The sequence below is a fragment of the Dreissena polymorpha genome, unplaced genomic scaffold (genome assembly GCF_020536995.1).
Source record: "Dreissena polymorpha isolate Duluth1 unplaced genomic scaffold, UMN_Dpol_1.0 chrUn049, whole genome shotgun sequence".
NCBI classification, from domain to species: domain Eukaryota; kingdom Metazoa; phylum Mollusca; class Bivalvia; order Myida; family Dreissenidae; genus Dreissena; species Dreissena polymorpha.
Window position 1 is genome coordinate 106,437 of NW_026273363.1, and position 72,089 is coordinate 178,525.

The following is a 72,089-nucleotide window of genomic DNA, read 5'->3' on the forward strand; positions in this document are numbered from 1 at the left end:
CCAGCAGATTAGAGGGTTTTTCCAAAAAGTAGCTTTTTCCGGGATACATGTATAGTCATGCGATACAAGTGCACATAACAGCCAAAAAGTTATTTGTCGCTCGGGATAAGAGGAGTTCCGTTTAAAGTATATGAGACGCGCTCTGAGAAAAGTCGATTTAATGCATGTGCGTAGAGTGTCGTCCCAGATTAGCCTGTGCACTGCACACATGCTAATCAGGAAAAAAGACACTTTCCGCTTGTATGGTATTTTTCGTTCAGAGAAAGTCTTTCGTTAGCGAAAATCCTGTTTAGGCGGAAAGTGTCGTCCCTGATGAGCCTTTGCGGGATACACATGCTAATCTGGGACGACACATTACGCACATGCATTAAACCCCGTTTTCACAGAGCGAGGCTCATATTGGTGGAATCACGAATACGCGAACGTCACAAAATAACGGTCCGCTTGATGGTTGCCGATATCTGCCGAGGCCAGTCCCGGATTACCCATTAGGCAGAGTAGGCAGCTACCTACGGGCCCCGCGACTTTTAGGGGCCCCATGAGACCGTGACAGCTACCTACGGGCCCCGCGACTTTTAGGGGCCTCATGAGACCGTGACAGCTACCTACGGGCCCCGCGACTTTTAGGGGCCTCATGAGACCGTGACAGCTACCTACGGGCCCCGCGACTTTTAGGGGCCTCATGAGACCGTGACAGCTACCTACGGGCCCCGCGACTTTTAGGGGCCTCATGAGACCGTGACAGCTACCTACGGGCCCCGCGACTTTTAGGGGCTCCATGAGACCGTGACAGCTACCTACGGGCCCCGCGACTTTTAGGGGCCCCATGAGACCGTGACAGCTACCTACGGGCCCCGCGACTTTTAGGGGCCTCATGAGACCGTGACAGCTACCTATGGGCCCCGCGACTTTTAGGGGCCCCATTAGACCGTGACAGCTACCTACGGGCCCCGCGACTTTTAGGGGCCTCATGAGACCGTGACAGCTACCTACGGGCCCCGCGACTTTTAGGGGCCTCATGAGACCGTGACAGCTACCTACGGGCCCCGCGACTTTTAGGGGCCTCATGAGACCGTGACAGCTACCTACGGGCCCCGCGACTTTTAGGGGCCTCATGAGACCGTAACAAACGAATTTTATTTTACTTACCCACCTTTAACTTTACCTTTAAAAGGACATAGTCACGTTTTATGTATTGCTAGCCTTGGCACTGGTTAGCTAATTTAAACGATTGAAATCGACTGGGCACTGGCCTTCTAGTAGGCGCACTAGGCCGACTAGGAGCCTGGGCTCCAAAAGTGTCAATGCCTTTGGGTCACACGGTGCTTAATCCGGCACTGGCCGAAGCAATTTGCAACGGAGGCGTTGACATAAAATGCAGATATTTTAAAAACAGGGTACTCTCAGTACTAATCATATGGATATATTTCTGATAACTCACCCCAATCTGTGAGTGTATTGTAAGATTGAGTGAATACTACATGAACTGTTTTTTGCTAATAATACCCCTTTGTTTATGGTGAGATGTTGTTTTTTAATTCAATACTATTGTATTGGTATATATCTAAACTGTTTCAATGTTCTGTCTGGCTTTGTAGAAGCAAGAAAGATTACCATTGTCCCATAACTTAGTGTATCACATCGTATTACGCGTCACGTCGATGGCAGATTGTTCTGTCGATGACAGACAGTTGGACTCAACCGCGAACAACAGGTAGGTTATATATTCGTACGGTATATTTATATTACGCAAGTATGGCCAAAATCATTGCTACGAACATATTGTCCATTGACTAAGGACGCCACCAGGTAATTCTGGACTCGTTGTTCAAGTTTTTAAAGAAATGTAAGCGAGTTAAAAGTGACAGTTTCCGAAACATCACTGACAGATTTTTGTTCAAAATATTTCAAGTTTCAAATAAATGACTGCATTTCGTGTTATATACTTACGCATTTATCCCTAAGGGATACGTAAGCCAAATATCCGTCCCTTGAGTTGTTTCAGGATCATGTCACAGGCGTCCAAACTGACCCTGTCGAAAAAAAATGACGCCGTAGCAGGCAAATATGTATTTTAAATGATGCCGATGATGGTAGAAACGCTGTATAAGATGCTAACGAAGATGACAGACTGTCAAAATAACTATTGTATTTATTTCTCTCTTCTTTTTGTACTTTTATATACAATTAAGAGGCGAAACTGTCCTTTGTAATATATTCTCAAAACGGGAAAGTTATGTGTGCTGTAGGTTTGTCGAAAATACATTCTCTGCCCGCAGTTATAGAAGTGAAAAATAATGTGTACGATCAAATTGCTCTGCACATACAGCGATTCACACGAAGAAATTATTTTTAATGAAATATATCATCAGAGGATCGAGCTGATACAAGCCGTGTTTTGCCAGAAAGAGCTTGTGATTTTTCTGAGAGTCCTGACTCATCTGAGTGTGACATTATTTGCTTATCCAGGAGTTTTAGTAGCTTAATCAGTTTTGACTATGTTCTGTTATTCACAGATATGTAATCTGCATGTTATTGCTTGAACATTTATTTGTTTTGTAAATACATCCATATGGTAAAAATATATGTGACCATACATCACAGTGGCATACACTGTCTTTGGTATGTATTATGAAGATGCGGTATGAACTATTTATATTTACAAGTACCTTATTCATCATAACAAGTGTCTGTGTTGAATCATGCTTTCGTATATACGCAATTAATCCAAATGACCATGTCCGTCGACATAAAAATGTCCACCTCTTTAAGATTTTTAGAACTATCTTTATACGAGTTTTTTAGTTTTAAGAAATCATTTTGTTTGCTATCCAATGTTTAATTGTATTTCATTGTTAATGTTCTTTATAAGCTAGCCACACTGTTACAAACTCCGACAAGTCATATAAGTTAACCAGTCAGTCCTGTAAGTCCATGCATTATAACCATTTGCAATGTTTAAGTTAAAACAAAACAAAACACATATTATTTTGATTGCTCATTAAGCCAGTAATACCATCGTCGCAAAGATACAAGCGTCAGTGAAAAACAATCAGGCAGAGATTGGAAATGTATCAACTGATTTCTTTTACTTTAAATTGTGACCTTGCCATTCTGAAAGGGACTTGGCGATGTACGCCAATCAATATGATTGTATAAACTGCAAAATCAAATCCTCCAGTTTCTAAATACTGTGTTTTTCATCTACCCATTTATGCCTAGCGTCCTGAAAAAGGACATTGCAAACAGCGTAGACCCAGATGAGACGCCGCATAATGCGGCGTCTCATCAGGGTCTACACTGTTTGCTTAAACGAAATTCTGTAAGAAATATTCTAAAAATAGAAATAAATATACCAGACATCCCTAATTTTGGAAATAAATTGATCCAATTTAGAAGGATGGGAGAGTTCACTAGGCATAAATGGTTTAACCTGTATTTGTGATCTTGACCTTGCAAACTCTGCTCATGCTAGATAAAGTTATTCACTATACAAAGTACCATTACGCTAATCACTTATGGAAATCTATATGAAAATCCATCCATGAAGGACAAATGTATCCTTTGGACAAAGTGTCGATAGGGAACTCATTCTTGGTTGTGACATTAAATCTTTTCACGCTGAGCACGAATGACAAGTTATTTAAATATCATTCCTTGTTGGACAAAGTTATTTTCCAAACGAACATATGTGTCGTGTTCTGCGAAAACTGGGCAAAATGAATGTGCGTAAAGTGTCGTCCCAGATTAACCTGTGCAGTCCGCACAGGCTAATCAGGGACGACACTTTCCGCATTTATGACATTTTTCGTTTAAATGAAGTCTCTTGTTAGCGAAAATCCAGTTGAGGCGGAAAGTGTCTCCCTGATTAGCCTGTGAAGACAGCACAGGCTAATCTAGGACGGCACTTTACGCACATGCATTATGCCCAGTTTTCTCAGAACGAGACACAAATATCAATCCTTGTTGGACAAAGTTATTTTCCAAACGAATATATACCACAGTCTGCAATGCCACCCGTGGGACGCCGCCTGCTCCTGTGTTCCCATTATTCGACTTTTTAAACGGGCGTATACAAAAAACAGTTTTATATCAATATATAACTATCCAAATAAAAAAGGAGTAAGCAAACATTGCAGTAAGCCATTATTGCCAGTTGTGACAAGAAATACATATAAGGGAGGTATGTTTAACATTTTGTTGAATTACAGTTTATAAGCAAAAACAATACACTTAACAGAAATAAAAACGCAATAAAAATATTTTCTATAAAAACAAATATGCTATTTCATACAAATCAATTACATTGAAATAAGTATAATATACAAATTAAACATAAATATAAATAAAATGAAAAGAAGCAAAATATAACATACTTTATAGTACACAAAAATTTATCTAAACATGCGTGATAGTGTTCCAAAAAACATCAATTGTTTGTTAATGGTGGACAAAGTGAACACACAATAAAGGCTTTGTATTGTAGTTAAAGATTTCTTGATTACTATGTTTTTACAAGATTAGCCGTGCGGAAATAACAACGCTTATGACAATAGTGTCTCGTTCTGAGAAAAATGTGCGTACATTGTCATCCAAGATTATCCTGTGCAGTTCGCACAGGCTAATCAGGGACAATTTCCGCTCTTTTATGGAATTTTTCGTTTAAATGATATCTCTCCTTAGCGAAAATCCAGTTTAGGCGGAAAGTGTCTTCCCTGATTAGCCTGTGCGGACTGCACAGGCTTATCTGGGACGACACTTTACGGACATGCATTATGTCCAGTTTTCTCAGAACGAGACACATTAAAACAATTAGGCTACTAGTTAATAATCAAAATGAACCTTCTAAAGAAAAAGTGAAACTAAGTTACACTCTTTAATCAATAACAACTCTCGTACAAGAAGAAAAATGAAATCGTATGTCATAACACCATCCGTGTGTGTTTATTTATAAAGTCATTTAATTCCTAAAAAAAAAGTGAACTGTAAATAAAAATTAGCATCGATGTTCCATTAAATTAGTTTACAGGGGACAATCTATACATTGTATACCCAGTTACGGTTATAATTACAAACTACAATAACCGGTTCATATTCCCTGGAAATAATGTATTTATCACATCTAACCAAATTATGTTGGTTAATCAGCATCTGAATTGCGTAGTCAGGGTATTTTAACAGTAATCTACCAACACTCACACAGATATTTTACACAATAAAACGAAATAAATATTTACACTAGAGCTAGTAAAGCAACATATACACCTGTTGCATATACACCTGTTTTATTTTAACAGTGTCTTAATGTTGCGTTCATCACAGTTACCAGCACGTTCATTTTCTCTTACAATATTCTATTTATAATCCCCATGCCATTGTAATTTTTCTGTAACTATTCAGGCGACATCTATCTTAGTATGATGAAACAAGAGCCAAGATTTGTTTACTTTCCAAGTTCATTTCAACACTCTGTTTTCAGTCACTAAAATATCATTTATATAAAGGAAACAAGCTTACCCAAATGATGAAAATACAGTCCACCAAGATAATTCAACTACGTCAACAATACTCATAATAAAAGAGTGTTTGCTTTGCAAACACAATGTAAATTTGATTGCTATGCTATTCATTGACAAACTTGTTGTGTTGAGTTCTGTTCAGTTTTAGTTTGAGCTCGAATACAATTAAATTTAAAAGCTATTTTAATGCAACCAAACATTAATATTTGCTAAAACGTAACACTCTAAAATTAGAAACAAATATATATACCTTTATTGCAATATGATCTTAACCCATTCATGCCTAGCGTCTTGAAAAAAGGACATTGCAAACAGCGTAGACCCAGATGAGACGCCGCATGATGCGGCGTCTCATCTGGGTCTGCGCTGTTTGCTTACAGAAATTTCAGTAAGTAATATTCTAGGCATAAATGGGTTAATATCGAAGGTGATTTTCTTCGCACCATGTTCAAATATGAAGCATTCAAACAATGCTTTCCATACGCAGTTAACCCATTTATGCCTAGTGGACTCTCCCATCCTTCAAAATTGGATCAATTTATTTCCAAAATTAGGGATGTCTGGTATATTTATTTCTATTTTTAGAATATTTCTTACAGAATTTCGTTTAAGCAAACAGTGTAGACCCTGATGAGACGCCGCATTATGCGGCGTCTCATCTGGGTCTACGCTGTTTGCAATGTCCTTTTTTTCAGGACGCTAGGCATAAATGGGTTAATTAAATAAATGCAACATTTTAACTCTCATAATCATAATACAGCATTCTTTCACCAGAAGGCAAGATAGACCACCGAATTAATATCTCATATTTGTCTTTATATATGTTATGACTCCCAAATTCATCTATTTGGTTTATGAAACATGCTTGCAGAGTTATGTCCCATGTCTCACATTAGTCTTGTTGAAATGCCGTGTTTTCGTAGATATTGTCACCGCAAAACTTTGTGTTCTGGTACACATCTGAAAATTAAAACAAAAACAGGTTTAATTGATAAGCAGTATGCATTCTTGTGTTACCTATTATACTGTATGTTAACTTATAATTTAATTATTTCATTTGATATGCTTGAAAACGGTGAAGGTTGTGTATGCATCGTTGAGAAGACGTCATATACTAAATAAACTAGGCCTGTATATAGAAGATAAAGTATCTAAGCGTACGTCGTATTTAAATGGCAATAACATATTATGTTTTATATATGATATAAGAAAGACTACGTGTGCAATATGGGAAAGTACAAAAAATCTACGTTATATGTACACGTTAAAAACTTTGTTAAAAAAATAAATAGTAAGAATCCTTATGAATATTTTGGATTTAAAGCATTTAACCCATTTATGCATAGCGTCAAGAAAAAAGGCATTGGCAAACAGCGTAGACCAAGATGAGACGCCGCATGATGCGGCGTCTCATCAGGGTCTGCGCTGTTTGCCTGAAGGAATTTATGTTATAAATATTCTAAATATAGAAATAAATATACTCGACCTCCCTAATTTTGGGGAAAAAATGATCCAATTTAGAAGGACGGGAGAGTCCACTAGGCATAAATGGGTTAGTGTGGATGTCTCTGTGGAGCTTTACGTTAGTGCAACAACACTTTAACTGTATACGCATAAACTGGTTAGGGTGTGTATTGTGCTTTTATTCTGAGTCTTATATCTATTTTTCCTGATAATCTCTAATCAACTGCCTAACGACAAACATACGGTTTTACTGAATTGCTAGCTCACAATAAATGTATATGTGTGCATAATATTTCTTACATAAACACGTTGTTTCTTTGTGTATATTTATTATAGAAACCTTACATCTGCATAGCTATTATGCATTTTTGTTTATTTCCTACTTAAGTTCCGGTCACTTATTTAGCATGAGGCGTCGGTCCGCTATATGTTTAAGGGCTGTCTGGTTGGTCACTTAAGTGTCGTGTTCTGAGAAAACTGGGCATAATGCTTGTGCGTAAATTGTCATCCCAGATTAGCCTGTGCAGTCCGCATAGGCTAATCAGGGACGACAATTTCCGCTTTAATGGAATTTTTCGTTTAAATGATGTCTCTTCTGAGCGAAAATCAGTCACGGCGTAAAGCGTCGTCCTTGAAAATCCAGTCACGGCGTAAAGCGTCGTCCTTGAAAATCCAGTCACGGCGTAAAGCGTCGTCCTTGAAAATCCAGTCACGGCGTAAAGCGTCGTCCTTGATAAGCCTGTGCGGACTTCATTTTGCCAAGTTTTCTCAGAACGCGACTCGTATGTTTTAGGGCTGTCTGGTCGGTCACGTAAAGGCCAGAAGGCCCTCATTGGTGTTTACTATTTTTAACCCATTTATGCCTAGTGGACTCTCCCATCCTTCTAAATTGGATCAATTTATTTCCAAAATTAGGGATGTCTAGTATATTTATTTCTATGTTTAGAATATTTCTTACCGAAATTCCTTTAATCAAACAGCGCAGACCCTGATGAGACGCCGCATTATGCGGCGTCTCATCTGGGTATACGCTGTTTGCCAAGGCCTTTTTTCTAGAGGCTAGGCATAAATGGGTTAATTATTATCTTTCTAAACTAAAGTATATTCAAACAATTGACCTTAAAATAATAGAATAACTGATATTTCCTAATAATAGAGTTTTGTATTTAGCAATAATACTTCATCACAAATTATATGAAGGCCTAAATTCATCTCATAATGGTTATAAGACGGGCTCCCGGGGTTTAATTGTTCCTATATTCCGACTTACGTTCCTCCTCTTCCTCGTCCTCAGTCTCATCGTCCGTTGTTATGAACGCTTTCAGACATTCGTGGATGTATACATACTGGTCCTGTAATGGAGAACATGTGTACCTGCGTTTTAGTTATTCCATTTCGGCGGGTGATACATCATTAAGATACACCACGTGTTATAAATTTTGCTTTCTAGCTTTAATGAAATTAATATGTCACTAGCAGTATAATGATGTCATTAGATCTATGACATAAGGTAATGTCTATCGTGCTTTCGACAGTTTTTTAATGAATCTTGCGATAATGATGAAATATTTGAAATATCAGGTAAGTTTCTAATACGGATAAGTTTATTTGCTGGGCAAGAACGCCTATAGCATTCCACAACGCTTAAGGTTCCGGCTTTCTAAGCATTTTTAAATAAACGTGTCTGTTTTCAACACTTAACAATCACATTCTTTGTTACAAATATTCATAGTTTGTTACCATTTCTTCAAACGACTGGTATGTTTTTCAACCGAACTTATGATATAAAAATAAGATGTAATTAATGAACCATACACTAATTCACCAAGAACAAATATGAATTTATATGCATAATAAGTGATCTAACTGATAATAAATTGCACGTCGACCAAAATCACTATACTAGTCAAACTAAATATGAAATAACGATGTCCTTAGTTACATCCTTTGTTCTGATAATAAATTGAACGTCGACCAAAATCACTATACTAGTCAAACTAAATATGAACTAACGATGTTCTAAGTTACATCCTTTGTTCTCAGTGTTTGAATTACATCAACAAACCTCAGTCTGCACCATGTTGCACCGGTGATCACGCATGTCTAGAACTAGTTGATAGATATCTACGTCGTCATGGTCACGAATGTGTTGCAGAAGATGGTCAACAGCAATGTAGGTTCCGGTCCGCCCAACGCCAGCACTAGCACATAAATGATGGTAATTCATATACATATGCTTAAGTAATGTTATTTTATTCAACATCACTTACTTATTGTACACAACAACAACTTATTTTGATATCAAATAGTAAAATACATGGATCAAAAAAATATTAATCTTAGTAGTAAATAACCAATACTATTATACTTATCTTATCCTAAGATGAATGTGTGAATATTAACACATTTATTCATAGTAGACTATCCCATCCTTCTAAATTGGATCAATTTATTTCCAAAATAAGGGATGTCTAGTGTATATTTTTTCCATATTTATAACATTTCTTACAGAAACTCCTTTAAGCAAACAGCGCAGACCCTGATGAGACATCATGCGGCGTCTCATCTGGGTCTACGCTGTTTGCCAATGCCTTTTTTCTATACGCTAGGCATAAATGGGCTAACAACAATGTTTTTTTTTGTATATACGATAATACGCATTTATAGTGTTAAATAGAAGTTTTCATTGAATGAACTCAGACATATTACACACAAAAATGTTTCAATAGGAACGAATATCACACGTTTGATTTTGCCCTTCCAGTCAGCCCTCGGCTTCAATCCGATATATGTGAACCAAAACCCATTTTGTAAACCTTATATTTAATTGAAACACTAGGGCAGAACGATGAAAATTACCCTATTATTATTCCATTTATTACAAACTACGTACATGCATATAACGCTAACAAATGCATGCACGTGAAGGCATTGTTTTGTATTTGCAGAACATTAAATGCACAGGCGTATATATGGTCGACACATCAAGGAATATATATGTAAACCTTGCGAGAAAGGTGTGGTGTCATGCATACCTGCAATGAACAACAGAAGCAATATCATTTCCAGGCATTACTTTGTGTTCTCGGACAGTCTTCACAAAGTCTAGAAGCATCTTTGGGTCATCTGGGCAGCCCATATCGGGCCATTTCAAGTACCAAAAGTGTTTTACAGTCCGGCATTCTTTTTGCTATGAAATGGAACGGACACAGGCGTTTATGTTTTACATGCACATTTGGACGGACAGATGGCATGTATTGAATTTGTTACCTATCATGAATGTAAGGACATATGAAACATAAAAGGCGTTATAACTAAGACTTGTGCACGTTTTACTGTTACAATTATCGATTCAAGAGAAACTGTCAATACCTATTTTTGGTAAGTTCAAATATTTCAGTAGCTGTAACACTTGTATTGAGAACAGGTACACAAGCAATAAATTTTAATATGTTCAACAATTAAAAGCTGTGTTCAGACATGGGTCATGAAAAGAAAGTCGTGCAACTAGAGTGGTTCAACTACAAAGGCTAAGACTTCGAACGCACAACATCTACAAGTATTATATCGAACATATACTGATTCAATGACCACTCAATACACTTGGAAAATACCTTCAATGGACCAGAAGGGGTCCATTTGGAAATCGAGGCCGATATTGGCGGACTAACGTAATGAAATTTATCAAAGGCCAATGCCGTTGCGGACACCCAAAATCAGGCCATTGCAGGTAATGGAAGTGTTTAACCTTTCGGGATTTGTTCCCCTATACATCGGTGAAGAATTAAAGGCTTCATAATGATAAAACATAGTGAAGTCAAGGTCGCCTTGAACAACATATTAATATTCCAATAATTTAGTTATATGTGTATATGTGTATCCAATAACGTTACTATAGAATGATGAAACATTTGCTTGAAGATAAAATAATGCATAACGTGTACGTGAAAACATATTATTAACATATATCAAACATACAATATTAGGCTCGGCAAAACAACTTACAAATCTTACTTCAAAAATGCGTAGCGTGTAGTCTGAAAGGTTGGATTCGGACTGGATTGAGACAATCAGATCACCGTAGAAGACTGGGTCGTTCAGGTTCGGCCAATACTGGTCGAATACATTTCCTCTATGCAAAACAAATACACATATAGTAAAATTTCAGCTGTATCAGCAAAAGAGAAACCTTATACAGTGCGAACCTAAATTTATAGCAAGGTACTAAATGCCAGACAATGGGACACAACACAAAAAGCACTAGATAAGACTCACAAGTTTTAGAGTCTTACAATTAGACATTCAAATCATTTTCTAGCAAATTCGGGAAGATGCGCAATTAAGGTTGTAAAAAGACATATTAAAAAGCTTGGTTATGTATGTCTATCTTTTACAAGAAATTAAAAGTAAAATATTTTCAAATACAGTTATAACAACCAGTTAGAATTAAACTATTATGATTACACAATCACATTCTAAACGCTCTTTTAAATTTGTTGTCGGAAAACAAGCTGACCAACATTGTCTTTGCAATTTATGTATAACAGCAATACACAAAGATTAATTGTTGTTTTATATTCAGCAATGTGCGATTATGACACAAAATCGGATGTAACAATAATTTGAAACAATTATACATCTACATACCCGTCCTTTCTCTACCAGTCTTGTCAGCATGACGATCGTGTCCACAGTTTGCTCCCAGATCATGCGCCAGAAGTCATCAAACGTCATCTGCATAGGACCCTGTGTCGCTATGTATTCTCTGCGAGAGGTGTATCCCTGCATAGGACCCTGTGTCGCTATGTATTCTCTGCGAGAGGTGTATCCCTGCATAGGACCCTGTGTCGCTATGTATTCTCTGCGAGAGGTTTATCCAGTCATCAAACGTCATCTGCATAGGACCCTGTGTCGCTATGTATTCTCTGCGAGAGGTGTATCCAGTCATCAAACGTCATCTGCATAGGACCCTGTGTCGCTATGTATTCTCTGCGAGAGGTGTATCAAGTCATCAAACGTCATCTGCATAGGACCCTGTGTCGCTATGTATTCTCTGCGAGAGGTGTATCCAGTCATCAAACGTCATCTGCATAGGACCCTGTGTCGCTATGTATTCTCTGCGAGAGGTGTATCCAGTCATCAAACGTCATCTGCATAGGACCCTGTGTCGCTATGTATTCTCTGCGAGAGGTTTATCCATGCAATTTGTTTTCTATGAGTCCAAAGCGATATTTTGTTATTTTATGTATAAACCAGTGCCAATCGTTATTTTTGGAATATGTAACGTTGTCAATAAACAAAAAGTGGGAACGATCCTTTAGACAAGAAGATAGACGTAGAATTTATAACGCCAGTAAGATTTAACACAGCAAAATCTAATTAACGAAACTAATTACAGGAATTCATGAATAAGTTCAATGTTTTACGGATATAACTGTGCTAGTTTAGAGCATTTAATGACACATACTGGAATATAGTTGGCATTGATAAAATCTGAACCTTCCACGTCATCAAGTGGACGAAGTTTAACTCTTGACCGATCATCTGATGAAATAACAGTAAATGTTAGGACATGGACATATCAAATATATCAAAAATTGATGTATATCAAAAAACTAATTTAAATTAGTAATATGAATATAGTATTTAGTATGTAGGTTTTATGGAGTTAAAATATAATAGAAGTATGTGTATCGATGACGCCCATATAGCAAAAGTATTCCATATTCTTGGACTTGAACATTTGTTATACTACTGTATATATTCTGCACTCACGACATCATAGGGGTATTAGAAGTCGAATATTGAAAAGGTAAGGATCAATTAAAAACTGCTTGAATTTAAAAACACTATATTATTTTGACACGTTAAACACATGACAAATTCTATGTCTTGAGACACAGAACAGTAATCAATGTTAGCGAACCCTCACAAGGCATGATGTTGGTGTAACGGTTCTTTGGCCTATCATTCTCGGAATTTGCGGCCGTCACAGGATGAGATGGACTTTGTTCTTTCAGCAGCTAGATACAATGTATATAATTACATTGAATACTACTACTGAATATTTCATTGATTGTATTATGTGTGGGTCTACTAAGTATATTGCTTTTTATAGAAAAGCAACTACAAATCGTATACATGTTGAAGCTGTAATTCATTGGTTATATGCTGTAGTATATTAATATCCGAACATGCTGTAGTATATGAATATATACAAACATATTATTCATTTACAATTTGCTTCCAAATTCTTTTTTAATAATACGGTATACAGCAAAACATGTAGGTTAACAGTTATTACCACGACTAAATATTTACATTGTAAGCCTCCGCGAATAAAAGATTACTGTCCTTGTGCATGTTTTCCACGTAAGCGGGGAACTCCGATAATTTCACTGGACACGGTCTGTAATTTAGCCTCAATCGTATCATTGTTGCATATAAATATAAAAATAATAGTCATATTTTATGATGCGGCTTATATATTAATGTCACAACTGATAGAAAGTAACTGATTATGTCATGAGTTAATTACAGCTTACCATCGCTATTAAATGAATCAAAAATTTAAATATAATTGTATGTTAAAGCCATAGGTTACACATTTCAGAAAGAATTATGCAATAAAGCCTTCTATTACAATCGAATACGTTCATTTGTAAAACGCTACACATGTTTGCATACATATAATAATTATTAAAAAAAATACTTGCTTGAAAATATGATCTGTATCAGTGTCTATATTTTGCATATCAACAACTCCTTTTCTGGTGCCATTTTCAACTTCCTTTCCGGCGAAACATCTGCGAACAAATTGAATTGGTGTATACTGACATATGATAATTAATGACCGAAACACACAAAACAATCCATATAAAACCTAATTCAATTTAAAAGAAACAACACAATCGGACAAAGAACATAAACAATTCGGCAAGTTTACTAAAATATTCGCTTAAAGGGGGCAAATTATAAAGCTAACAAGCACTGGCGTTTTTCATTGAGTTTGTTTAAACACGACGTCCGTAGAATTTTAAATGTAATTGGTTTAAATAAAATAGTGTCACGTATTTGAATCGTTACACTTAAACGACTCTTACAGTCGCTTTTTCCGTTTCATGAAGATGATAACAACTCCTGCAATGACAATGGCTACAACAGCTGCCACAGCTCCGCCTATTATTCCTGCCGTTGGGTCTGGAGCTTAAACACAAAAAAGTATGTACACATATCCCTTGAAATAATTTTTTTTCTGTTTTTCGTTAAATTATTTTTCGTCCAGACCGTGTGTTGTGATAAGGTATTCATTAACTTTTTTTTAACAGTTTTTGCATTATAAAATTGTTGTCGAAGGTGAATCATCAGTTATATGTATTCATTATTATAGTAAGTATTGAGACAATAAGTAATGTCACGTACCTGTCCTAATCGGTTGTGAATATAGTGTTTCTGTACATCCGGATGTCGTGCATGCAAATGATTTCACTCTGATAATAAACACATTGTAACGTAATCCATGAGGTTAGGTGCATTATGCACATCTTTTCGATATTCTAATACAAAATGTCTACGAAAGCAAAGACAAAGACGACTCTGCAGACAATAAGTTGTACAGTTTTACGAAACTGCTGGTGAAAAGAATGGAAATGTTGGAACAACGATTGAATGTGTCATAACGAAATCCTTAATTGCCAATGTTTAATTAGAGGGGTTTGTTCACAGGTTGGCTCAATGGCAAAATGACAAAGAATGTTTACATCATATTCAGACAAACGAAATAACACTACCGACTAAGATATCATTAAAATATCGTCAATATAAAGAAGTGAAACTCCACAAGCTGCAGCAGTATTGCATTTCTATCATTTATTTATGACAAGGAACCAATCGCCAAAACGGTTAAGTACGGCACAAAACGAAACAAATATACACATAGTAGAATAAAGCTTGGGTCACCGCCTTGGAACGGTCATATAGCGCTCAACCTCACACTTGGCCCAGCAATATGCATGATACATATAAGTGTAAATACAATTTAACCTCATAGCATTGCAACTTAAATTAAACAGCATTAAAAGGGAATTAAGACGCATTCAATTTAATTACTATTGAGTTACTCAGTGGTTGGAATGAGACCAGAGCAACAGAGTAACAACTTTTTGAGGCACGATGAAATGAAATTACGAACACGTATCAACAACATCCCTTTTTTACAAAAAGATTGAAGCATATAGCATCATATAGTTAATAATTGGAAAACCAACTTGTATGCTCTTCCTGCTTTCAGTGGCTCGTTGCAGTACTCTTGATTATTGGAACAGTCTTCTGTGCCTATGATGAAGTTCAACGGTTCTATTTCTGCAACAGCAGCACGTCGTCGGCGTTTGTTACCACCTAGAAAGTATTCGATCTCCATGTTAACCGCACTGATCAAGATGTATTGCTAAAGAACTACTTTTTCCTTGGTTGCAAAATAGTTTGAAATCGTACAGTGTTTATCTTTAGGACATGAAGGGCTTCAATTAGGACCAGTTGCTAAATATGTCGGAATGTCATCCATGTCCTTAACTTCGGACCACTTCTTGTAAAGGGTATTTTTTCTGGCTTCGTACTCGCCGCGACTCCCAACGAAAGAAAGGTCTTGAAAAACAATGTTCATTGACATTTTCTTATGAAAGAAAACAGCTTTTGATAAGGCAAACGTCGACAATTTATATGTATAACGAAATTGCAGAAACATTACAGGAGGAACAATCTTGTAAACACCCGATAGATCATTTTACAATTAAATTGATAAATTGCCTATACAATACAGGACAATAACATACAACACGACATTAAGGATTTAATTATAAAAGCTGTGGTCAGCGCCTTTGAATGGTTTATATAAAGCATTGGAGGTTTAAATCGGTTGAGATACATACTAAAACTGATATGATGTGATCACTCACCTGTTGCGTTACTTTCCTGTGCAATAATTATCCCCCAGTGAACAAGTGTGCCAGTTTTATTATTACACAGGAAAGTCTTTGACAGTTCTACAGCAATCATCTGTTTGTCATCAGCGACCGTAACATGAGCCTTTTTCGTCAGAGGATTTGACAGGGTTTCTGGAGGCTCTTCCGGTGCTGAAATAAGTAAAACTTGAAATGAACTATGAACTGTCAAATTGGTATAGCTTTAACTCAATAACGATTCTTTAATTGTGTATTGTTGTATAGCTTTATTTAAATTTAACAAGCGGAATAAATATAAGTCATGTGTTTAACGTGTGTATACCCCCTGGTTTAACTTCGACCGTCACGCTGAACGACTCTCCATGTCCAACACTCGTTGCGGAGCGAACCTTTGAATAATACATTAACATACAATGAAATTGAAGACTCCTGCGAAACAAATAAAACGTTCAGTAAATGCAGACAGGCCAGAAGCTTGGGTATGTGAGTCATTAGAAATATTGAGATAATGAAACTCCTGATTCTGATGAACTGAAATGAATTATTAACCATTATTGTCAAAAACTTCAAAAATAGTACCTCAACGGTCACGTTTGATTTGTTGTCGATGTATATCGGAATAGTATGATTCAGTGTTGAAGCGTTAACGTTAATCTGAAAAGAACACGACCGAATGTTGCTTAAAGTATCACTGTGTGTGTGTAATTCATTGTTTATGCATGTTTGTTAATAAAATGGTATGACTAAAATTGAAATGAATATATATTCTGAGTATCTAAGATATAAAGCAAACTAAATTATTACGGCGTACAAGACAATTTAAAGAAAATGCACTCAATTTAATCTGTTTGTACCTGTTGGTTTCCATTTGAACAATATATTATGTATCTAACAAGTATGCCATTAAGATCTCTATCTTTGGGAGCCTGCCACTTCACGTACAACATTGGCGGTTTCGTCAAGTCTTGCTCAGATACGGCGATCAGACTCTGGAGTCTTCCCGGAACTGACATTTCAAAGAAAAAAACACACAATATTATACGATATTTTGCATTGTTTGGTGTTTTTATTTGATTTGAATATAAATTTTAATCAGTAAATGTACTTTTCGTTTCTTCTTTCCCTGCATCAGGGGATAAATAGCAGAAGCAGCAGACGCAGCAGCAGTAAAAGTAGCAGTAGCAGTAGTAGCAGTGGTAGCAGTAGTAGTAGTAGTAGTAGTAGTAGTAGAAGTAGTAGTAGTAGTAGTAGCAGCAGTAGTAGTAGTAGTAGTAGTAGTAGTAGTAGTGGTAGTAGTAGTAGTAGAAGTAGTAGTAGTAGTAGTAGTAGTAGTAGTAGTAGTAGTAGTAGTAGTAGAAGTAGTAGTTGTAGTAGTAGTAGTAGTAGTAGTAGTAGTAGTAGTAGTAGTAGTAGTAGTAGTAGTAGTAGTAGTAGTAGAAGTAGTAGTAGTAGTAGTAGTAGTAGTAGTAGTAGTAGCAGTGGTAGTAGTAGTAGAAGAAGTAGACGTAGTAGCAGCTGAGTACTACATTTGTGGTAGTATATGTTTTGTTGTTGTACACGTTATAGTTGTTATTGTTTTAATAATAGGATTAGCAGTAATATGAGTAGTTGTAGTAGTTATTGTTGCCTGTTATGTGTGGATGTTGTTGTTTTGTGGTATCGAGTCTTACCGCTTTCAGCAGTCTGAACGATGATTGTAGAGGATTCACTTCGTAGAGGTCCCTGAGTCCATACGATGTCTCCGCAGTGACTGCTATGGAGTAATTCCAGTAAGCATCGAGGTCAAAGAGATCGGCGTATGTAGCCAGTTGATCTGTTTATATTATCATAAACACACATAAGAAATATATAAAGCTGTCTTAATGACCTTAATTGGAAAAATATACAACCTGAACATTAAAAGTGCAAAAATCTTATCCTTGACATTACACACGCATATACAACGTATTTGTTTCGAAACTATACATTGAGACAGCCTGTCATAAGTTTTATAGTGGCTGACCTATTTAGTTGTTTTTGTTATATTTAAAATATGTATAGAAGCGTTGTATGTTTTATGATAAAACGCATATAATGTTCTAAATAGCCGTTTTTCTTCCATAATTTTACAGCAAACAAGTGATCAGCGCCAATAAATGCCAAACAACACGAACGCTCACCGATCCACCATCCTTCGTTTGTGACATAACTCTTCAATTGTGAGTTATCACTAACGTCAGTGACACTAATGATATATTTGGTCGGTCCAGTAAACTGGATTGTACTGTTCCAATGAATCCTTACGGCGGACGATTCGATTTTGCCTTGGCGTAACTCACTTGGGGCAATCGGAACTGAAAAGTAGTATATATAATCTTTACAATCTAACGAGCAAAGTGTTTTCCTGTAAAGTAAAGTGGTAACTTGCCTTCAATAAACGAGCTTTTATCCTGAAAATTACTTTGTTTATATTTTAATTTTTCTAGTTATATTGAGCTTTGATTTGATTATTAAAAATGGCAAAACATTAAATTTAATGCATCTTGTGTTAGCGCTTTAACAACGTGACATATCGGTAGTTATAAACACATTACCATCGATTTTTGACGTGAAATTGAGTGAGATGTCATACGTTCCGTTACCAGCGTGTGTTGCCGCCTTTACACGTAAAGAATTATTTCTAAACGGAAGCAAATCATTACAAAAATGTTCGTGTATGGAAGCGTTCGTTGCGAATGTAGAAACCCAAGTTTCATTTATGAAATTCACACTTGATGAATTCAACAGTTCCACGTAAAATCGTGTCAGTATTCCGTTTGCATAACATGGATCCATCCACTGTATCGTGGCATTGCGTGCATGAACTGAACTGCTGTTGGTGGTATTTATACCACTGGGAGCTGTTAAAGACAAACACATTTTAATATAATTACACAATCCACTACAATAAAATTAACGTTTTGTTAAATTAGCTTCAAGTAAATTAAAACAACTATTTAAAGGGACTGTCAACCACGAATGACGAAAAATAAAAAAGTTCTAAAATGCCGTATTTTTTTTTTTACAAGTATTAGTTTATATTTATTAAAATATCACGACTGGTATATTACATTGCTTGAAAAACGTTCATTTTTTCAGTATATTCGGTAATAAAATTTCGCGATGTGAAATCGAAAGTACATCGCGAAAATAGGTGACATAACGATATACACACTATAAATAACGCAAGTAGATTGAACATTTTATATATAAAATATATGCAATTCACTACGCATGTACAATTTGCATTCCTGGGTTTACCACGTGACGATGATTATCAATCGACTTGCGTTATTAAAAGTTCACTGGTAGTTACCTGGTATGCATACCCAGTAAAAATAAATAAATACAAAAATAAAGTAAAAATAAAAAAAAACTTTTTTCATGTTATGATATATACCAATATAAACTAATAATTGTAAAAAATACGGTCTTTTAAAACTTTTCTTTCTTTGTCATTCGTGGTTTACAGTCTGATTAAGACATTTGTTATTATTAAAACACATGTTATAATTCTATTCAAATATAAATTACCTACGCAATTAAATTATTTGAAAGACGTTCAGTGTTCTTTTAAAAGACGACGTTCTTACTTCATTCGTGTGTTTGAACAACCAGCACATCGGAAAAATTCCCTGCCCGATATTATTTGTTGCTCGGACTGATATATCGTACCTCCAAAATGGAAATATATGTTCCGTCATGTTACTCTCGTGTGTGCGAGTATGTGGTATAGCTTCTTTTATGTCAACAATGTCACGACACTTTCGTTCTTTGTAAGCATACTTTACTGTGTAGTTCCTCACGATTCCATTGCGCTCATACGCTGGCAACCAATCCAGATCAATGAAGTGAGCATACAGTTTAGTGTATTTTAAATCTACGGGTTAACCTGGAACTATATAAGAATTGATTATTATTTCCAAATATTTTTTTGCATCGCACATCCTTAAATCTGCGTTTATTAATTTGTAGAATTAAATAGTTGTATACTAGTAGTATTATTAAATTAATGTAGAATAAACATCATCTATTTGCAAAAACAATTCCTTTACACACAGATTTACTGTATCAATTTATAACACTAAAAGAGGAAATAGTCTATATGTTATGAAGACGTTGTTTTGGCTTTGAAGTATATAGATACTCTGTTTAAATAAGGATAAATGTATATATGTCCTGTATATACACATAGTTATAGATATATATCCGTAAGCAAATGTTGTACATGTATGAGTTGTACTTACTATCTTCAAGAGTGGACATGTTTACATCGGAGTACGACCCTATCATAATTGTATAGGCAGCTATATACACCGTGTAATTTCTGAACGGATGCAAGTTTGTTATGGACCAAGACAGCGGTTCCTCTGCTGAAAAGTTATAGGTGATGACGACCTCACACGCCTGTATCCAGAAAAACATACTTTGAAGTTACTCAATTATCCTGAAAAGCACATAATATCTACTGCACAACTCGCCAGCATATATACATGATGCATTCTAAACAACTTACCGAGTTTGTGATGAACACATAAATTAAACATCGAAATTAATTTCTTACATATTTGTTAAACTAAGACACTTTGGCTTTCTACTTACAAAGTTTGAATTAGGCGACTGATCACTACAATTAGAACACTTCCACACTGCACTTTGTACGCACGTGTTGTTTGTGTCATTAACCCACGCAGTATAAAAGCGAAGAATACCGTTTCTAATGCTCGGTAGTGACCATTGAAGAGTCTTTGAGTTAGATGTTACATTGGTACTCCTCAGATTGTGTACATTCTCAGGAGCTAAATGGAAATATATACTTAAAATAAGATTTTCGGTAATATACAATAATGAGAATTCTCAAACACTTAGTAAGGCTTGAACACTTTTTGTTTGTTATTTTGAAAATAATTTTACTTTAATTACAATCATTACCTACAAAGTCCGCTTAAGTTGTGAATTAAATCAATTAGTCTTCGAAAAGACACGGGTATGATGCCGTATATGTACGTGCAACTTATAACTCGTGCATTTATATAGTTTTAATTAAGTTTCATCCGGCCCTACTCATAACAATATATAACGGATTCACGTTATAGCAATATAATTTAAACTTTGATTGTATGGTAATGTATCAATCCGTCACGTTCCTATAACTTAGGACAAATATGTTTATACTATAAAGTATGCAACATGTCATTAACAGACATCGACATGTACAGACCCCTTGGCATGCACTATGTACAGCGCACTTGCCATTGCCATTTTACAATCGTCTTCTTAGCTTAATGGGCTCGAGAGCTGAACTATCCCTGTACAGACCTCGTGTGAAATCAAAGGGAAGTTAATGCAAACAAAAATATTGCGAAGCATCTATCTGAACCAAACGACGAACACTTATACTGTTTAATAAAACCTGTTAAACGTGTCGTTGAAACTTGAATAAATGAGCATAACCAGATACTTACCGGTATATGATAAAATAGTCTGTGGTTCTTTGCTTTCCATCCCACCAAATGCGGTAAATATGCGTATGCTATATAATGTCCCAGGTGTCAGATTTGACAAGTGTAGCTCTGATTTATTAGTTGGATTTATTAGTGGACATGTTTACATCGGAGTACGACCCTATCATAATTGTATAGGCAGCTATATACACCGTGTAATTTCTGAACGGATGCAAGTTTGTTATGGACCAAGACAGCGGTTCCTCTGCTGAAAAGTTATAGGTGTTGACGACCTCACACGCCTGTATCCAGAAAAACATACTTTGAAGTTACTCAATTATCCTGAAAAGCACATAATATCTACTGCACAACTCGCCAGCATGTATACATGATGCATTCTAAACAACTTACCGAGTTTGTGATGAACACATAAATTAAACATCGAAATTAATTTCTTACATATTTGTTAAACTAAGACACTTTGGCTTTCTACTTACAAAGTTTGAATTAGGCGACTGATCACTACAATTAGAACACTTCCACACTGCACTTTGTACGCACGTGTTGTTTGTGTCATTAACCCACGCAGTATAAAAGCGAAGAATACCGTTTCTAATGCTCGGTAGTGACCATTGAAGAGTCTTTGAGTTAGATGTTACATTGGTACTCCTCAGATTGTGTACATTCTCAGGAGCTAAATGGAAATATATACTTAAAATAAGATTTTCGGTAATATACAATAATGAGAATTCTCAAACACTTAGTAAGGCTTGAACACTTTTTGTTTGTTATTTTGAAAATAATTTTACTTTAATTACAATCATTACCTACAAAGTCCGCTTAAGTTGTGAATTAAATCAATTAGTCTTCGAAAAAGACACGGGTATGATGCCGTATATGTACGTGCAACTTATAACTCGTGCATTTATATAGTTTTAATTAAGTTTCATCCGGCCCTACTCATAACAATATATAACGGATTCACGTTATAGCAATATAATTTAAACTTTGATTGTATGGTAATGTATCAATCCGTCACGTTCCTATAACTTAGGACAAATATGTTTATACTATAAAGTATGCAACATGTCATTAACAGACATCGACATGTACAGACCCCTTGGCATGCACTATGTACAGCGCACTTGCCATTGTCATTTTACAATCGTCTTCTTAGCTTAATGGGCTCGAGAGCTGAACTATCCCTGTACAGACCTCGTGTGAAATCAAAGGGAAGTTAATGCAAACAAAAATATTGCGAAGCATCTATCTGAACCAAACGACGAACACTTATACTGTTTAATAAAACCTGTTAAACGTGTCGTTGAAACTTGTCGATTGCCTGCTTCAATTGAGCTTTCCGGGAGTTCATTCGTCACCACTTCACCATAGAGTGTTCCAACATTCCCATTCATCAGATACGTTTGAACAGCTAGAAAACAGAATGTCCCCGGGTCAAGGCCGTCAACGGTGGCTTCGTTTTCCGTCACCGTTGAGTTGAAACTCTGTGTATATGTGTTGAAGTTCGGGCTTTGGCACGTAAACATTACAATGTATCCGCTGATCGAGCCATTTACAGAAAGCCATGTCGTCTTTAACAAACGCGTTGTCTTTTCCATGATCGCAACATTTTCCTTACTTATACTGTTGGGTGCTGATGAAAAACCAATGTGTAATATTCAATGACATTGAAAGTACACAACATAAATTTCATCTTAATTCAATGCTGAAAAAAGCTACACCGTGTTGAATAAATGAGCATAACCAGATACTTACCGGTATATGATAAAATAGTCTGTGGTTCTTTGCTTTCCATCCCACCAAATTCGGTAAATATGCGTATGCTATATAATGTCCCAGGTGTCAGATTTGACAAGTGTAGCTCTGATTTATTAGTTGGTTTAGCAAACGTGCAAGACATTACTGTTGTGTTGCATTGACCATTAAATTCAGCATTAGAATAATTGACAAGAACAGTAATATGTGTAAACGAAACATTAAATCGCCAGGTTTCAAAGGTCAGTGTTATTGTGTTTGTGGACACATTCCCAAGTAGAGCTGGCGATAAGTCCAGAGGCCCTGTAAACGTTAACATTTTGTTTATTTATACACTGCAAAATAATATTTTTATCAATACTTAATTTGTAATGAGTGTAACAGAATAAATATGGTACAAGATTCAAATATAAAACACTTCAAATATAAATATAAAACTTGAAAATTCCTGTGAATGAAGAGTAAATACACATTTTGTTTTGATTCAATGTTGTTGTGAAGTCAGAGCAGTGAGATTGTCACTACTCACTAGTATAAATGGTCCAATTTCTTGGTGTGCTTCTCTGTCCCGGCACGAGAGTAACCAGGGAAACACGATACGTGGTAGCTGGGTTAATATGGTCGGAAATGTTCATTTTGTTAGTGGTATTTGACTTAATCATATTGGTTACAAAACCAGCTTCATTGTACACGTCTACACGCCATTCAAAGAACTTTTTTGTTGAATTTGTTGCAAACTGGACCATAAAACTTGACGCAGTTATAGTGTCATTCGGTATGTCAATGTCCGGAAGTTCGGGCACTGAAAAGCGTCATGATGTAAAATAATGAAAATGCAATTTACATTACGTTAGTAAATTATTTTTATAAGAAAGAAAGTTTTGTATGAGATATTGTGATGATACTTATAATTATACTTTCACTTCTAGTGTTAATTAATTCTAAACTTGGTATAACTATTTTAAGTTATACGGATAATTATTGAGTGAATAAGTACCTGTATATCCGGTGAACGTCTGACAAGCAGTACTGCTAACTGCATAACGTGTATTTGACATTTTTCCCATTGCCGTTTTAAATGAAAATCCACATTGTGATCCCGAGACAAGATCACTAACTTCTAACTCTGAAACATTCTTAGGGAACGCACAAGTCTGTGCCTGGTAACAAATATGTCCATTGACTGTGAATGTGGCTAAAGTAGGCACCTCTATGGCGGTAAACTCAAAACTATCAAATGTCGAGTTTTGATAAAATCTGAACGTTGTTTCTGTCACACTTTTTATATTCCATGCATGCTCGCAATTGGGCGCTGCAAATAAAAAAAATGATGAAACGTTATATTAACATTACATTTATTGTCTTTATAAATTTGTAAATTACATGTGTCCGAACGCTTTTTATCAAATGTATTGGTTTCCTTATTGTTAAATTGTTCATAATTGTGCATGTTTTGCCCATTTGATACTTGTTGTTCTGTGATTATTGACATTATTTTGAGACAAATTATACATTGAAGACGAATTTCATAAAATGCAGCAAAGACAAATAAGATGCCTTCACATAGCGAGTGTGAAGATATTTCGTACATATTTTCCTACAATAACCGAAGCATTTGTCTTTTTATAAGGATATGAGTTAGTTTTCGTGTGTCGTATAACAGATATCGTTGCAGGAAATTAAAATCTGCACTTAAATAAACTTAGATTCACATCGTATATGCATGGTTAACATGCTGGCGAATTCGACTGTACAGACATTTTCAGAATTTAATATCTGGCTTATTTTGCATTTTTCATTACATGTTCGTCTTACTTTTTATTTTAATTTATATTGAAATATATGTATACTAAGTTGTTTTCGCATTTTATATAAATTCATAAATATTTGACAAAATCGTGCAGTCTCACTTTAACACATACACTTAAATCAAATTTTCAATTGATTCATTTTATCTTCTAATAAGAAAATGCAAAAATAATTTATATTTACTTTTACTCACGAATAAAATGTAAAGTGCTGTATAAATGTATAGAGAATAGATAAATATTACCTGTGACAACAGCGACTGTTTCGCTTTCATTACTAGGAACTCCATTTTTTGAAAGAGACACGACGATGTTGTAGCGCTGAGCCGGCATCAGATCACGAAAGCGAATGGTTGAAGAACCGTTTGTAATTTTGAAATAATCAGTCCGGTTGTTTGGGTCATCAATGAGTTTCGCATAGAATTGGACGCCATCGGACGAGTTTTGGACGGATAGAGAAGCATTTATTTCAACTGAATCATTTCTTTCATTAATAACGTTCAAGTCTAAGTTGATCCCAAGCGCAGGTTCTGGAATAAAAATAAGAGTACCTCACGTTTGATAATAGTGATATTTCCCAAAGCTGTAGTTATCCATGTGTAATAACGATTTTTATCCATGCCAGATAATAGTTACCATCATATTTCGAACACAAAATCGCATTACAAGTTCACTGAAATTCATTTATACGTATACCTTTCAGGGTCCAGTACATTACAGATATGTATCATTATGACACCAGAACATGCAACCTATATACATTTATTCGATAAATGTACACTTTTCAATTGTTGAATATAAACGCCGTGAAACTTACCAATGCATGAGCAAACAAACAACAATAATGCACGCGTTGTTTTTAAATATAAAATGATTGTTAATTGTAAGCAATTAAATAACACAAATTAACAAAGAAAATAGGTGAAAATGAACACTCACTAGTCTGACAAGAGTCATTTCCATTCAAATAAAAGTCATGTAATTGTGGGCACTCACAATGGTTGTTGAGGCAATCCGCATTTAACGTCAGACATTGAATAGTCACATTGCACTGGCCCTTATACGGCACACCTGAAATAAAAGGTAGGGCGCAAGATACGAGTAGTAATTTACTGTGCGCAATATGCGATTGGTTATTTGCTTTTAATTACAGCCTCAAGTAAAACGTATGTTATTATAATACAACAATCAATCTACGAATATGAGAATAGAACTGAATGTTGAGAAGTACCAAAAATATGGTGTTGCATCCCATGTGTTAAACTATTGTATAGCGAAAACATATTTCCGAAATTCCGAATTAATTACGAGATGTGCAGCCTGCATACATTAATACAAATTGACGTTATTTGTCGACATATAATAAACCTTTATGATTGTGAATTAATATGAAAACATTGATAGCATGATACTTCAAATATATAAACCATTAAAACAAGTAAATATGTGTTGCAATAACGCATCTTTGAAATAAACGAGATCAGTTTATGTCGCTGGTCTATGGGAGGAAATTGCTATTACATCTCATAAACAACCAGCACATATGTAACAACAAATGAACATATAATAGGACATGTAGTGTCACATTATGTTAGGAAACAAAGTGCAGATATGTACAAATAAGCTTATCGATGAGGGAGAGATTAAAGAATAGTATAGTTGACACAAGGCCGGGTATCTTTGTATTGGTCAAGCAAAAGTGTTTATACAGTAAAATCTCTCATCAAAAGGTTTGATAAAGCTTGTAAATATTTGGGTGGTTTGTTTATCCCGTTTCCAGGGCTTCATTGATTCAGTATCTTTAGTAATCTAGCCAACCAACAATAAGCACGGATAGAACACTGACCAATGGAATTCATAACTGAGTTTCATGGGGCAAATGTTAGAGGAAAATAGTCAGTTAGCATTTAGATCTAGAGTCGGACAGATGGGAAAAGACACAATCATGTAGCAATCACAACGTATTTGCACAACTGAAAATATTAATTATGTCAGACATTAAACTGGATTAGAAACTGATATATGTGTTGTTAAATATGTTATCCTACGTTATGCAGAGAAACCAACATTAAAAGAGAGAGACGGACTTGTCCCATGCGCAACACGAGAAAATGGTGGTTAATGCAAATTTCGTCATCATGGCAATACGCACATGACGAGATATCGAATGATAGGCTAAACACCATTAAGAGTAATGAACATTGTTATAACTATGTGTCGTCTATGAACTATGAGCGATTACGTGACAGTAGGTCTCGTCGAGCGACTAACGATTTTAAACGAGATGTGCAACCTCAGGGTACAAACATATCAAGTCAGTATTGTACCTAATCCAGAATATCGCTTCCCGTGTTATATAAAAAAATACTTGGTAAAAAATTGATCGTTTAAACTTGATTGATCCATCTGAGAGTTGCAATTATAATTCATATGCATATGTACACGAAAGGTCAAAACCAAAAGTTAAAGTAAACCGAGACTTACAAACCATATAAGTGTACGTTATTTGTCACAAATGTGATCTAATTAAAGTTTTCTAAACCCCTAAAGCGTTCGTTAGATAACTTACTAAATAAGAGAATAGCCCTTACCACTGAATGCTATTGTCTAAATTGTATCATACAAATTTACCAACAGAAGACATCAACCTCATGTTTCTGAGCTGGCATTCGATGAATAAACCGTATGGAGATGCGAATCAAATACTGCACTACCAAACAACCTACTTATAAGAGCGAATGTCGGGAAACTGTCAAATCGCCCGGTGGTGTTACATAAAGCTGTTGAATTCCCTTCCATGGAAAATCCTGGTTTGCAAGTGAACGCTACTGTTGAATTCGCAGGAACTGGATTGTTGATGTTCACACTTCCGTTTACAAGAACGGGTACTGAACAATCTACAACAATGTACAATATGTATGATTTAAAACTTTTATTTGTTTATTTAAGAAATAATATACATCACACTTGTTATGCTAGTGCATTTCTTCAATAAAAAATTCACATAAAAAAAGATAATGCACATAATAAAGAAAGCGGAAAAAAGTAAGAAGCTATGTTTTATGCGCACCATTAACCTACATGCATATTTGGTATAAGTATATATAATAATATCATAAAGTATAGCGGAACTTTATAGGTACAATAAAGAACGTCCTTCACAACGATATGAGGCGCATACTAAACAAAATCTGCCATATTTTGAGCTTTTTAAGTAAGCGTTCAGTAAACAGAAAAATACATTTTGTATAAGATAAACTTACTTATCATCTCTCACATGGGTGGATAAGTCCAGTTTCCGTTTTCTTGACACGTACTGGTTTTACCACCAGTTATATTGAAACCTGGGAAGCACGTGATCTCAGTCGTTCCGTTTAAGTATGCTGAGTTGATCTTCATGTTACCGAAGACGATAGGGGATGGTGTTCGGCAATCTTGAATAATTGCAATAAGATTTGTAAATATAGTGTTGTTATTTTTGCACTCCGGGCCATGATCTATTACGAACATTTTATAATAAACAAAAGTTGTTTTATTTGAAATAACGTTGTTCTGGTATAATCCTCTTTTGATACACATCTTGTCTGTATATAGCTTTCAGAAAAAAGCCTAAACAAAGACATAAACAGTTTAGTGTTCGTTATTTAGACAATAACACACGGCTGAGATGGGCCGGACGTCTATAATTGGCCCGCTGCCGTCATAACGGCCCGAGGGCCTTTGGCCAGAGGGCCATTTTGCGGCTAGGGCCGATTATAGACGTCCGGCACAGCTCAGCTGTGTTTTGTCGTTTATATTACATATCGTTCTATTATGTTTCCACACTAACATTTATTACAAAACCAGCTTTCCGTACTTTTACTTTCATTCCAATGATAACGCAATTTATGACGTATCTCGTGTGACGTAATTTCTGTGACGAAACACATAAATTTAGGCTAGACTCTGGATTTAAGGACAAAACTTCTGACGTGATGGTTTATTTTACAATAAAATATTGTTTAAAGTATCAAACGAATCCAAAACGTATTTCGGATTGTATGTATGTCATGCATAATTGGAAACTTCAATAGGAATGAAAAAAAGAAAATCGCTCCGACCGGTCATTGACATTCTATTATGTAAAACGGTGATCAGAATAGTAAGCATTCGATACAAACACGTTTCGAACCAATAGAGTGGTTTCTATTTTAAAATAAATGTGTAGATGAATGGATGGAAGAACGGAAAAAATGAAGTGCATTTCGTTATTATTTTATTGTTTTTAGCATTGGATTAACGTTGTTATTGAGGTAAGCGTGTCGGTAACAAAATTTGTGCATTGATGACTCGTGTTAAATTTCAAAGAGTGTCATTAATCTAATTAACAGTACGGTTTCAGATGCAATCGATAGTTTAATTATTCCACTTGTTTGCAACATTTTATTAGCATCATTTTCAATTCTTTCAAAGATGTGTGGCTAAATTTTAGTTATCACCGTTTGCCAAGATTAAATGTGGACGCCATTTTGTAAAGTTGACGTCGCGCGATCCGATTCTTTTCTGATATAAAATCGGCCTGCGTAAGCGGGCCAATACAAATTATATTGACCCGCAAGATACGAATAACGGCCCGCTCGCGACGTCATTTTGTTACTTTTTATAATAACGATATGTAATATATGCCAAACATACCATATATAATTTCAAGTAGAGAAAATGATAAATTGAGAAATAATATGTATTTTTTCTGTTTATATCAATACAATTTAATCATGATACATAATAGTCACCATCATACAATATGATTATTGATTGGCCGGCGTGGGTGATAAGGTGAGAAAAAGTTTGCATTCCGTAATAAGTTTTCGCAAATGGTTTCAGCTTCTTAACATGACACATTTATGAAATAATTTGGAGTAGAACGGAATTAATTATACAAATGATTACACTTTTATGCGGAATGCTAAATTATTAAAATGACAGCAAATGTAGTTTATTATTTATTATTTGCCTAAGCTTAGTCTGTCGGTTAGATAAAAATCACACGTTAAAAAACAAGGTTGTTTATACTTCACGACAAAAGATGTTAAATCAAATAATAAATTTTAATCTGTAACACCTTCGGCCATGTTACAGTAATTTGTTATAATAGCTCACAATTGTATGCACGCACCTATCCTATTTATTAAATGTGTCTGCCAAACACGAAACTTGATAGTCAATACAATAATATATAATCAACGGTGTGTGTACAGCTAACGAATGCTGAGAATTAGTTAACCAAATGATGCCCCCATTACACGACATACTGCTGATATTGCCCGTTGTTTTTGTTTTAAAGGAGACACATTTAAGGTCATCATAATAGTGTTTCCTTCATAATGTGTCGCAGGATCAATTCATGTAAGATTATTATTTGAAAAGGAATGTCTATACAATACCTAAAACTTACGGGTACGAACGTTCAAAATGTTTGTATATTTTCGTGATTAAAAAGTCTATTAAAACACTTATAAGGTCATACGTATAAAACAAATACACAACGTTCTTGTTGACGATGTATTTAAAACATATTTCAAAGAACTAACGTATCAATGTATGCACATGATTCGTGTTCTGACCATGCTCCATTTTAATTTCAGTCAATTTAGTGTGCGATTCTGTATTGTATTATACCCGTAGCTACATTTTACAGCAACGTTAGCGTAACTATTATAGTAATTGCCTATAGGTGTTGCCCTTGTGGTGATTGGAGCTTCACGCACTATATAAATTATACGGCAAAGAATTTATAACATAAGAGTTATATTATATTCATTGACACGATGCTGACAAATATCGGTGTATCATACAATAATTATAATAATAACAGTAAAATAGGAAAACGATTGCTTAATTGATAAGACTAAATTTTCATGGAAAATGATCTGCTAGTTAGTCATCTATTGTACTTAATCCGACTGTTTTAATAGGAATCTTCCCGAAAACCCGCAACAATTAATAAGAGACGTTGGTTCAATTGCCTTGTAGTGACTGAGTAAGAAAAATAATTAAGAGAAGGCTAAAAAAAGAATCAATACTTTTATTTGATGCGAAATGTTTAACAAAAGAAAATTTCTTTTGTATGTGTTTGTCTCTAAAATTAAGTCCGTTAGTTTAACAACAAGCTCATATTAAAGGCTCTTATACCTCATCCCCAAAACATATCAGATCATAAAGTATATTAACCCTGTCGTATGACCGTTCGTTTTGTACAAATATAACACCACGTGATTACTTGTAGACTGTACGCTATCAGTTTCTCCAAATATGCTTGCGTTCGTAACATGTTCAAACCAAAATAATGTAAAGCCATATCTTGAAAATTGAAATATTTAACAATTAAAAGCATGTACATAATTAAAAAAATATAAGATCAAACGTCTCTATTAAATATGCACAAGGTGTGTTGTTCACAGTTTATTTTGATAAAATATGCAGAACCAACTTACCGATAAGTTCACACGCTGTGTGTCCTGACCACGTTTCATCTTTCTGGCAGGTTGTTGTCTGTGTCTCGGTCGGTTAATACCCGTAGTTACATTGTACAGTAACGTTTGCGTTCATCGTGTAGTTAGTTTCTATATTGGTTCCGTTCGTGATATTTGGAGCTCCACAGACTGTAAATCATGCGCAAATCTTTTACTATTTATATGATGTATACATGACTGTTAAGGACATGATGCCGACATGATCTGCTAGCTTGAAATAATAACGTATTCATGATTAATTAGGAAGACAGTTAACTTGTCGAGACTGAATTTGCACGCAGAATGATCCACTCATTTAGTACATATCAACTGCGAAGTAATTACAATCTGTTCAAGAATATCTATTGTTACTATATTTAAAATGATTTATAGGCGTTATCCTATTTAGTCTGCTGATTTTATAACATTCAAAAGCAACTGTTTAAGAATGTTTATACCTCACAACAGTATCATACAGAACTTAACACTGAACAAGAAATAAACCCACGTGCTATGAACATTGGTATAATATACATATAAAACTAAATGATTTCTGGCGAAATGCAGAATATCGTTATCTCCAAAACAGGATTGCGTTCTTATAATATAACTCAACACGTGTCTTCAAAAAATGAATGAAACAGAAACTTATATTTAAATATCAATTTATATAATCTGCTATGGTGTTTATACAACGAACGAAGCTTAGACTAAGTAAACATTAAGCAAACACGGCCCATATGAAAACAAACTACCGTCTCGTATTGTTCGTTGTTGCTTTCATTAAACCAAATAGATTTTAGGCCCCTTATAATAAATTGACATAGATAAAAAAGATAGGTTTTACCACATTTTATGGAGACAAGAGGTAATATTGATCCGTATGGAGTGTAACGTAATGTACATATAATATATATAATAATAGAATTTATCTCATAGAACCTTCGGGTAGGGTATACATATAATATATATAATAATAGAAAAAATTCATTTGAAAGAGTGAGTTGTGTAACGTCATAGAACTTTCGGGTAGGGTATACATATAATATATATAATAATAGAATTTATCTCATTGTACATTATTGTGTTGTTATTGTCGTGTTATTGTTGTATAAACAAACTAATTTAGGAAATAGAACCTTCGGGTAGGGTGTAATGAAATTTGAAAATTGATTATGTAGATGTGTAATGTAATGTGTTATAATGAATATATTACTTTATGAAAAGTCAATAGAAATATTTCAGCGAGATGTAACTAACAGAAAACATGGGGGTCGTGACTCGCAAAATGCATATAAGCAATTAGTAAATACATTAAGCGGGGAGGACCAGAAAACATAAGATTCGTGACTCGTAAAATGCATATAAATGGTTGGTAAATACGTTAAGCGGGAGGACTGACGTTCCGATGCGTGTTCCAGGTGTGAATACACCTGTGAACTTTGTCAAATTACATAGTGGCCCGCGATTACAGGCGGTGTAAAATCTGTAGGGATCATACATCATCTGTCTATATACGTCAAGATACACACGTTGACGTCCATTACTTGTTGACAGGCGTGGGTCACGAATTAAGCGAATACACAACGGGATCAGTATAAATAACCCTCAAAATAGGCAGACGGGACCTCGCTTTCTCTAGGAATTATTCACGTTATGTTATTTACTTTGACTTTGAAATTATTATAGTACAATTGTGGTGTTAGGGAATAGTGTAAAATAAAAGAAATATTTTAGACATCAGAGACTTGTTTTAGCTTCACTAAAGTACATCCGATTACGTGACACGTGTTTAACTGGTGCGCGGTGACAGGATCAACCAGAAGTACCACTTCTTTCACGGGCCAGAGGGAAGAAGACGTGCCGGACCTCCACAACGAACGGGCAAATATTCTGTGAGTGACTGACTTATTTTCCTATGGTTAATTATCTAAGATGGCAGATCAAGCGATTCCACAATTCTTTCAAAATTTAAGCGAACAAATTAGAGGAGTAACAAATGCTATCGGAACTCAAAGCGTCTCACAAGTAATTCAAACTTATGACGGAAATCCTAAAGAATACAAAAATTGGATCAAAAACATAGAGAAATATGGGGTACTTTCACGTTTGGCGGGGGATCAATTGAAGTTAGTAGCTTACCAATCTAGTAGGGGACTTGTTAGCGATTACATTCAGAGGTATTTGACTGATTTTCCTGATGAGTCATGGGCAACCTTAAAAAATGAACTTAAGATAAGATTCGCAGAAATCCAGGACCCTCATTATGCTCTCGCTCTCTTAAAAACACTCAAACAAAAACCCGACGAAAATGTCCAATTATTCGCGGAACGACTTCTGTCTTTATCTAGTGAAGCGTATGAAAATGTTGAGGATAACCTCGAGATGATCGAAAGTCAGTTAATTGGAACTTTCATTGACGGCCTGAGACATGATTATTTACGCCTTAAATTAATGCGAGAAAATCCAACTACTTTAGCGTTAGCAGTCAATTCCGCATTAGCCGAACAAAATGTAAGAGCAATATTCGAATTAAGGTCACATTTGAGTCATAATCAAGTTCAAACACCACTTAATAGACCTGTTCCCATGGAAATCGATCATTTGAGACCATCAAACACTTGCAGGTATTGCAAGAGACAGGGTCATGTTATACAAGACTGTAGACGTAGGAAAAACGAAATAAATGCATACGCGGTAGGTCAAAACAATTACGCACGTAAGAACGAATATGACAAAAATTGGAAAGACAAAATAGACTGTTGGAATTGTGGAAAATTGGGACACTTCAGTAGAGAATGTACTCAAAGAAAACCATACCTTAATCGAAAAAACTAGGAACGTCGTACCAAAAAGGGGTCTATGGTAACGACGGAAACGTAAAGACGTATAATATTGCTTTGTGTGGAAACCCAAATTCTTGCCTCATTTCAATAGGAAATTGTAAATTTAGGAGCTTGATAGATTCTGGTGCGGAACTTTCCGTAATTAGTAAAAGAGCTTATGATCTATTAAAACACAAACCACCACTTAAAATGACAAAAATTAATCTAAAAGCGGTCGATGGTAACTCGCTATACATTCGCGGGAATGTAAAATTAAAATTTAAAATAGGGAGTATATATATTGAACATCCATTTTTTGTCGTTGAAAACATTAATAGGAACGTAATACTAGGGAGCTAGGGAGAGATTTTTTACAAGACAACGGTGTCCGTGTATACTTTGATCTAGGATGTTTAAGAATAAAAGATTGTTATGTACCTCTGGAAGAAGATGTACACCTTTCGGTAATAGCGAGGCTAACTAGGCATACCGTTCTTAAACCACAAACTGCATATAGACTCCTTGCCAGGACGAAAAGAAACAGCTTACGCTCAAATCAAAATTATGACTTTACTGGAATAAGTAATTCTTTCTTTGATAATGAACCCGGTTTAACAATCGTTAACTCAGTAGTCAAGACAACGCGTGATCGTAAATTCCCTATTCTAATTATAAACAATACCCATAAAACGATTAGACTTAGACGTAATTGTCCCATAGGCCAACTTCAATCTATCCAAGATAATGAAATATGTTCTATCGAAAGCGTTATCAAAAACAATACACCCAAATCAGGCTTGTCTAAAGATGAGATTCTATCAGATTTACATGTCGCTGGAGATCAAAAAGAAAATATTCTTCCAATACTCTTAAAACACAGAACTCTCTTCGCAAGAAATAATTTAGAACTAACACAAACTACAGCAATGGAATTTAACATCGATACAGGGGACCATCCTCCCATTAAATTAAGACCGTATCGAACACCATTAAACAATAAGGTATTCATAGATAAAGCTATTGACGAAATGTTAACGGCAAACATAATAAGCCCATCGAGAAGTCCGTGGAGTTTCCCTATTGTTTTAGTAGACAAAAAGAAAAATAACCTTGATTCAAATAAAGATCATAAAGGAGAGAAAAGGTTTTGCGTCGATTTCAGACAGCTTAACAAAATTACAAAACCAATTGCATATCCATTACCATTGATCGATGATATATTGGCGTTATTAGGGAAAAGTAAATATTTCACCAGTTTAGATTTAATATCGGGTTATTGGCAAATACCTATAAAAGAAGAAGACAGAGAAAAAACGGCTTTTGCTTCAGGGTTTAGGGGTCTATTTCACTTTAACGTTATGCCATTCGGTGCGTCTGGGGCGGGATCGATATTTCAAGAATTAGCTAATAAAGTACTTAAGGGTTGTGAAGGATTCGCCGTAGCATATTTGGATGATATTCTAATATTTTCACCTGACTTACAATCTCATTTATCACACGTAGATACAGTACTGCAAAGTCTCAGTAAGCATAACCTAAAGCTTAAACTATCAAAATGTCAATTCTTACAAAGGGAGACTAGATACCTAGGCTTCATTATAGATGAAAACGGTATAAGACCAGATCCGTTAAAAGTAGAAGCGATCCGACAATTCCCTAGACCAAAGTGCGTACGCGATGTACGATCTATCTTAGGTGCTGCGGGATTTTATAGGAGATTCTGTCCGTCGTATTCAGAAGTAGTAGAGCCTCTCATTAATCTCACGAGAAAGAATGTCCCATTTACATGGTCAAAACAATGTGAAGATAGTTTCTTACAATTAAAAGACTCGTTCACGCAAAGTCCTTACCTTTCCTATCCGGACCCGAATAAAGGTTATATTCTGTATACAGATGCTTCGGATAAGTGCATTGGATCTTGTTTAACTCAAAAATGCGGGGATAATGAAACCGGAGATTATGTAGGGGAAAAACCGATATTCTTTCTATCACACCGATTAAACCCAACGCAATGTAAATATAGTACTATTGAGAAAGAAGTGTTACAGCATATTTTACAGTCTAAATAAATTACACCATTATTTACACAACGCCGAATTTGTTATCAAAACGGATCATCGCCCGTTAAAATTCCTTCTTGAATCTCCGATGCAAAACAAGAAAGTACAATTATGGGCCTTAAGTATAGCAGGTTACAATTGCAAAATTGAGTATATATCGGGAAAAAAGAACATAATTGCCGACTTTCTAAGCCGACCACCGAATACCAAAATAACGAATGACCGAGACGAACAAACGGAAATAGAATTAGATATTAACGATAAACATTATACGATTAGTTCGGAAATAAATAGACAAAACCAGGCGCGCGAAATTAATGTAATTGACTCTACGCATATCGATCACAGACAAGTAATTGATAATAGCACGATCCCACAAACGGTTATGAATAACGAGACAATCGAACCCGATAAAATAAACGATTGTAACATGGAAATTGAACAAGGAAAAGACCCACACATATCTGAGATTAAAACGAGATTAAAATTAGGGAAACTAAACAAACACGAAGATGGAAAATTCATTATGGTTGATGAGATATTATACTATATATCGAGCGTCGATGAAGAACCTACCTTTAGGCGTTTTGTACCTAAACACCTGACAGGTTTAATTATTAATCAATATCATGACGAAAATGGACACGGTGGTTCTCAAAGACTTTTTCATACCATAAAAGAGAAATATTATTGGCCTAAAATGTTCAAAGAATTGCATGATTACGTGTCGAAATGTATTGTCTGTCAAACTAGAAACTTGAAAGCAATTAAAGCTCCCGTATCATCAGAAATCCGCAATACCACCATTCCCTTTCTCGGTCGTTTCCATAGATATATGCGGACCATATCCAACAACGCTTTCCGGAAATAGATATATAATATGTTTCGTGGATCAATTTTCAGGATATATAGAGGCTTTTCCGTCGCCGGATAAGTCATCCGATAGCGTAATACACCTGTTAGTAAACGAGATTTATTGTCGTCATTCATGTCCCATAAGGATAATTACCGATAATGGTAAAGAGTTTACTAGTACGGCGTTTACAGAAACATTAAAATCCCTGAATATCCAACATGTCAAAACGTCCACATATCACCCAGAAGCTAACGGTAAAAATGAACGCTCTCACTCGACTATGAACAATATACTATCAAAACGCGTTCAAGAAAACGTACAACAATGGGATTTACATTTAAACATGTCCTTGGCAGCTATGCGATTTTCCCATTCAGAAACATCAAAACATTCACCTTTCTTTTTAGTATTTAACAGAGACCCCATCCTACCAATAGACAATTTGTTAAAACCTAGGCGTAAATATCACGGCGAAGATTATCATAAAATAATATTAGAAGAACAACATAAATCATTTAAAAAGGTGTGTGCACAAATTCAAAAATCTAAAGATAAACAAGCCGAATATGCGAATAAAAATACAAAAGACATCAAATTCGAGATTAATGACCCCGTTTACTATAAGAACTTACACCGTACAAATAAATTAGACAGTAAATGGAGACCATATTATCGTATTATCGAACAAAAATCACCGTTAACATACATAATAAAGAATCAATTAGACAACTCAACTATTAAAGTCCATGCTGACCAAATAAGACATGCTAATATAAATGAGTGGCCTATATCAAATACTAATATGGGACGCCCCATTAGGAAAGCAAATTTAGCTTTTGCCGAAACTAGTGAGTCTGATAGTGATTTAAGTAAGTCAATACAAGGATTACCTATCATAACTAGGCAAACCCGTCAAATTCGGGACAATTCTGACGAGGAGGAAGACATCCCCTTAGCAGAATTGCAAAAACATTTACGGAAAAAACAATTCAAATACAATGCGTCAAACTCTAGCGAATCTGACACACATCAATACGATAGGGCTGAACAACAATATCCGCCCCCACGTCAATCGGACACCGATTCGACCGATAATAACATGCAAATTGATGAAATAGCTATTAAGCACAAAAAAAGAAAATCCATACGAAAACGTCAGAGATCTAATAAATCTATTAAGAAAGTGGTTTTCACGTGCCTAGAGGCAATAGCTGATCATATGTAATATTTACTGTAACGACCACACGAGCAACGTTGACGTCTATACGCTTGAATGACCTCAAGTTATGTAAATAGCATTTAGTTAGTAACCAATTCGGATAATATACTTCTTCTTTGTAATATTTCAGATGATGTTGCCATCATTTGTAGCGCATGATCGGGGGATTTGAGATTAACGAAAATGTTATATTTCAATAAGTGTCTGTGACCAGAGCTCATTGGCAAATAGCCCTACTTCTCGATACCAACGTCTTCTTTACATTTCTTACCCAACTTGAAACAAGACTAAACGATATCACAAATACCACGAAAGACATGATGTTCCAATTCAAACGAAATGATCTACTTTTAAAAACAGACGCCTTTGAACAATCATTAGCGCAACTCCATACGGAAATCGAATACATCCGTTCTGACCATGACAACGTACTTGACAGCTATCTAGATTATAAAACGCTCAGTCATATCCAGAAACGCTCATTGTTACCCCTAGGCGGATTCTTTAAATTTCTTTTCGGCACAGCTGACGATTCTGACATCCGTAATATTCAAACACACGTTAATCAACTTCAAGAAAGCCAGAAAACTATTATCCATGTGTTACAAAATAGTTTATCTATTCTCAATGTTACCCAACAACACATAACTGAGAATCGCCACTCCATTAACACTCTGATATCTACCCTCAGACAACTTGACGACAAAATCATGCACACACATGAACGTTTACAGGCAATGACCCATGCTGTTCAAGATTATACGGTTAATTACAACTCCCTGAAGATCATGATTGATGAATTACGTCAGGCTGTTTTCCACGCATCACTATATCTAGAAACGTTTAAAGGACAACTTAATATGCTCAGCACTGGCAAACTTTTTCCATCTCTTATTTCACCTATTCACCTGAAAGACGTACTATTAGACATTGCGACAAAAGTGCCTAATAATTTACAACTACCAGCTAATCCCAAGACCGACCTATGGCATTATTACCAATCTACCTCAACGACCGTCGTAATGTCACCTACTACTATTATCATTACAATGGACATCCCTCTCCTCGAGATAGGAGCTTCTTTCGAGGTATATGAAGTATTCAATTTCGATATGCCCTACTCACCCGCTAACGAAACTATCAATGACAATAAGATCCACTATAACATGTCCGCTAGATACGAACTGGAAACTAAGGGCTTCTTGATTGATCAAGCGCGAAATCACTACTGCCTATTGACAAATAACGAACTGAAAACTTGTCAAGCGCGACGTACATGTGACGTACAATCCCCATTCTACCAAGTAGACATGTCTAAATTATGCGTCATAGCCATTATGATTAACAACACTCAGCACATAAAGGATTATTGCAAGGTGATCATACACCCTAACACCGTCTTACCTGATGCCAAATATTTAGGATCTGGTAACTGGGCGATAGTCTCTAGACAAGACCTACGCCTCGTGACTGATATGTCAAGATCATTCCCAAAATAAAATATCCGCTCGCGCTATCGCTCCCATAGACATTGTTAATGTACCCATGAACTGTCGCGCATACAATGAATACTTTACATTAAATGCTTGGTACATTAACTCCAGTCAAACCCGGCTTCAGACCGACAAACTCGACATACCTACCTTTAAGGGTTCTTCCATTTGGAAACCATTCCATACCTCTCTCGTTAATTTCACTAAAACCGAAATGCCTCATGAACTATCAAACATCAAAGAAATACCTATGGAAGCTTTAATAACAAAACTGCAGAGTATCAGACAATTAAATGACATTGACACGACATCAGGTGACTTCCCATTATGGGGTTACATTATCATAGGTGTAGCGACCGCTCTGAGTTCTGGTGCAGCACTCCTTATTTACTGTAAATGTAAACGTATGACCCGATCTAATCGTCACATAATTACCCAATTCCGATCTGCCAACGATGATATGCACCTTGGAGAAATCAGTCCCCCGGGTTATGTGGGCGTGGCTTCCTGTGATGTGGCGCACGAACCTCTCGTGTCTGAGGTCAAAAAGCCCTCAGCACCCCCGCAACGACCGAGAACACTGTCATCCCTATACCCGTCTCTACGAGGGTAACAAACCCTTCCAGACGACGACATCAGGATGATCCTTGGCGATAACAACTTGTCAACAACCAAGTTGTGAACCATAAACAGCACCATGGGCTGTTTACTGGATATTACCTACTATCGTCAATAATGAACAGAACGATATACTTGAAAACTAAAATCTACGAACAATTGTTTAGTGCACTACCACATCGATCGATATATCACCCGTATTCATCTATTGTGACTGTATATATGTGTTGAACACTCGTATAATCTTTAAAGAACGTTTGGAATATGTATTATTAGGATGTTGTCTATAGTTAACCAAGATGCGTTGAACACTCGTATAATCTGCAACGAACGTTTGAAATATGTGTTATTGCCACATTGTATATAATTTACCAAGACTAATGTCAACACCATGAACTGTATCTAACGATGATTTTGATTCCACGAGTTATTCTACCGCAGAGTCAAACCAACAACTACAAGAACTCTACCGGACGCTGCCGCCCAATCTACCAGAAACCCATCATCCGCGGGCGCCAACTCTACAAGACATCGTTCACTGACACCAAACTTCACAAACTTTATCGTCTGCCGACACCCAGTCTGCAGGAGCTCCATCGTTCAATATCACCCAGTCTACAAGACCTACATCAACCGCTGACGCCAACTCTACAAGAACAACATTGTTCGCTGACGCCCAGCTACACTAACTTTATTGTCCACTAAAACAACATACAAGAACTGTGCTGTCCACTGACGAAACGGATATAAACATTTCCTTATTTTTATAACTATATATTTCATTTATTAACCATGTACCTCGTTGACCTCTTTGTACACATTACTTTTTGGATCACTAATTCGATTTTCTTTCAATCATTTTTTAGATTCTACAAAGAATTTAATTTTCAATTGCCAGTTTCCATTACTTTACCCATTGCAGAAACTCAATTAGAAGAAATACATTATTTTATAACTACGTTTGAAAAAATTTCCACCCTTGAACAAGAACATAATGTTTCAATTTTTACTTATATGATGAGATCTGGCGAAATTCAAGTGGATACATTGATTTTCTTGATTACGTATTTCAACATACCTCTTCTTCATCAACAGATGCTCAATCATTTAACAAATGAACAACACATTCTCATTTATCAAATTTGCAAAGCAATATTCACGTACTACGGCATTGACTCTTTAGAATCACTACAAACATTCCGTCGATTAAAATATTCAACATCCATCCCAAACAAAATACGCAACATGTCAATCACCACATTCGCTCAAACAGATAACACTCAATTGCATAACCGCATCCAACAATATTTCACTCAAGGCCACCAACGTCAAAGACGTTATCAATTTTTATCAAAACTTTTATGTAAGTTCTGTTCAAAACATAGTATAGCAGCAGTACAAACACCTTGTTGTAAACTTAGATATCATCCAACATGTGGCACACCATACAGAACTTTCAACAACACACGTGTATGTACATTTTGTTTCACACAGTTGACATTACCAGATATAGCCCTCATTCATGCATCACATCAGTTACCACACATACAGAGATACAAACAAATACTACTAGAACGCAAACGACGTAAACTTAGTAATAGACATCACCAAGTTTGGTAAAAAAAAAAAATAAAAAAAAAAAAAAAAAAAAAAATCATTATTTCATAACAGGAAATATTTTTAGAATCTCGTTGGTTCAGAGTTATACAATATTTTATCTTCGTACAGATCTCATGATTAAATTGTTGACATCATCGTAATTTTTTCATATCATGAAATAAGAAAAAATTCATTTGAAAGAGTGAGTTGTGTAACGTAATGTACATATAATATATATAATAATAGAATTTATCTCATAGAACCTTCGGGTAGGGTATACATATAATATATATAATAATAGAAAAAATTCATTTGAAAGAGTGAGTTGTGTAACGTCATAGAACTTTCGGGTAGGGTATACATATAATATATATAATAATAGAATTTATCTCATTGTACATTATTGTGTTGTTATTGTCGTGTTATTGTTGTATAAACAAACTAATTTAGGAAATAGAACCTTCGGGTAGGGTGTAATGAAATTTGAAAATTGATTATGTAGATGTGTAATGTAATGGGTTATAATGAATATATTACTTTATGAAAAGTCAATAGAAATATTTCAGCGAGATGTAACTAACAGAAAACATAGGGGTCGTGACTCGCAAAATGCATATAAGCAATTAGTAAATACATTAAGCGGGGAGGACCAGAAAACATAAGATTTGTGACTCGTAAAATGCATATAAATGGTTGGTAAATACGTTAAGCGGGAGGACTGACGTTCCGATGCGTGTTCCAGGTGTGAATACACCTGTGAACTTTGTCAAATTACATAGTGGCCCGCGATTACAGGCGGTGTAAAATCTGTAGGGATCATACATCATCTGTCTATATACGTCAAGATACACACGTTGACGTCCATTACTTGTTGACAGGCGTGGGTCACGAATTAAGCGAATACACAACGGGATCAGTATAAATAACCCTCAAAATAGGCAGACGGGACCTCGCTTTCTCTAGGAATTATTCACGTTATGTTATTTACTTTGACTTTGAAATTATTATAGTACAATTGTGGTGTTAGGGAATAGTGTAAAATAAAAGAAATATTTTAGACATCAGAGACTTGTTTTAGCTTCACTAAAGTACATCCGATTACGTGACAGGAGTATGTCACATTGCTAATATGTGTGATAGTTAGTTAAAAATGCGTGCCAAAAAGAACAACTTTCATAACAAAACAACGATCATATTATTCTCCATGGTGCATTTAGACTTAATTTCCAGAAACAGCTTACCGATAGATTCACATGCTGTGTGCCATGACCACGTTCCATTTTTCTGGCAGGTGATTGTCTGATTCTCGGTCGGTTTATACCCGTAGTTACATTTTACAATAACGTTCGCGCCCATCGTGTTATTTTCTATATGAGGTCCGTTCGTGATGTTTACAACTCCACATTCTGTAAACCATGTGGCAATCTATTATTATTGATATAATTTCTACATTACTTTAATGGCATGATGCCGACATGATATACTAGCTTGAAATAATAATTTATTCATGATTAATTTAGACCACAGTTAAATTGTTGAGACTAAATATGCACGCAGAATGATCCTCTCTTTAAGTACATATCAATCGCGCAAAGTAACTACTTTAAGTTAACAAAAACACACGCGTGTGACTAAAACAAATGGCATGACGATGAATGGATCCAAGTGGTTATAGTCTTGTGAAGTATGATTAGTCCTGTATTAAATAGGCAACATGGAACTTGCTTTAACTGAAAAAAAATAGCGCATGGCAAGAATTATTTACCTCCTTATAAAACATAGAAAATATAATACTTACCAGTAATGTAATTGATCATTAATATCATTTTAATCACAAATAATGTATACGTGTTTTTTGTTTACTTTTTTTCCGCGATAATTTGAAATGTTGTTTAAAGGTTTTTTCTTTGTCATTGTCAACTATTCTGTGTCAAAGTTGTATTGCTATTAACAATATAAAATTGCTGTTATTATATCATTACAATATATAACATTTAGATAGGGTTGTAACATCATCAACAAACACAAATATATTCAACCACTGTCTATATTGTGTTGTGTCATCTGTAACTGCGGTGTCAAGACAAATACTTCAGAATAAATTAATTGCAGGACAAAGTTGCTTCGAAAGAAAAGGTACATTTAAAAATATTTTTTTTTCAATTGCTTCATACTTTGAATAATCTACCAAATTATACAAATTATCTACATGAAATTACGATATATATTGACACCGAGGAAGAGAGTCTCTGTCGAAGCCTTTAAACAAGGCATATTTGGATTGTCATATTTGGAAAATCGTGCGAATATTTGTTGTTGTTTCATATATTACCAATATCATAAAATTGATTAGTAAGAACATATTTATCTCATTAAATTATGACAGACCTGACATCTTGATGATTAAATATTCAAATTAGTTGATCACAAATCGACAGCTCGCGTCTTTAACGCCAGTTGATGAACGAACGCTTAGCAAAGAAGTTTAAATTTGTTAATATGTATGTATAGAAACACATTGTAACGAAACAAAGTTTTTAACATTTTTTAAATGTTATGGCGAACAAATTGTTACGAAATAGATGAAAAGATCAAAAATGCATCTACGCAGACACCACCAACGTACGTACACTAACGGGGATGATTTTTTTGCTCAAGCCCAATTAGACAATATACACCAGTTTGAGTACGTGGGTTTTCGCCTTTGCGTAAATACTAATGCATACTCTAAAGCTTCATACTTTCTCAGCCTAAACCAGCTTAAACATGCAAACGTATGCAACCGTACGTGCAAAAAAACAACGTATGCCCAAAGTATGCCCAGCGTTATAGTATACCTGCGTGTACAATATAGTGTTTATATACGCAGGTATATGCTGGTATCATATACATAGTGTGGCCTTTGTAACAAGGATACATATGCATAATTAATTACAATTTAATTTAAGGTTATATGTTTTAGTTTTACCTAACGGATTTGCGGTGGTCACCGTTGTAGGACTGGTGGTTGCTGTCGTAGGACTGGTGATTTCTGTCGTAGGACTGGTGGTTACTGTCGTAGGACTTGTGGTTGCTGTCGTAGGACTGGTGGTTTCTGTCGTAGGACTGGTTGTAGGTGCCTTAGGACTGGTGGTTTCTGTCGTAGGACTGGTGGTTGCTGTCGTAGGACTGTTGGTTACTGTCGTAGGAATGGTGGTTTCTGTCGTAGGACTGGTGGTTTCTGTCGTAGGACTGGTGGATTCTGTCATAGTTGTGGAGGTTACTGTCGTACGGCTGGTGGTTACTGTCGTAGGACTGGTGGATTCTGTCGTAGGACTGGTGGTTTCGGTCGTAGGACTGGTGGTTTCTGTCATAGTTGTGGAGGTTACTGTCGTAGGACTGGTGGATTCTGTCATAGTTGTGGAGGTTACTGTCGTAGGACTGGTGGTTACTGCCGTAGGACTGATATTATGATATTCCTTTTCTTGTACTTTCACTCTTTTTGTACTCATCTGACTGTCTTTTGACTCGCTTATGTATTCTTTCGTGCTCTCTATTTTTAGAAGAAATTTTATTTCTTATATTTTCTGTTTGTTTACATGTATACTCAGCTGACTGTCTTTTCTTTTGCTTTCGTTCTCTATCTTTTTCTCTCACCACAGCTAAATTTCTTGAGTTTTTTAGCCTTTGCTTCGGACAATTGAAGCTGACGTAGAATTTCTTTTTGTAGAAGGTCTGTTCTTGTAAGACTAAAACTGTTTTGTTGTACACTCATCACAGGCTGATTTGTATTTCTATGTTTGATATATAAAGCTACATTTGGCAATCTTACAGACGTTCTTTGTAAATAGTCATTCTTATATTCTGCCCATTTCCAATATTCACCAACTTTAGTGTACATATATATATTTGTTTGTAACAGATTTGCTGCAGCAAATATTTCCACCTCTGTTGCCCACTGACCAATTTGTTCCATTTTGGATGTCATTAGGTACTCATGAATTTGATAAGGTGAATGCATAACTTTCTGCATGGGGATGACATGTATGTGAGCACCAACTGCCTTTCTCACCTGGAAGTGCTGGCTCTCACTACCGGTTATTATGTAGGACAGTGAACGGAAGAAACAGTTTTCATCCCCAATAATACTCTCCGTTGCCAGTGGTTGTGTATCACGGAGCATGAGCAAGCTCCTTGCAGTTTAGTAGACTGTTTAAAAAGTTGCAACTTAAGTTTTGAGCAAAAGGATGACTGCCACTCAACATCAATAGGTGAAAATGTTCTTGTTTGAAATTCATTAATTTCTTCTTCATTATTTACTGCTCTGAGATGAACACCGGAATCATTGTTACATTTGTGTGTTGAAAGTTTTTGGTATGTGCTATATAGCAGCTTACAATTTTTGCAGAATGTACATTTGTGCTTTTCTAAAAGATGCTCACTTGAAAATGTTCTATTACAAAAAATACACGAAAACTGGCCTTTACAAACATGTGTCTTCAGTCGTTGGGTAGAGGAACAGATAGTATTTCACGTTTCACATCGGGGGCATGTATGTTTGGATAGTCCCTTTTCTGTAGTGAATTCTTTGAAACATGTCCTGCACCGATAGATGTTTCCATTATACATGTGAGCTCCACGGTTTCCAAGAAGAAAATTCATGTCTGGAATAAACAAGAGCACCACATAACGGGTGCCACGCTCGGCTACGGGTTCAATTTTAAATAAATGAAAGCTTGTCAGAAGATTTTTATTTAGGTCACAGTGCCCTTGAACTTTGACCTAAGTACCCCAAAATGGTTGTGGCGTGTAGAACTCATCAAGGTGCATCTACATATGAAGTTTAAAAGTTCTAGGTGGAAGCACTTTGATTTTATAGCCAATGTTAAGGTTTTACCACGATGCGGACGGTGGACGGCGGACGTCAGACGGCAGAAGACATAACGTGCTGGCTAGGACAAAACCTCAGGTTTTCTCCGAAAACGCCCAGCTAAAAATTAATACACTTTTTAAACTACCATATGTTATTGCAAGGCATCAGCAGGGACACAACTTTAACTTGTGCTCTCACAAAATGCAAGAAAGATTTATGTATAGCGAATTGAAAATATGTGTAACAGGGTGATATTACCTCCCTTTAAAATGTTCTTTCTTAGATTAATTATACTTATTGTTAATATATAATGTTGGTGTGATCATATAGTACTTATTTTCTAATTGTGTATTTATTTGAAGTATATTATTGTAGTTTAATAAAGTTTATATTTTTCTTATATAAACTTTATTTAATAATATAAGCTGTGGTCAACCGTCCCACCAGTTGGGAAAGATAAATCCCGATGAACAGTTATCTGTTACAAGTTCTGAGTGGAACAGTGTCCTCGAACTGTTCAAGGACATCTTTAGAACTGTTCTAAAACGTTCGTTGCAGACTTATCTGGAGCAAACTTCGGAACTGTTCTAAAACATTTATAGAGTTGTACTGGAACATACCGAATAGAACTGTTCTGTAATCATACTGAAGATGTGTTAGAATTTTAAAGGAACAGTTGTTAAATGTTACATGAGAAAAATTTCTAGAACAATTGTTCTAAAATGAACTAATATGGGATAGTTATAGAACAATGGTTCAATATTTGTTCTAGAACAAACCTTCAGAACTGTTTTATAACAGTTGATCTATAAATTATTCTCATTTAACGTTCAACAACTGTTCTCAAATCATTGTAGAACATTTAAAGGATGATTCCAGAACACTTATAGTCATTTGTTCCAGTACATTTATAGAAATTTCATAGAACAGGTATAAAACGTTATACAGGGAGCTTGCTCATGCTTCGTGATACACAACCACTGGCAACAGAGAATATTATTGGGGATGGAAAATGTTTCTTCCGTCCACTGTCGTACATAACAACTGGTAGTGAGAGCCAGCACGTTTTTTTTATCAATCTTTTTGGAAAAGTATTTGGAGTTGTGAGATGTCATATTAAATAAATGTAAGCACCATAAATGCTCGACTTACCTGGGGGTGCCGCAATGACGAGCATGTTTCAAAGCCGGATAACTTATCCACCACATTTAAAAGCCGGATTACACGTAAAACGCCGCGCCATTCCAGGCTTGCAAAACCACGATTTTAAAATAAGCGGGAGGGGTACATTATCTTAAAAAAATGTGTTGGGGGGGGTTGGGGTATTATTGGGTGGAATGGTTTGACGGAATTAAAAAAAATAAAGTAATAAAAATATTTAATTTTTTAAAAGCATGTTTTTAAAAAAAATGGGGTGGGGGGTGGGGGCGGTGGCCAAGGGGGGTGGATGAGAGGGGGTTATAGTTAGGGGGTGTGGTGATATATTAGGTGATACTTAAAAAAGAAGACAAAAAGGAAAAAAACATTTTTTTTGGAGGGGGGATGTGATTCTGGGCTGGGGCGTGGTGGATGGTTTTGGTGGAGTGTATTGTGGTATGCAACTTAAGGGTTGTTTTGTGAAAGCATGAATCAAATATGATCATAAATAAAGAAGTTCTGGCAATTATAGAAATTATTCATAGTTTGACCTGGAGAGTCAAGGTAATTTTAAGGTCAAGGTAAAATTAAACTTGCCAGGTACAGTAACGTCATAATAGTAAGAAAGTATATTAATCTTTAAAGCAATAGCCTTGATACTTTAGAAACAAAGTGCATATTCATAAACAATTTAAAAAATATTCAAAGTTACTAAGTAAAAAAGTTCAATAATTCTGTCAAAATGACAACCAGAGTTATGCAACTTGTCCTGTACTGTCCCCTTAGGATAGTGCGCGAGTGTTTGAAATATGAAAGTAATATCTATGATACTTGAAGAGTAAAGTGGACCAAAACACAAAATAGAACCAAATTTTCAATTTTCTAAGTATAAAGGGCCCATAATTATGTGGTTTGGGTGGTGGGGTCTATTGTAGTGTGTCAGTTAAGAGTTGTTTTGTCAAAGTATCAATCAAATCTGATCATAAATAACGAAGCCATGGCAATTTTAGATAAATTTTGTTATTTGACCTTTAGGATCAGGGTCATTCAAAGGTCAAGGTAAAATTAAACTTGCCAGGTACAGTACCCTCATGATAGTATGAATGTATTTGAAATTTGAAAGCAATGGCATTGATACTTTAGAAGTAAAGTGGATGTAAACACACAATTTAACCATATATTTAAAGTTATTAGTCAAAAAAGGGCCATAATTTCGTCAAATTGACAACAAGAGTTATGCAACTTGTCCTGTACCGTCCCCTTATGATAGTTTGTGAGTGTTCCAAGTCGGAAAGCAATAGCTATGATACTTCAGGATTAAAGTGGATCAAACCTCAAAACTTAACGAAATTTTCAATTTTCTAAGTATAAAGGGGCCATAATTCTGTCAAAATGCCAGTCAGAGTAACATAACTTTGCCTGCACAGTCCCCGAATGTTAGTTAGTAAGTGTTGAAAGTATGAAAGCAATAGTTTGATACTGTAGGAATAAAGTGGACCTAACACAAAACTTAACCAAATTTTCATTTTTTAAGTATAAATAGGGCACATAGTTCTGTCAAAATGCCACGTCAGAGTTATCTAACTTTGCCTTCCCAGTCCCCTCATGATAGTAAGTAAGTGTACCAAGTTTGAATGCAATAGCTTTAATAGTTAGGGAATAAAATGGACCTAAACACAAAACTTAACCAAATTTTCAATTTTTTAAGTATAAAAGGGCACATAATTCTGTAAAAAAATGCACACCAGAGTTATCAAACTGTGCCTGCCCAGTTCTCTCATGATAGTAAGTAAGTGTACCAAGTTTGAATGCAATAGCTTTGATACTTAAGGAATAAAATGGACCTAAACACAAAACTTAAACAAATTTTCATTTTTTTAAGTATAAAAAGGGCACATAATTGTGTCAAAATGCACACTAGAGTTATCAAACTTTGTCTGCCCAGTCCCCTCATGATGGTTAGTAAGTGTTCCAAGTATGAAAGCTATATCTATGATACTTTAGGGGTAAAGTGGACCAAAACACAAAACTTAACCAAATTTTAAAGTATAAAGGTCCCATAATTCCGTCAAAATGCCAGTGAGAGTTACATAACTTTGCCTGCACAGTCCCCTTACGATAGTTAGTAAGTGTTGCAAGTATGAAAGCAATGGCTTTGATACTTTAGGAAAAAAGTGGACCTTAACACAAAACTTAACCAAAATTTCAATTTTCCAAGTATAAAAAGGGCACATAATTCTGTCAAAATGCCAGTCAGAGTTACATAACTTTGCCTGCGCAGTCCCCTTACGATAGTTGGTAAGTGTTGCAAGTATGAAAGCAATGGCTTTGATACTTTAGGAAAAAAGTGGACCTGAACACAAAACTTAACCAAATTTTCAATTTTCTAAGTATAAAAAGGTCACATAATTCCGTCTAAATGCCAGTCAGAGTTACATTTCTTTTCCTGCACAGTCCCCTTACGATAGTTAGTAAGTGTTGCAAGTATGAAAGCAATAGCTTTGATACTTTAGTAAAAAAAGTGGACCTGAACACAAAACTTAACCAAAATTTTCAATTTTCTAAGTATAAAAAGGGCACATAATTCTGTCAAAATGCCAGCCAGAATTATCTAACTTTGCCTGCCCAGTCCCCTCATGATAGTAAGTAAGTGTACCAAGTTTGAATGCAATAGCATTGATACTTTATGAGAAAAGTGTATCTAAACGCAAAACTTAACAGGACGCCGACGCCAACGCCGACGCCGACGCCAAGGTGATGACAATAGCTCATAATTTTTTTTTCAAAAAATAGATGAGCTAAAAATGTAAATAAAGTATAAAACCAAATACTACAAAAATAGTAGTAGACTAACCTTGTATATACTTAATTATAGAGTCACATCATCGCCCTAATCTGATTGTATGGGATGTAAATAATGAACTATAAATGAAAATTAAAAGAAGGAAGGCCCGTCTCAGATGCCCAAGAACAAAGTCAAGAAGGCACTTAGAACTGAGCCATTGCAAGAATATACAGGACTTTTGGTTATGTTTACGGATTCCATTATGGACGAGGTGTTGTCGTTGCAGTCTCCTCAGCGTACTTAATTAAATATGATATAAATATGATTTAACTAGTACAATAAAAATGCAAAAAATAACCGGCGGCGCAAACAAACTGATAAAAGTCTTAGATCAAAGTCGTTTTTTTCGGTGACCGAGGTTATGTAATTATTACAAAAAAGCATTTGAAACGGCGATACAAAACGAATTATGGGTAAAAAAAGTTCAGTTGTGTGTAAGTTGTAAGGTGCTTAATATACTAAAGTAAAACTATGAAAATATCACATTTGTAAAAGATATTGATAGGAATTCATGCTCACTATTCTTTGACATTTAAGTAGGGGTCAAGCAAGGGGAGCCAGTTTATCCGGTCTTTTTAATTCTGTCAATAAATGACATAAATGATAATTTAGATTTTGAATATTTCACATGTAAATAGATAGACTTTCCTTGCATATGTTATTTTGTTTATCGATATCGTGTTATACTGTCAACAAGTTTACATCTATTATGGCTAGTACTAACACTAGACAATCTATTCTATGATAGCACCAATTATTATCTCGCTAGTTAGCTCATTTGTTGCTTATTGGTAACACTAATAATGTAATCTAGTTATGAAAACAAAAAGAACAAAGGTAACGAGCCCTGCAAAAAAAGAAAAAAGAGCGTCACATTTATGGAGAGGGTTGACAAGAAAAGCAGAGGTCCCTGAAGACCTAACAATATTGAGTTTGCCTACCTGTTGAAGATTTTATTAGTATACTTCTCTAAACGAACAAAGAATCCTTTGAACGTACAACTGTTGGTATCGTCATCGTCACAAAAATAAACACTTCGGCCTCACAGGTGTGCTGTCAATTGCTTGAGTTTAAACAACACACCGTGGTATTCTTCTAACACCCAGTTGTTTTCGAAGGAAGAACTCGTATAACAGTAACTTATCGCTGAGGGCATAATGTTTTATTGAAGCTATGCATTTATAGATAATTATAATTAATTTTGCATAAAACTTATTTAAATAACAATGACCGTTTTGTGAAAGCTAAATTTACAACCTACTAATAGATACAGTTGTATCAGTGTTGCGGCGTGTAACGTTCAGTCTATAATATGCACTGTGCCTTCAAACCTGTGTATAGTCGATCTCCAATGTTACAGTCAGCATTGAACGACACGTCCATGGAAAAAGTGAACCTCGTGCTATTCGTGCGTGGTGTCGAGAAGTGCAGCGACGAGGCCCGTAAATGTGACTACTTAAAATAACATGTACGAATACGTATATAGATGATAAAAACGAAATAAATGCTGCAAAACATGTCTGAGAGTGTTTTTTTTTTATACGAAACTACTTTTAAAGCCAATTACTACTCAAAATCGCAACTTTCGTACAATATTTCGCGAAATAAAATAATCAGTGTTCTTTTTGCTTTTTTTGTTGGTGTTAAATCGTTAATAAAGTTGGTTGAATTTCCGCAGCAAAGAACTATTTTGTTGTGCACATGCAGTGCTTTTCAATGGCGGTTCTACGGTCAAGTACTTTTAAAGGCACTGTACCAAGTTTAAGATGCTTAATAACTGAGTGTGACTATAATTAAGATAAAATCAAGTTGAAACAGGATAAATTAGAATATATGGTAGGTGCCGGGATGGATAAAGTTTATCCGGTTTGGCACGAAAATGAAAATATGGCTGGCTAAAGCTCGCCGTATTTTCATTTTCAAAGCCTCACCGGATAAACTTTCTCCATCCCGGCACCAATCATGTATTCTCTATCAGTGTTCCTTAAAGCAATTGCAGAAATTTCAACGCCCGATGTGGTCTTTAAACACCCCCCCCGTAACATTCCCACAAACGCCTACTTTTTTTGGAAGAAAGAACTCTTTCTGTATTTTCTGTCAGACAATTACCTATCGCTGATGACATAATGTCATATTTAAGCCATGCATTTATGGTATATTATACATTTATAATATAAAAAAAAAACGGTGTGTCGATCTCTATTGCTACTGTCAGCACTCAACAACCCAGTCCAAGATTACGGCGAACCTTGTGCACTTCGTGCCTTGTGTCGAGACATTCAGAGACGAGGCCCGTAAACGAGGCTTCTTAAATTATTTAAAAAAAAACGTTCATAGATAATATCCACTTGATACATATGGCCGAAATATGTCTGGTAGTGTTCAATACGAAACAAAAATACCTCTGAAGCAAATAACTATTAAAGCCCCATTAACACTCGAAATAAATATATATATTTCGTTGAGAATTTTATTTAAAAAAAGTTAAACCATAAACATCAGTGTTCTTTAGCCAACATTCCAACGCTTGATGTGGTAAAGTAACATAGATTTAACAAGATAAACAATGTTCTTTTTTATTTTAGTGTGGTGCAATATAAAATGTTTATTTAATTAGAAATACGGTGATTATGTAGAATAAGATAATATAACTAAATGTTTAAACGGTCTAGAGCGAGATAAGTCATTCGACAGTGTCTCTTGACCCTACTTTGATAATACACGTGCATCATTTGGCTTTACAGATACATTCATAGCATGGATAATATTTGTATACCAATATAGCAAATCCTTTGTTATTGTAAACGGTCATATTTCTGATTCTTGTTATTATTTCGCTAGTTTCGTCAGAACTGTTCTCTATCGCTCCTGTTTAATGTTTTGTTGTGGACCTTTTGCAAACGGTATTCAGAATGATAATATTATAAATGTAGTTCAGACACCTGATAAATGTCACTGTGTGCAGATAACAATATTTATATTTTATCTGACAAAGACATATATCATTTTCGAGCATATACAAACAAAGTGCGGCACTTTTATAGGAAAATGGAAAACCAGACAAAGGCACCCGTTTGGTATATCTTGGATGAACAATTCTAAATTTTAAGTTGAATTTATCCGTAAATATAAATATCTCTTGAAACATTTTCCTGAAAAGGCGAAGGAACATATATCATTTTAATTATTATCATCTGACTAGTCGATCTACTTATTGCAGGATCTTGCTTATTTGTGACATGACCAACACAACCAACTTTGACGCACATGAACGTCACAATTTAGACCTCGTGCGCTCGTGGACTGTTTGTAGTTTCATGAAGCAGTCATCGTTAAGGCCCGTGCAACAACTAACATGTAATGTATAACACATTGCGCAATGAAATCGCTCTATGTTAAAGAGGTTAAGTATGATCGCAACACATATACATACACAAATATTGATGAAACACAATACTTAGAAAAATGAGATGGAAGAAACGAAGAACCACCAAAAATCAAATGATCAGAGAGCTTGAGATAATAAGATGAAATATGGTAGTGATAATGTTTAATTTACATAAGCATCGTACTGAGAAAAGTTTATTATACACTGTGTCACTCCATGATAATAACACATACCTACGTTATGAACATTTCGCCACATCGACGTTTTTTTCCCCCGCGCGGGCGGAGTGTCACGTTCCGTTTGTTCCAATTGTAAATATTTTTTTTCACACGTCGCTGTGGCGTTATTGAAATGGTGTCCGCCTAGCGATCGGGTGGTCGTGAGTTCGATCCCCACGGGACGCGTTACTTCGATCTCCCCCAAAGACACCAAGTGCTGGTTCTAGTCCCAGGAAACGGACTCGAGAGCATTTCAATAAGCCCTCGGCTTTCGATGCAATCGAGCTAAAATAAATAGGTTTAAACTAAAAAAAATGCTTTTTAAAAAGAAGAGTAAATGAGCATTTACGCTTACCAGACCTATGTGTAAGGTAACAAAACATACATTGTTCATAAAAGATCGATCTCCTTCAGCGCAACAGTCCAAGATGTCTTTACATAAATCCCATTATTCAGTGCATAATTGTTCATACGACACATACACACTAGTTTAGTTCCAAACAAAATACGAGTAAATGGCGTTATCAATTGATATGAAGTACACAATATTTGATTAGATGATACCATGAACAGATTGAAAAGTGTGGCCGCGCTGTATGATTTTTTTCATTGCACCTGTGTAATAACGTCTTGAGTTGTAAACCTTCTGTTAGTAAATAACGGTAACATGAGTGTTGTCATACAGTTTTAGTCATATGTTTGTGTTTGTTGAGTATGCGTTTGTTGAGAATGCGTTTGTTGAATATGTATGTTGTTTGGTGCTGTTTCGCACCGTTTGTTGAGTATGTGTGTTGTTTGGTGCTGTGTCGCACCGTTTGTTGAGTATGTGTGTTGTGCGGTGCTGTGTCGCACCGTTTGTTGAGTGTGTTGTCTGGTGCTGTGTCGCACCGTTTGTGGAGTATGTGTATTGTTTGGTGCTGTGTCGCACCGTTTGTTGAGTATGTGTGTTGTTTGGTGCTGTGTCGCACCGTTTGTTGAGTATGAATGTTGGGTGCTGTGTCGCACCGTTTGATAATTGGGTCCTTGTAATTAACAAAGCACCACGTGTCACTGTACGGATGATCTCCTGGTGGAGTTGAGGAGTATCTTTGTGTATAGGTTGAAGAGTATCTTTGTGTATAGGTTTAAATCGTCAATACCAATGATTCGTATGAACAGAACAGACATTTTATTCAGACTTATACATACGTACATCGTCTGAATAAATACAATATATAAGTAATTATGTCACGTTTTCAATATAAGTTCAGAACAAAAACAACTGAAAAAGATGCATATAGTAAACTTTCAAAGCATATAATATTTAAATGACAGAATGATTATGTAAATGATACCGGTTATATGGTATTATTTATCAATGAGTTTCGAATTACAAATGCTTCTTTTATATATTTACATAACTCAACAAGTTCGGTTTTTTCGGATGAAGTCAGTAGTGTGTGATACTTAAACACAGACGGATTTACATATACATAACGTTTTAGGTATTTTTGTCATAAAACACTCAAACATGGACAAACACAAACGAAGTGAAACTCATCTTCAATGTCTCTTCTATTGCAACATAGACAATATCTTTCATTGCGTGGAATATATTTGCGGGCGTATCTCCCTGTTTGGATTATTAATGGGTGAACAGAAATTTTAAACTTAACAAAGTTTCAAGTTTCAATGTTTATTGCTATATGGCCTCCGGCCCTTGCAAGTACAATTAACATCGAATAACCACAACATTTAAAAAAACACCGACAACGTATAAGCAAACATACATATGTAATGGTACAGCTATTTATAATTAACTGCTATTTAGTAACGCATTTCTTATTTCAAAAGCATAATACAAGAAAATAGAAGTACCCCTGATCACCTTTTCTTTCCGGGAGCTCATGATTATATTAAATTGATTTATAGTAGCGGGTGTATAATACTTAATTGGTATATACCTTTCTCGGAGGTCTAAGTATTGTAGCGTACTGCCCCGTTTTGTACTACCCTGTATTGACTTAATTAGTTAGTCGTAACAAGTTTCAAGCAAAATAATGCCGCCATAAGTTTACAGATTTATTCTATATAACGTACGTCGATTGTTGGATTACAACAGCGGATAAACAAGACTCTGGAATAGCTGGTTCGTGGAGCTAAGCAGTTATTTCTACGTATACAGAAAACGTTAATCGACTAAAAAAATGAGATGAAGAATCTGTATCTCGGATGAGTCACCACAGGATGTAAACAAATAAGTCAAAAAATGAGATAATTCATGAAGTTGAACCGATTGAAATTTCAAGCGAAACAATTACAAGAAAGAAAGTAGAAAACCTTTTCTGCAAACTGGATCGGCGATTCAAGTTTAACTGTTCTCTTGATCATCCACCGAATAGCACCTCTTTAGTTCTTATGATACAAAATACGACCGTTCTTCGTGAAGGCTCGAACCGGAATGATTCCAAAAGAACGCTGATCTTCTTGGTCGATTCAGCACCCGGTCGACCCGACCTATGATCGAACGACCAACTAAGGCAAATCGACCCGGGTCGACAAGTTCTAAGAATCCAAGATGGCCGCCGTAGCGAATGTAAACAAAGCTCTGATGAGGACTTACCAAGAGCGATTTTTAGTAAAATGAGATATATGACAGAGAAAACTAACTATTAAAACTCTGTGGTTAGTTGTAATGGATATACATATTACAAAAAATGGAAACTGCTTCGCTCCTTACAAGTGTTTAGCAACAATAAAATAATTAAACGTTTATGGAAGCTAAAATTACAGTGAGGGGGGTTTTACTTATAAAATGCATTCTGTATAGACATAATAAATATGCAGTCATGTATTTGTATAAAATTCCCTCACTGGTGATCATCAAAACTCATGGAATGTTAATACATGTATAAAAAGGTAAGTGTTCATTTACTACATAAATAGTATAATTTAATAACAAATATTAATATTCAGACTATCATTGAACAAAAGGTGGGGCGCATCATTACCCCCTCCTGCAGGAAGGCTAAGCTCCTGCAGCCTTAACAAAAAAAAACAAAAACAATGAGGTACCAACAATGATATAACTATTAAACTGTTAACAAGAACACGCAATATATAATAATTGAGATCAATTACTTTTGAGATCACAAAATAACTGTTCACTTTGAAAATGTCACTTTCGACAGTGTATTCACACACACTAGAATGTCACTTGAGGTTACCACACATAAAATGTCACTTGAGGTTACGCACAATATAATTGAATAAAATTAATCACTCTTGTGTATCACAGAAATCTTACACAGTGTATTCATACACTTAAGAATGTCACTTGAGGTTCACACACACAAGATGTCACTTGACGTTAAACACAATATAATTGAATAAAATTAAGCACTCGTATGTATCACAGAAATCTTACACAGTGTATTCATACACTAAAAAATGTCACTTGAGGTTCACACACACAAGAATGTCTCTTGAAGTTAAACACAATATTATTAAATAAAATTGAGCACTCTTATGTATCACAGAAATCTTAACACATTTGTTTTGAATTGTCCTGACACTTTGTAATAGTTTGTAAGTTAACTGTTCATGTTGTATAAATTAAATGTACATATTTATTTTCACAGGTAACGATCTTCAAGAAGAGTCCACAGATGGGGGGGGGGGGGAAATACCCGTACCATGCCCCCATAAGCGACCAATGCACAGTTCGGGCTGACCACCCACGCCGTGATCAGCGAATACCCAGATAGCACCAACTGGTACTACGTGGGCCCGCTTCCCAGCAGGCGCGACGAATACCCACCAAGTTCCCGCGTGGATTACCAGCACTTAGTGGGCCCCTGCAATTCAAGCAGAAGGCGATCATTTCCAAAGCATACAGTTACATTTTGCGCGGCCTCATGTTTTCCTTGTCCCGCCTTCGACTATCAATAGCTCTCTCGATGGAAGTTACTCTGCGTTCCAAACGACGAAGCTCGTCCAGTATCCTTTCGGTGTTCCTGGAGGTGGCTTGACAGGCTTGAGCAGCTGTCTCCGATGCTCTCTGGATAGCCTGCAGTTCGGCATCGGGTTGTCCTTTCTCTGTTTGAGACGCCTTATCTGACATTGATATTACCTCATAGAGAAGTGGATCCGCCTTGTCCTGTTCTGTAGGAAGAATGTCCACTGGTTCGTCCTGGAGAGGTGTGGCTGCCCGGGCCTCAGGCGATGACTGTGGTGTCTTCAAGGTTTGGACCAGTGCTGTCAAAGGATCTTCATCAAAGCTAGGGGCCATGTACAGTGCTGGGTTAACAAGAGCAGTTGATTGGTCAGGGAATATTTCCTGGGATTTTACCATTGATCTGGGTAACACGTACCTCTGATCTGTATACTGCGGACTTAATGGAAGCGACATGGTTAATGGTGAGATGTCCGCCTTCCTCTTCAACGGCCTCACATCCAGGAGCCATGCTGGAAGTGCTGGTTCCTCTGGATCCATAAACATGTCATCGTCTTCTTCCCTTATCGGGGTCATATCGTTGGCTGACACAAACCAAGGAACGTTGGACTTGATCAGTATCTGTTTAAGGTCAATGTTCTGATTGCTGCCAACTGCCCTCACATGGCCCGCGTATTTGGTGAGGTGTTTTAGTAAATCATCCCTGGTTTCACACCGGAACTTGCATAGGGTGCAGAAAAAGGGAACTTGCTTTTCTGGTACGTGGTCTCTCAGTATGTGGGCCACCAGTCTCCCCTTTCTGTCCACTTTGCCGCAATGGCTACAACGATATGCGAGACCCCCATTGGATCACCTGTTCATCTGAAAATATAGCATTTTAAAGAAACGTTTAATGTGGAGCGATAAAACTTGTAAACCTTTGGTGACTCCTGTGTATAACTGTTGGTTCTGTTTTGCTTTGTTTAAACTGTAAATGATTTCTTTACCATCTGAATTTGGCGCGAAAAAAACAACTTGTTATAACGTATGTTACAGCTCGGTTCTAATTATTTTTTGTTTACTGTTTCAGATTATTGGCCAAGACTTTTGCCAATTTAGGTGCGTTCTGGCCCCGGTAGGGTTTCAGCTTGTTGTGATGTGTGTTGCGTATTGGACCATTCTTACCCACCTGGATAGTGAAATTGACTGGGGACCTCTTTTCTATCACTGGAAACGGACCATCATACGCTTTCTCTAACTTTGGGTTTATACCTACCTGCCGGCCTTCATGCAAGAACCAAACTAAGTCGCCCACCTGGTATTGCAGGAAATTCAACTTTACATCGTGTATCTCCTTGCTTCTTTCGGCCGACTTCCTGACCAGGTCATGCGTGCGTTGGAGCCTCGCCTTAGTTTCTATTACAAAATCGACTTCTGAAATATCATGGTTCTGTGCGGGGTTCACATGTCCAAATATTACACTGCTAGGTAGTCTCACCTCTCTCCCAATCATCACCATATTTGGTGATAACTTCGTGCTTTCATGTGGTGTCGCTCTGTACGCTCCTGCTAGAGCTTCAAGGTGCAAGTCCCATTCATATTGTTCGTCTGCTAGGTAACACCTTATCATCCTCAATAATGACCGGTTAAACCTTTCAACCTGTTCATTTCCTCTTGGGTTTCTAGCACTCGTTATGGTTTTCTTGATTTCTAGCAGTTCACATAACTCCAGTATTAACGTACTTTCAAATGCTGAGCCCTGGTCACTGTGTATCGACAGTGGTGTCCCCCATCTACTTACGATTTTGTCCAGAATGACTTTTCCACATGTCTCAGCTGTCTGGTCTGGTACTGCTACTACTTCTACATATTTAGAAAAAATGTCTGTTAGAACTAAGACATACCTGTTTTTTCTTTCTGTTATGGGAAAGGGACCTGTGAAGTCAAGTGCAAGCACATCCAATGGAGCTCCAACTCTTATGTGTCCCAGTGGAGCTTTTGGCTTTCTTGACGGCTTCTTATCGGCTTCGCAGATATCGCAATGGTGGACATATAGCGTGACGTCACTTTTCAGCGCGAACCAGAAGTAACTTTCCAGGATTCGGTGTTTGGTTCTCTTGATGCCCATGTGTCCAGCAGTAACTGGGTCATGTGCCTGTTTCATCACATCTGTACGTAAAGCTTGTGGGACCACTAGCTGTAAACGATCATCACCGTTACCTGTTTTCTGTAACCTTCGATACAACGTACCAGAGTGTATTTCCAAGGTGTCCCATATGATCCAATAGTGCCGGGTTTCTGGACTTTTGTCGAGCATATCATCTTGCTTAGGTTTGACTCCGGCCAACTTCGCTTCAAGGATTGGTCTGATCTGTGCATCTTCCTGCTGTTTCTGACTCATTTCTGCTGTGCTGAAGATAGCTGCCCATGGTTGTCTGCTTTCGGGTACCATTTGATATCTCGATGTGCCGGGTGTGTTTCCATTACCATTTGAAACGGCTCTTACCGGCTCAATCTTTGTGCCATCTTCCTCATCCTTGACCTTGTCATGAACTGCGCACTTTTGGTCCTCGGTTTGGTCGCTTACCTTTCTGTCCAGAGCCATTGTTTCGGATCGCCTAAGGCATTTCTTGCAAGGTCCACATTTGAGTGGTTCCATCATGTCTACATCTGGACAATTGCAATCTTTGTGAGGTCGAGGCTACTGAAATACTTTGCTCCTGCGACTGCATCAAGACACTCTTGTACTCTGGGCATGGGAAAACCATCCGGCTTGACAAGGGCATTCAGCCGTCTGTAGTCAACACATGGTCTGATTGATCCGTTCTTCTTTCGTACTAGTACGATAGGACTTGCCCAGGGGGAGGAACTTTTCCTTATGACTCCCTTTTTCAGCAGATCTTCAATAGCTTGTTTCTTCTCCATCCTCTCTGCTATTCCTATTTCTGCATCCTTGCTCAGGTTCACTTCCGTTGGATAAGGGATAAGAACTCGTACCTTGCACGTTGGAGCCTCATTGAGGTTCACTAATGTGGTTGCCATTTGCAAAGGGTACCTCTCTTTAAATAGCTGTTAGGCTCGACTACGTAGTCAGCCTCCGTATCGTCATCATCTGCTTCAAACCTTTCTATATAAAAACTTACCACGGCTTCTGCATGGCCTGGTACTGTCATGTTTACTGCCACCACTACTCTCCTTGCTTTTCCAATCTTCCCTACCTGGAATATTGGTATCTCCATGCCGTCTAAGAGAATTCTGTTCTGACTCAAAAGAATGTCTGCCGGACTCCCATTTTGACCTTTCAGAATAGCATACCCAAGCAGAGCATCATCCTCGATGTCCGCCACCATGATATCCCTTGTCACTTGTAGAGATCCAAGGCTAATATCTAACTTTGTTTGACCAACATCTTTTATTGGTGCTCCTCCTGCACCAACCAACCAATCAGTTTTATAAACTACGGGACATGCATGCGGGTTTATCTGTTTAAACACCCTGGTTGACACTATGGTCCTTGTCGCTCCAGTATCGGCTGTGAATGTATCAGGAAACCCATTCACTGTTCCCTTTACATACACCCCATCCGCTGATGGCCTGGACCTCTGAACCCGAGCACACTCCTTCGTAACTTGCTGTGTTTTGTCATCTTGATTTTGGCCTTCGGTACTTTTTACTGGGACCTCCCTCTGGCCACAAGGGCTGGTCCTTGGAAGTTTAAAGGAGCAGACTTGTCATCGCCATCGACCTTTGTTACCTGATCACCATACAAACATTTGTCGGGGCACTCCCTGGCAAAATGACCTTTCTGTTGGCACCGGTAGCAAACAACATCTTGCTTTCTGTTAGGCTTTCCCTTTTTGGCAGTGTCATACTTTCTCTCTAGATCATCCAGTCGCTTCAGGATCTTTGTTAGGATTTCATCTTTAGGTTCATTATATTGCCTAGGCTGCTGATTACTGTACGAAAAGCACTTACCACCTGTATCTCTGGACCACTGCCTTCTTGTTCCACTACTATCAAATTGTGGCTCTGAGAGCTTCTCTGTAGCCCGACGTGTAGGTCTTCTGTAACGCCTTTCATCTTGCTTTCCTCGCATCTGTAGATAAGTTGCTACGTTGAATACCGCTTCATCTACTGTTGTAGGCTCCTTGTGGAATTCGACTTCAAAGCGGGTCTCTTCATCTTGTAGCCTGTCGAGGAAACGGCGTACAAGATCTTCTTCCCTAGTTCTTCGGTCTTGTTGTGGATGGGCACGATCGTAGAGCATCTTTAACTCTGACGCGTAGGCTTCAACGCTCTCATCATGACGCTGATTTCTTCTTGTAAACCTTGCCTCGAAGATTTTTGTCGTTTCCACCAACTGAAATCTACTTGATAGTTCAGTCTTGAGGTCTCTGTAGTTGTGCAACACCGCGGGTGGTAGAAGAGTGAATGCTACTGTGGCGGCGTGCCCCTCCAATCGCTGTAAGAGATGGTCAAGGCGTTGTTCCTCGTCCAACTGGAGGCGATCTGCTATCGTCTCGAAGCGTGTTACCCAGACCCGCCATTCTTCTTTGCCGTCAAACGCAGGGACCTTCATTAGATCTCTTGGTCTCTGCCTGTAAGGTTCACTTCATGAAAATCATCTGATCGATTATAGAAATGTTGCCTACCATGATCGCCCATGTATTGGTAGCCCTGGTGTCTGGGATTATAATAATAGGAGTTACCATTAAGGTCTGCTGGTGCTGGGTCTGTTGGATTCCTGCTTACAAAGGGTGGGCTGTTGGTATTCAGTCGAGGATCACTGGATGTAGTCTGTGCTTGAACTTGCGGGCCTTTTGCTGTACCTGTTCTTTGAACTTGCTCTATGCGGGCTTCAAGCTGTGTCTGTCCAGCACGGATATCCTTTACTTCTGAAACCAGATCCATTAAAGCCCCAGTAAGCCCTTCTAATACTGACCTTGTCTAACTGCTTCGCTTAGGTCTCCTCCTTTCGTTCACCCTATCGGATCTGACTTGTGACTCAGACCCGGATTCCGGTTCGGTGTCTGCGTCACTTACCTGTTGTTGTTGGTCAATAGGTCTGTCTTCCTCATCTGAGCGGGAATTTGTATTGTCCCTGTTAATTCTGAAATGAACCTCAGAGTCGCTTGATACATCATTATTTTCTTTGTTTTCAGCCATCATGGACCAATATAATGATATATATACCAACAATACTCTGAAATAATATTTGTCACGAACAAAATGAATATTATGCTTGTTGTTATTTATTTTTTAAGTTGTTATTGTTGTTTGTTTCGCTGAGCAATAAAGTCTTTAAAACGTATTGTGTTGACTTTGTATATCCAACGTTACAATAGCTGATTGACAAAGCTGCTATATAAAGGCTTATTCTTGACAGCTGTTGTAATAACTTTCGTCTGAATGTGAGGCTCTCAGTGCTTTGATTTCTATAAACTGCGTGTAAGACTTTCAGGATTTAGATTTTCACTATAAGGGTTCATATCACGGGATCCACATTTAAATGGGATCCCACCGCCGTCACCAAAAAGTTGTAGCGTACTGCCCCGTTTTGTACTACCCCGTATTGACTTAATTAGTTAGTCGTAACAAGTTTCAAGCTAAATAACGCCGCCATAAGTTTACAGATTTATTCTATATAACGTACGTCGATTGTTGGATTACAACAGCGGATATACAAGACTCTGGAATATCTGGTTCGTGGAGCTAAGCAGTTATTTCTACGTATACAGAAAACGTTAATCGACTAAAAAAAATGAGATGAAGAATCTGTATCTCGGATGAGTCACCACAGGATGTAAACAAACAAGTCAAAAAATGAGACAATTTATGAAGTTGAACCGATTGAAATTTCAAGCGAAACAATTACAAGAAAGAAAGTAGAAAACCTTATCTGCAAACTGGATCGGCGATTCAAGTTTAACTTTTCTCTTGATCATCCACCGAATAGCACCTCTTTAGTTCTTATGATACAAAATACGACCGTTCTTCGTGAAGGCTTGAACCGGAATGATTCCAAAAGAACGCTGATCTTCCTTGGTCGATTCAGCACCCGGTCGACCCGACCTATGATCGAACGACCAACTAAGGCAAATCGACCCGGGTCGACAAGTTCTAAGAATCCAAGATGGCCGCCGTAGCGAATGTAAACAAAGCTCTGATGAGGACTTACCAAGAGTGATTTTTAGTAAAATGAGATATATGACATAGAGGAAACTAACTATTAAAACTCTGTGGTGAGTTGTAATGGATATACATATTACAAAAAAATGGAAACTGCTTCGCTCCTTACAAGTGTTTAGCAACAATAAAATAATTAAACGTTTATGGAAGTTAAAATTACAGTGAGGGGGGTTTTACTTATAAAATGCATTCTGTATTTGTATAAAATTCCCTCACTGGTGATCATCAAAACTCTTGGAATGTTAATACATGTATTAAAAGGTAAGTGTTCAGTTACTACATAAATAGTATTACTTAATAACAAATATTAATATTCAGAATATCATTGAACAAAAGGTGGGGCGCATCAGTATATCGTGCATATTAATAGGAAATGAAATTTATTTTCAGTAACAGTTTTGCAAAAAGGACAGAACCTTTGGTTGCTGTCGATATTCAAATAGCGGCCCTTTTCAATCATGAGCTTATGGGAAGAAATTCGAAAACATACATATGCATTTCGAAATTTTCGAATTGTTAATTTAAAAAAAAAAATACCTCAAAATCAAAGTTACTTTTAAATCCATTGTATGTTTTAAGTTTTGGGGAACTATTACACTTTTCTATCCACTGCTGTACAAAAATATCTTTCAATCGTTCAGAATAAAAATACAAGAACAATGGTTTATTAACAACCGATTGTTGTTTCCACACATATCCAAAACCTATGGATTGCAACTGATTGCGTAATGAGGTGACCCAGTTTGTATGTCCTATGCAATCAAAGCATTTCAGCATTTCAAAGCACTTTTTAATATGACGGGAGTGAGGTGTATCCAGTATTCGTAACCAATATTTTATAACTCTCATAGATGAATAAATATGTACTGAATATCTGCCACAATCACCTAAAATGGCATAATTAACAGAGTACATTGGTGCTGACATAAATCTTTTACATGCATATGTGTGAACTCTTTCTTACAACTTCAAAATATTTGAGCACCCATATGTCCGATCCATATAATAAAATAGGCATCACTTTAGCATCAACAATCTCAAAGTAACAATGATATGGCATAGGCATATAGTCGTATAGGGACGAAAGCATAGATACAATGACGCGTTTTGCTTTACAAGACATGTTTTCTGCCATTTAAAGCATAGACAGGCTAGACGAAAAATGAACACTTACATAATTAAATCCTTGCACACATTCCAATAATGTATTATTGTAATACCATTTTTCATTCAAAGCAGGTCGACCACCATTTTTAAATACAACAAGTTTTGTTTTATCAACATTTACATATAATTTTGAGACAAAACAAAATTCATGTAGATAATTTAGCTGCTGTTGTAGACCTAAAACAGTATCCGAAGCAAGTGCTACGTCGTCAGCAAATAATAACATAAATATTTCTTCAAAATCTGGTGTAAGTTGTATACCTCTTATATTTTTGCTTTTTAAATATTCATATTAATCATTGATATACATACAAAATAGGATAGGGCTTAAATTACAGCCTTGTCGCAGTCCCATATTGCATTCAATAACATCACTTAATGTATTATTTGACCTAACTTGTGTTTTAACGTTCTTGTAAAGAGCCTTTATAGCCAGAAATAGACTGCCTCCAACATTATTTTTCATTAAAGTTAAGAGTAGCCGTCTCCTATTAACGTAATCAAATGCTTTTTTAAAATCTACAAAAGCGACATATATTTTTCGTTTTTTACGACATAAATATTAACTTATGATTGAATATAAAACAAACGCATTGTCAATAGTCGAATATCCTTTTTGGAAACCTGCTTGCGACTCTGTTATTTTATCATATTCTTCGAGATAAAACGTAAGTCTTTTGTTCAATGTGTATATATAAATTTTACTTAAAACATCTATAAGTGATATCCTCCTATAGTTATCTGGATTATTTGTAGGTCCTTTTTTAAGTGAACACGCACACTACTTGGTAATATATCCAAATAAGGTTCGTATACTAGTGTAGATTTAAAAACTCTATACATGTCCAAAACAGGGCTATTATTTAATATACCATACCAGTTTTGCTAAAATTTATCTATAAGCCTTTCTCTAAACTGGCCTATAAAAGAAGTAACACACACAGAGCTAGGGTCATTTAAAACATATACATAGCCCATAAGCGGGCTCCCCACTTTATCCCATTAAACATGGTGAAATATTTAAAAAGCAAACATTGAAAATGTTACCAGAGTCGCGCTGTTGTTGACAGTTTTCTCCCCACACAGATCCTAAAAAGTCACGTGGTATAGGCACCGTGAGATAGTTGGTCAGTAACCACATTTTTACTAACTCTTTTGACCTTTTAATTCTTTGCAGCTCAATTCAACAGTGAAAACTGCGTCTAATATAACTTTAAATCCACCATACTTGATATATGTACTGTATATTTCTTTATACGTTAGTCATTGACAAAAAAACTTTAACTACTATTCTCGTAATTGATTTATAAATTGTCAGACAAATTAATCAACAGTATTTATTATTTTTTTAAAAAACAAACTGCAAAAGGAAAATCAAATTTGATTATTCCCATCAACTATATTTAGATCTAGTTATGTTAAATAATACAGCATATGTTTATCTAAAGATGCCTTAAAGTGTTTTAACTTGAATAATTCAGATGCCAGAAGATCAAAACTTTGTCAGAATAAAAAAGTATATACAGATTTTAAACGGAAAAAGAAAGGGTGTGCATACCGTACTAAATTGACTGAAATTGAAAACTTCAGACAAATAAACCACGCGAGTTTTGAATTTTTTTTTCAAACCAAAGAATAAACTTAGCAGTCATAACATTTCATAAGATGATTTTAAATTATATTTCAAACATCGAAGCAACAGTACTATTAATTGCAATAATATCGAGTCAGAACACTTTTGTTCTAGTTATAATTTTAGTGATGATAATAATGTGTTCCCAGAGAAAGACCAGCCTATAAGTTTTGATGAAGTTAGGTGTGCAATTAAACAACTCAAGAGAAATAAGTCAGCTGGTGTTAATTTTATATTAAACGAATATTTAATAGAATGTAGCGATATGTTGTGTAACCATTTATGTGCTATTTTTAATTATATACTACCATCTGGTTTTTTCCCTGAGCAATGGACACAGGGAATTATTATCCCTTTACACAAAAAGGGCTCTATAAATGATGTTAATAATAACAGAGGAATAACACTTGTGAGTTGTTTCTGAAAATTATTTACTACAATAGTCAATAAGCGCATTGAATGTTTTTGTGAAAATAATAATAGTATTTCGGATGCACAATTCGGATTTCGTAAGGGTTATTCAACAATCGATGCTTTATAAATTTAAATGTCTATTGTACAAAAATACATTAATGGAAATAAAAGGCTCGTTATTATATACGTAGATACACTCAACAAAAGTTATAACCGACCACTTGATATTTTGGAATATTTAAACTCTGCGTAATGGTGTTAGCAAAAACAAATTATACCAAATACTTAAACATTTTATTATCACTATTTGTACCAAATTTCAATAGGATCAAAATACTTTTAGGAGGTAAACATAGTGAGTTAATTTGATCACCCTCAAAACTAAAAGTAACAAAATTACCACCACGGATTGTCAATATCGAGTTTGCCCTCCATTGGCAGCAATTACGGCTTGGCACCTTGCTTTCATTGAGACGATGTAATTTTGTATCTCACGTTGGTTTATATCGACCCAAACCTGCATTACGTCACGTGATACGTCCTGTAAGGTGTTTTGTTGTGGCAGCTCCCGGACCGTTCGTTTTAGTAATTCCCATACGTGTTCAATGGGGTTCATATCCGGAATTTTCGCTGGCCATGGAAGAATACGGACGTTATTCTGTGCAAGCATGTCCGTGTTGCCCTAGCAGTATGGCACGTAGCATTATCCTGTGCTAAAACCATCCCTCTATTCGCTCGAATGTGGGGTAGAACGTAAGGTTGAATGATATCGTTTTGGTATTTTAGGGAATTTAGATTACCATTAACCTGCACTATTGGGGTCTTTGTATGCAAAGAATTTCCAGCCCACAGCATTATGGAACCACCTCCAACTAACAATTATCCTGGTTTCTTTCTCCCCGGCGACGATATATCCGTATACGGCCATCAGCTTCCAGGTAGCTAAATCGGCTCTTGAAAACCTCAGATATTGCCTTGCCCAAACTGGACGAGCTCTTCGATGTCTATGGGTGAGTATGGGAACCTTACGAGAGCGTCCAGCGGCTCTGAGGCGATTCCTTACAGTCTGTGGAGTAACATGACGATTGTTCATTGCGTTATTTTGCCTTGCAGTTTCTGTAGCAGGTATAAATATGTTACGTAAATGTGTAAGTACAATGTACCTAACCTGGCGATGAGTTGTAACTCTCAGGCGAGGACGGCGGTGAATGTTAGCAACACTTCCGGTTCGTTGAAATTTTAGCCAAAGCGCACTGATAGTCGATTTGCTCCTGTTCAAGACTCTTGAAACCTGAAAACATATGAAAAATACTAAACAAATATAAGTTTATATTATGTGAAAAACCCCAAAAATAAACAACGGTTGCGATAGACACCTTTAAACCGTTAGATGCGTCTAATATCACTTTAATCTCAAACTTAGTATGGGTCATGGTGGCCGAAAAATGTGATATCATTTTGAGAATTCTCGTTAGTCGCTAGATATCGAAAATCGGGAATATAATATATATAATGTAATTGTAAGTAAATACCAACTGGCTTTTTAGAGACCATTTTTAAGTCGATATGTTTCTTAACAGACAAAACCCAAGAAATGTTTAATATAGAATTTAAAAAAAATAAATAAATAAAACCACTGCTTAAAGTGAGACTAGACGATAGTTTATATGTGTTCAATTGTAAGATATTGATACAAATATATTACAATAACGCAAAATAGGCAAGACAAATTATACATTGAAGGAAGACGAATTTCATAAAATGCAGCAAAGACAAATTGGCGCCCAAGTCTATTGTGACGAAGATATACCGTACATATTTTCCTACAATAACCGAAGCATTCGTCTTTTTATTAGGATCGGAGTTAGTGTTCGTGTGTCGTATAATATATATCGTTGCAGAAAATTACAATGATTCGTAAAACAATATTGTGTCGTATGAACGAATCTGCACTTAAACTAAATTTAGATTTCACATCGTACATGCATGATAAACATGCTGGTGAATTCGACTGAACAGAATTAAATAACTGGCTTATTTCGCTTTTTATCCCCCGCCAGAAGCGGTGGGATAATGTTTTGACGCTGTCGGTCCGTCCGTCCGGCACTTTTGTGTCCGAAGCCACATCTTGAAAGTGCTTCGGCGAATTTCATTGAAACTTGGTATGAATATATAGTGTTTTATACAGGAAGGAAAAAGGGCGTGGTGCAAAATTTCAAAAAAGGGCACTTTAGCGCGCGACATCCATAAAAAGGGCACAAATATATCTGTATTGTGACTTAATAACAAGCTTTGTTACACACATTGTATGTATAGTTTTGAGATTTATTGTTGAATAATTAAACCAACAAAATCCAGAATGTATATTTTATAATGTGTTTTATATTTTCATGTAGTAACAAAAAACAAGATTAAACACCATAGGATATATATCTTATACAAACTATAGCTTTTCAAAGAAGTCTTAGAATACTGTTAAATGAGTAACCCTCTTAAACAATTATTTATAAATAAAACGTTACACACATTGCACAAACAAGTCCTTTATATGCATCTTAAATGGAGATTCACAAACACTAACACTTTGTTGAATAGTCAGAAAGTTCTGCGTAATGACATTGTTTTCATGACCACGTGTTGTATTGTGTACATTTTATTTCGCAAAAAGTGTAACTAGGAACGGCGCCGTACTGTCTTTTGTTCATTGTCAATTAATTCAATACACGTTAATTGGTCTCCGATATAAACTTGTTTTGCTTACAAAGCAATTTGCATCAACTTCTAATTTACGTTTCATCGAAGGTGGAATGCCAAAATCGGAAAGCGTACGTTGCAACATTCTATACACGAATGATAAGTGGTACAAGTTCAATATTTTTGTAAAATTCATATCTGTGTTTGCCAACTAACATATTTTGACAAGTTACAAACGGGTCATAATGTTCTTAATTGAACCAATGGTGCAGGCCTACTAATGTTACAACAATTAACAACTTTTGGCCAAACAGGGTCCAAGACGGGGTATCAACTTCTTTGCCGACATTCACACGTTATTGTAATCAAAACATCGTGACAATAAACAAGCACGTGCTCCAATTAAGCGCGGTCTGCCTAACCGTGAACAGCAAACGTGTCGTCTGCTACAATTCATCAACACACATCTACTGTGAGCCTGCGCCAATTGTATTGGATAGGAGGCGGAGCGTTATTTTAATCGACAGCTTTAATATGTCACGGGTTGCTATTTTCCGCGTATGGCCAATTGTCAGGAAGTACAGTGGACGTCATGGGGTTTTGTAATCGGCGTATGGAAACAATTATGGGGCGTAATATACGGCCGTACGCCGCTTAGTGCAAGCCCTGTAAATTAATTTGTATTAACTTAAAACTGTTTTGCATTAAATTGAAATCAAATCAATATTTTACAGATACAACTGGTGTTTTTTTAATTTAATTACGTGTAAAAATAAATGTTTTGATATAACTGAATTATGCATGAAATGCACAATTTCCATGTGAATAACATCGAGGTTTTCATCAAGTCTCCTAAGTAACTGTGCACGATTGTATCCGGACCGATTAGTGTTACAAAGCCACTGAAATTATCGATTGATATTGACACATGGTTATTCACGCATGACGTATTCACAACGGCGCGAATCTTCGCTGATAATAGTCGGCTTAGAAGCTTGGTTAAGAGGCAATGAAGATGTTATCAATAAGGTCGCGCACGGCGGAAAACAGGGGCGGCGGCCTTTGAAAAGGGCAGCGTGGCGCTGATTTGCTTTGAAAGGGGCAGCGAGGCGCTTCAAAAAAGCGGCGTGGCGCCGCGCCACGCTAAAACGGCCTAGATAAAACACTAATATATATATGGATATGACGATGATGCACGCCGAATGGCATTGTACACCATTTGTTAATAACGGAGTTATGGCCCTTTGTATCTTGAAAAAATGCTTTTTACTATAATAGGCACTTTTGTGTCCGGAGCAATATCTTGGACGTGCTTTTGCGGATTTCATTGAAACTTGGTATGAGTGTATATACGGATAAGACGATGATGCACGCTAAATGGCATTGTACCCCATCTGTTTATAACATAGTAATGACCCTTTTTATCTTGAACAAATGCATTTTACTGTAGGCACATTTGTGTCCGGAGCCATATCTTGGAAGTGATTTG

At 36.2% G+C, this 72,089-nt stretch overlaps 3 protein-coding genes and 1 long non-coding RNA gene across 5 annotated transcripts; all 4 read right to left on the bottom strand.

The window, feature by feature from the left end:
- Positions 1-6,065: 6,065 nt before the first annotated feature.
- Positions 6,066-15,402, bottom strand: LOC127863852 (tyrosine-protein phosphatase 10D-like). Its single transcript, XM_052403520.1, is given in 14 exon segments — positions 6,066-6,479; positions 8,254-8,335; positions 9,049-9,184; positions 10,019-10,173; positions 10,998-11,102; positions 11,104-11,115; positions 11,631-11,765; positions 12,451-12,527; positions 12,916-13,006; positions 13,305-13,392; positions 13,700-13,789; positions 14,087-14,189; positions 14,406-14,473; positions 15,251-15,402. Coding segments are annotated over 14 exon segments (1,362 nt in total). The 3' UTR covers positions 6,066-6,411.
- An 89-nt stretch (positions 15,403-15,491) lies between these two features.
- On the bottom strand, positions 15,492-20,353 carry LOC127863859 (uncharacterized). The gene is made up of 10 exons (XR_008041210.1): positions 20,209-20,353; positions 19,555-19,859; positions 18,517-18,822; positions 18,103-18,276; positions 17,614-17,756; positions 16,798-16,949; positions 16,523-16,597; positions 16,266-16,332; positions 15,938-16,114; positions 15,492-15,626 (listed from the first exon to the last, which is right to left on the bottom strand). It is a non-coding gene; the product is annotated as an uncharacterized LOC127863859 (long non-coding RNA).
- A 1,079-nt stretch (positions 20,354-21,432) lies between these two features.
- On the bottom strand, positions 21,433-26,122 carry LOC127863855 (uncharacterized). Of its 2 annotated transcripts, XM_052403523.1 has the most exons (8): positions 25,929-26,122; positions 25,235-25,519; positions 24,179-24,493; positions 23,711-23,983; positions 23,182-23,484; positions 22,715-23,059; positions 21,903-22,099; positions 21,433-21,707 (listed from the first exon to the last, which is right to left on the bottom strand). In XM_052403523.1, exons 2-8 carry the CDS (start codon positions 25,320-25,322, stop codon positions 21,543-21,545), a joined length of 1,686 nt encoding a protein of 561 aa, XP_052259483.1. In that variant the 5' UTR covers positions 25,323-25,519; positions 25,929-26,122; the 3' UTR covers positions 21,433-21,542. The 2 variants fall into 2 exon arrangements, with proteins under 2 accessions (XP_052259483.1, XP_052259484.1); XM_052403524.1 differs by lacking the exons at positions 21,433-21,707; positions 21,903-22,099; positions 22,715-23,059; positions 23,182-23,484 and having other exon boundaries at positions 23,488-23,983.
- A 1,616-nt stretch (positions 26,123-27,738) lies between these two features.
- LOC127863861 (integumentary mucin C.1-like) lies at positions 27,739-45,663 on the bottom strand. The gene is made up of 4 exons (XM_052403529.1): positions 45,119-45,663; positions 43,392-43,556; positions 28,253-28,423; positions 27,739-27,886 (listed from the first exon to the last, which is right to left on the bottom strand). The coding sequence occupies exons 1-3, from the start codon at positions 45,639-45,641 to the stop codon at positions 28,263-28,265; spliced, it is 849 nt and encodes a 282-aa protein (XP_052259489.1). The 5' UTR covers positions 45,642-45,663; the 3' UTR covers positions 27,739-27,886; positions 28,253-28,262.
- Positions 45,664-72,089: the final 26,426 nt, after the last annotated feature.

What these genes read in the sequence shown, in the direction of transcription:
- LOC127863855 (XM_052403523.1), bottom strand. Translation starts at nt 25,322, where the DNA reads ATGCCGGCTCAGCGCTACAACATCGTCGTGTCTCTTTCAAAAAATGGA. An exon ending in TTCAACGACACGTTTAACAG is followed by an intron (nt 22,100 to 22,714) that starts GTTTTATTAAAC and finishes ATTTCCATTTAG; the next exon opens with CTCCTGAGAATGTACACAAT. An exon ending in AGTCGCCTAATTCAAACTTT is followed by an intron (nt 21,708 to 21,902) that starts GTAAGTAGAAAG and finishes TTCTGGATACAG; the next exon opens with GCGTGTGAGGTCGTCAACAC.
- LOC127863861 (XM_052403529.1), bottom strand. Translation starts at nt 45,641, where the DNA reads ATGAGTACAAAAAGAGTGAAAGTACAAGAAAAGGAATATCATAATATC. An exon ending in GACCACCGCAAATCCGTTAG is followed by an intron (nt 43,557 to 45,118) that starts GTAAAACTAAAA and finishes CATGGTTTACAG; the next exon opens with AATGTGGAGTTGTAAACATC. An exon ending in CACAGCATGTGAATCTATCG is followed by an intron (nt 28,424 to 43,391) that starts GTAAGCTGTTTC and finishes CAATTATTCAAG; the next exon opens with ATTGCCGAACACCATCCCCT.